The sequence below is a fragment of the Chiloscyllium plagiosum genome, unplaced genomic scaffold (genome assembly GCF_037043375.1).
Source record: "Chiloscyllium plagiosum isolate Xiang-an unplaced genomic scaffold, Cpla_swu_hap1 HiC_scaffold_29, whole genome shotgun sequence".
In the NCBI taxonomy this organism is placed as follows: Eukaryota; Metazoa; Chordata; class Chondrichthyes; order Orectolobiformes; family Hemiscylliidae; genus Chiloscyllium; species Chiloscyllium plagiosum.
Genome location: NW_028270167.1, coordinates 70,971,684 through 71,043,772, shown reverse-complemented (window position 1 = coordinate 71,043,772; position 72,089 = coordinate 70,971,684).

Sequence of the window (72,089 nt, the reverse complement as noted above, 5' to 3'; positions counted from 1 at the left end):
CAACATTCTTACCTCGAACAGAGATGGCCTTTGTCACGTCGCGAATACGTGAGAGGATGACACTGTGGCATATTGGATACATCACCCCCACATGTTCGGATTGTTCTTGAATCAAAGCATTTGTTGGGTATTGTCACTACAGTCTTCTACCTGGTATGGAACTACAGGTTGTGCTGAATGTGGTTATAAAGCTCTGTGACCTCCACTTTGGTCCTGGATAAGACACAACATTGGGAAATAGCTAAAATGATACTGGAGTGCCTTGGCCCTCCCTGTGCGGTCTCTGTAGACCCAGACAATTTGTAATTTCAGTACCTACACGTTGTTCATTGTGGGGATACAAGAGCCTGAGATCACCCTGAACAATCAGAGCAACTGACAACACAAATCCAAGATTACCATCCAGTGAACTTCCTCTGAATTTCCAATAAAAGGAACAAGTAAAATCTTCATGTACATGGTACACCCGCTCAGTGTTAAAAATGCCATTCTCTCATTAGTTTGCATTTTTGGCTAAGCACTGGCAGCCTGCAGTGGTTCAATAAGGCAGCTCACCAACACCTTATCAAGGGCAACTGCGAAAGGGAAACATATACTGACTCAGAAATAACACTGATACACCACTAGTGGATAAAAGGAGATGGCCACACTCAAGGAATAGAAACAGAGGGAACATAACTCACTTTATACAGGGATATATACTGACCTGGGCATGATACTCAGGAATATGGTAAAAAGTGAAAAATCAGTGATATTAATTTCATTTTTTAATTCCATCCCAGATAATTATCAACAATTCCTTTGCTGATTCATTTTTCTTTCTCTCTATTTCTTCATATATTAGATCACTACACCAAAACGCATTACAATATTTCCCAAATAATTTCAGACCTGACCCGTGATCAGTGTACTCAAAACTCTGTTTATGAGATTAGATTAAGATTACAATACATTACAGTGTGGAAACAGGCCCTTCGGCCCAACAAGTCCACACCGACCCGCCGAAGCGAAACCCACCCATACCCCTGCATTTACCCCTTACCTAACACTACGGGCAATTTAGCATGGCCAATTCACCTGACCCTGCATATCTTTGGACTGTGGGAGAAAACCAGAGCATCCGGAGGAAACCCACACAAACACGGGGAGAACGTGCAAACTCCACACAGTCAGTTGCCTGAGGCGGGAATTGAACCCAGATCTCAGGGGCTGTGAGGCAGCAGTGCTAACCAGTGTGCCACCGTGCCGCCCAAGAGAGTCTGCCAAAACTGTCCCTTTTCCCATAGCACTCTGTTTCTTTCTGTTTCAGATCTCCGTTATCTTTCTTTGTTTGGTTTACACTTTATTTTGTTACTTTACGGGATTTCAGCAAGGGCAGCATTTGATGACCATCATTAATATCCGTTGATTGTGATCGTTCCACAAGGCAGTATAGAACCAAGCACATTGTTATGGGTATGAAGTCACTCTTAATCCAAACTCGGTAGCAATGTCATATTTCATTACCAAAGGATATGAGTAAAACGGATAGGTTATTGGACAAAATACTGCTGATTTTATGGTCACAGTTCGTGCACTTTGTTTTTTTTTTTAACTTCGGTTCTTATTATTTGAATTTAAGTTCTGCTACCAGCTGTGGTAGGACTTAAAACAATGTCTTTCGTGTAATGACCTGTGGTTCTGATTTATCCATCCAGCGACTTTCCTACTCTGATACATTGTCCCCATTATGAAGTAAATTTGGAGACACGCACAAGTTTGTGATTGAAATATGTGAAACAGGATCAGTGACCAGAAGAGAACTGGAACTGTAAAGTCTGATGTTCACCTTGGCTTAGATAATGGTTTATTCAGCAACCGCACTGACGCAGAGTTTGAGATTCGGGGTATTATGAAACAGGTAGTGGACAGGTTTGGTGATGGAAGATAATTCAATATATAGCTTAGTTCAAGACAAAAACGGTGCTTGCTGTCTTGTTCTCAGATATTTGTGAGGAAAGGTTCTGAATTATGCCAATAATGAATGGAGTTTATCACGAAACTAAATACAATAGTTTGTATATTTAACAGATATATAAAACAGAAAAAAAATCAACATGGTTTTTGTAATTAATAAATGAGCAGAATTAGTGGGACTTACCTGGAACACCAATAATAGCGAGGACTGGATAATAACCTGCCTGAATAATCAAGAGTACACATAGTATCAGTCTTGGTAAATCTGACTTAGATCTGTGGAACCAGTAAAATCCTTCGGATAAACGCCTGTGCGTAATTGTAACATTCCAGTCCATTGTTCTCAGATTCGGATCGATTGTTGGAGCATTCCAGTCGAATCTTCTCAGATTCTTATCTCTCCTTGCCCTGTCTCTGGAGCTGCTGAACTCTGTTCATGACGGAGTTAATGCATCTCTTGCTACAATGGCATAACACATTGAATGAAGCCCCGTACTAATAGGAGAGAGAAACCCTCCAGTGACACAGTTAGGATCCATGGAGGCTGGTATCAATCACAGTCTCTGAACAAACAGTCCCAGTTAACTCATTAACTACAGAACTTCCAGCTCACATTAACAACTGGACTAGATTGGATGTCAATATCAATAACTATTGAGTTAATCTCCTATCATTCAGAATGTTGTCCATTTACAATGCTGTAACCGCTTGCCTCCCTAAAAATCACACATTCAAGTTATTGTTACTGTGCTGTTCTCTCCTGCGCTGCGATAAATACCAACCAAACGATTGTCAAATGACAGAGTTGCCCTGCATTTCAGAAGGAGCTTGAATTTGTCTGGACGTTCCTCTCACTGCCCTCAGAAGGCCACGTTGTAATGTCAACACACAGTGCTGGTCACGATACTTTTTTTAAAAAAGTAAGCACCTTATTGCTGTATTACTTGTTGTAAAACTATAATTGACTTTTCTTGACTTCAGACCAAACTCAAACTTGGCATTAAAAACCATGGATTCATGTATCAGGGACAGAGTGGATATACTATTAACTAGGAGACAGAAAGAAATGCGAACAGTGGCTGTGGAGATATTGCCCCAGTCATCTTCTCTCTTTCTGCCAGATAGGACATAACGCAATGTGAACCAAACAGGATAGGTTAAAAAGGAGAGAAGAGTATGCTATGTAGAAACTTTAATCACTGGATATATAGATCGATCGGGTTGAGCATATATGCATAGGATATTCGGAATTAAAATCACAGACACAGGCGCAGGGCCATGTGAGAAAACAGAACAACAACAGTCAAGAAATAACTCATTCCGAGCTGGTGCAGAGATGATGGTCTCAGTAACTGCCGCCTTTGTTGTAATTTTGACGTGGAATCCTAAATTGTAACAGTGAGATATTCGGCCCATCGAGCCTACACTGACCTCTGAAGAGCACTGCTCCCAGAACCACTTGCTAGCCTATCCATGTATCTCCTATGGCTATCCTGCCACCTCCCCTATCCCTGTTCCTCCCATAGCCAACTCCAGTAGCTGCAGATGAGCAACTTAACATGGTCAATTCACTTAAAGTTTACATGTTTGGACTGTGGTAGGAATCAGGAGCAGCTAAATGAAGCACTTACAAACAAGGGAAGAATATGAAAGCTCAATGCAGGTACTGGACTAAGGATACAATTTTACCAAGGCCCATAATGCTATAAGCCAGCAGCGCTAACCCTTGAGCCACCGTGCCACCGTGCCATTCTCCCAACTGCGTTACTATGACAAGGAATACTGGGGAACATGGAAATCTGAAATGCAAACAGAAAATGATGGCGAAATGCATCAGATGAGTCAGGATCGAAGAGTGAAACAAAATTGGTATATTGTGTCTGATGTGACTCTGTTCTGAAAAACTCATATTGGTCTCAAAACGTAAATTCTGTTTCTCGCTGCTCAGATGCTAACAGATGTGCTAACGTTTTCCTGCGCTTTCAACTGTCTTTTTTCTTTTGGACTGGATATATATCTGACCTGAAAGGAGATGGTGCAGCTGCCATTTCAGTTGACTCGCAAGCATTTGGTTAAGAATTTGAATGTAAAATTTAAAAAAAAATGTTTGACAAATTTCTAAAAATCGATAACGTCATGGACTGTCATAATTCGCCATGAAAATGTTGAAATCAGTGGCCATGATGTCGTATTATCAACCCTCTGACAGTAATCGATTGAAGTAAAAACCCAGACCCACATTACCTCAATGTCATGTTGTTTCCTGATGTCACTGGGGTCGCATTCATCTAGCAAGTTCTCAAACTTTATGAAACATAAAATATCTTGGCATATTTATACAGGACATATTCATCCATGAGTTTTGAACGCACTAGCATTGGAAGATTGTATTTGACAAACCGAATAATTCTGCAGAAGGTGACAGAGAGCTGTCCGAATGAATCTCTTCTCTCCAAGTGATGCACATACACACATTTGAACATGTTTTTAGAGACATTTCAACATGTTTCTAACAACTGATAGTGAATTAACAACAAATTAGACACGAGACAGAATGACATGTAACTTGGAAGATAACTTGCTAAAGTTGTTTTTTTTTCACTATTCCCATTACTAGTGCAGAATATTCTCTAACTCGGATTTGTCATAATTTGGTCAGGGTTCTTGATGCTACCATCCGTCAAGTCCTGCTTCGATGGAAAGGGAGTTTACTCTTATCTCACCTCAAATTACACTGGAAGATCCATTGAAAGAATTAAGAGCAAAAGATGAGAGAACTGTTTTATTTAGTGATGTCCTCAAAATTTTCAATCGTAAATTGGGCACGGACTTTTAATTCTGTCTGAAGATTTCTGTCCTATAAGTAATAAGACTCTCTGGTTAAGCTTTGTGAAAGAGGGGCGGAAAGAAGCTCCACTTTGTATCAGTATTGACCAAAATCTTCAGTTCACGGTGCAGCAGTAGTTGGAAACGTATTATTGTCTGTAGCTGTTGAAAATTGATCATTCCAAACTCATCATTCGCCGAGGACATGCAGTAGCACAGAAATCAGCAACTTTCAGCAGCTAGTTGAGAACAAAAAGCGAAAGTGATAAAGTCAGGGAAAGTGGGAGCAATAGGGGAATTGGAATGACATACAGTGCAGGGAGTGTTAAGGGAAATGGTCTTTGGAAGCGTCTGTAGCAGCTAAAGGCGCGATGCAAGGGAAGTAAGTGTTAAAGGAAAGTGTCGGAAGGCGAAGAGGAAGTGTGGCTGTAAAAACATCAGTGGCAAAGAAAAGCCTGGATTTGGAAAAGTGAGATTGATGGACAATCAAAAAGCACTGTTCATGAAATCTGGGGTCTTGTTTCCTTTAAAACCTAAGAAAAGATTTATCCTACTTTTACAATTAACACTAGATTCTTGTTCATATTATGCATTCACTCTGCATTTCTGTATGTCTGTCAAGTGCACACAACATTTTCTTTTCTCCTAAATGCATTATTTCAACATGACGTCACTTTTAACACAATATTCAGAACGGTGGTTGTTTCTTCTATTAATTTGCTTCCAAATCAACCTAGGGATGAGAACGAGAAAATTGATCTTCTTCAGAGTGTTTAACTGTAGAATTTAATGCAACCTTTATTCTCATCGCTCTAGCTCTTTCAAGCAAACTTAACAACAGAGTCTGTGTCCATCCTGCAGATGAAAAAAGATCTTCAGATCTGACTATTGCAGTGAATGACATAAAGAATAAGCTGCAGGTGCGCATAAAACAGAAATGTTACAATGCACAGTGCCAAAAGCTTGTCTAAAAGTAATGATGTACTAGTCTTATGCACAATACATTAGATTAGATTACTTCCAGTGTGGAGACAGGCCGTTCATCCCAACAAGTGCATAACGACCATCCGAAGAGCAACCCACTAAGACCCATTCCCCAACATTTTATCTCTTCACCTAACACTACGGGCAATTTAGCATGGCCAATTCGCCTAACCTGTACATTTTTGGACCGTGGGGGAAAACCGGATCACCCGGAGGAAAACCAAGCAGACACGTGGAGAATGTGCAAATTCCACACAGACGGTAGCCTGAGATGGTGAATTGAACGCTGGTCTCTGGTGCTGTGAGGCAGCAGTGCTTACCACTGTGCCAACGCGGAGCAGAGTATAAAGGCAGAATTCTGCTCCATGTGCAAAATACTATTTGTGGCTCCCTCACAAAAGACCTCAACGGCAACACGCTACAAATTCAGGAATGGAGAAATATAAGGGAGAATGGAATTCTGGCTTCTTCCTCTGTAACAGCTTGTGTAGAACAGGAAGAAAATCAAGTTTTGTTTCTGATATTCATAAATGTTGATGGTTAGAATGTGCGCGATGGAGGGGGTGTTGTAGGATTATAAACAATGCCGTGGATGACACAATGTTAGCCGGGTCATTCACAGTGAGGAGGGCCGTGTTAGGTTACAGGATGGTACAAACAGATTGTTCCCATGGCCAGATCAATGATCCAAAAAGACCTTACCGCTGGAATATGTGAATGCTGCACTTTGGAAGAAAAAAAAACAGATAGAGAGTACTCAACCATGAAGTTAAGCTAGATTTGCTTTTTAAACAGAGAAGGTTGAAGAATGAACCTGACAGAGATCGTGAGAGGTACGGATAGAGTGAATAGACAGTAACTGTTCCACTTAGTAAATGAGTTGAAAACTAGGGGACACAGGATTAAAGTGAAAAACAAGACATTGTGAAAGTATTTGTGGAATCTGCTTTCAACAAAGAGGATGGTATGTAGCCAGAATGCATTGTCTGGGAGGGTTGTTGAAGAGGGCAACATTACAAATTCTGAAAAGTACTGACATCATGAGGGACATAAGGAGAAAGGATGTGTTGGTACGCTAACTGATAATAAGGTGAACAAATCCCCAGGACTGGATGGAATCAATCCCAGGTTGCCTTTGGATGTGAGATAGGAAATAGCAGGGGCTGTGACAGAGATCTTTGTCGCCTCTTTAAACACAGGTGAAGTTCCAGAGGACTGGAGCATTATTAATGTTGTTCCCCTGTTCAAGAAGTGTTCTCAGGATATTCCAGGTAACTACAGACCTGTGTGCCTGATGTCAGTTGTGGGAAAGTTGGTGGAGAAGGTACGGAGGGATATGATCCATTTCTATTTGGTAGATAATGATCTTAACAGTGAAGGCAACATTGTTACCCTGAAGGTGGCTGCACAAGCAGATAGAGTGATCAAGAAGTCATATGGTATGCTCGCCTTCTTCGGACGTGATATTGAGTATAAGAGCTGGCACGTTATGTTAAAATGTACAATACATTGGTTCGGCCGCATTTAAATACTGTGTACAGTTCTGGTCACCATATTACCAAAATAACGTGGACGACTTGGAGAGGGTGCAGAAAAGGTTTACGAGGATGTTGCCTGGTATATCTATTAAGAAAGGTTGAGTAGGTTAGGTTATTTTCATTAGAAAAAAGGGATTGAGGGGGTACCTGATTAAGGTTTACAAAATCATGAAGAGCAAAGACAGGATGGATAGAGACAAGCTTTTTCCTAGGGTGAAGGATTCAATAACTAGAAGTCACGCTTTCAAGCTGAGAGGTAGAAAGTTGAAGGGGTTTTCAAGCGGTAAGTTATTCACACAGAGTGTGGTGGGCTTTTTGAACGCGTTGCCCGCAGAGATGGCAGAGTCAGGCATGGTAGATTCATTTAAGATGCGTCTGGACAAATGCATGATTAGGTGGGGAGCAGAGATATACAGAAGCTTAGGGATTGACCGACAGGTTTGGACAATACATTTGGATCGGCTCAGGCTTGGAGAACCGAAGGGCCTGTCCCTGGGCTGTAAGTTTTCTTTGTTCTTCTTTGTTCTTTGTTCTTTGCGATGTGGAGATGTGACATTTTTGCCATCACAGAAATGTGGCTGAGGGAGAGCAGGACTGGTTACTCAGTATTCTATTGTACAGAAACCATAGCCAGGAGAGAAGAGGGGGTAAAACTGGAGGTGGATTTGTTTATTAATCATGGAGTGAGTTACTGATTTAAGGAGGGATGATATCTTGGAAGAATCTTCAAGCGAGGCTTTGTGGTTGGAGTTCAGGATTAAAACGATGACAGACAACTGCTGGGGATATATTATTACTCACCAGATGAATGAAAATACAGGAGCAGATATAAACACAAATTATTGAGGTGTGTAAAACAGTAATATGATGGTTTTACTGAGATAGTTAAAATCCCAACATTTATTGGGGCCGTGATATCTTTTTTCAGAGTAGCCAGATGGTTTGAAATTTATTGCAGAGAGTTTCTTATATTAAAATGCAGAAGCCTCAACAAGGGATGGTGGAATACTGGGACCTCATTGTGGGGAGTGAAGCCAGTCAGTTATTCTAGGCAGGATCTGGAAACCATTTTAGGACCAGTAACCATGTCTCATATATTTTCAATTTGTCCAGGAAAAGTCAAAACAAAAGGGCTGAGAAATAGGATGTTTTTGGATTGCGGAGGCAGATTTTATTTTTTTTTAAATGACAGGGGCTAGCGAAAGTGCAGTTATATCTTTTTAACATTGCAGCAGAACAGCGTGAGATGGGATCACATGATTTAAATGGAAATGATTTCAGTGCCGGCCCAACATGTTACATTGAAGCTGAAAGTTTGGAAAAACAGCACAGAGACCCTAGAATGTCGACAAATTTTCAAAATGGAATAGAAGATATAAATGAAGCTGAAAGCACGTATAATGTGAGCAGATCAGTGGAGGTACAAGAAGAGTACAGAAAGTGTGGGACTGAACGTAAGAAAGTGAGTAGAAAAGCAAAGAAGTGATGTGATAAAACATTAACAGGTAAAATTAGCAACAATCCAACGATATTGCATCGGCTTGTGAAGGGGAAGAGGATAACACGTGAAAGAATTGGTTGTATTAAGGACCAATGAGGCAGCATGTGCACGGAGCTCGAAAATATGTTAAACACGCAATTCATATCCGTCTTCACTTTGGAGAAGCCGTGACTGAATTAAGGGAGAATGACAGTGCGATCATCGAACAGACTGATGCAAAAGCTGAGGAAGAATTGGAAGTTTATGCGGGATAAAGAGTGGGCAAATCCACAGATCTGGATGAGCTGAATATTCGGACGATGTAGGAGATGAGTGAGGAGATTACAGTTTCTTGATTTTTTTTCCTTTTCGTTTTGCCTCTGGTCACTGAGGGGATTTGGTAGGACAGGATACATCTAATGCAGGTTCAATTTTTAGAGTGTGAGAAATACGCCATCGGAATAAAGACTATCAATTCTGTCGTTAGTGGTCATGAAACAATTGAGAAAATTCTGAAGGCTGTTCAGTTTGAATCCCAAAGAAAAGAAAGACTACCTGGGTTGGGATTAGACAATCATGGCTGACGAAGGTACTCAGGAAAAGTACCACAGAAAAAGAGCGAGCCTATAAAGTGGACGAGAGCACTGGGAAATAAGAAGATTATGAAGGCTACAAAAGCAAATAGAGGATAACAAAGGCAGAAATAAGGAAGTAGAGGATCAAATATGAAGGTAGGTTAGCCAGTAATATTCGAAATTAAATTTAAATATTCTTTCACGACATAAGAAACAAACGAGAGTGAAAAGTTGAGATTGGCCTCTCCAAATTGATGCAGGAAGGCTAGTGATGGGAGAAAAGGGAATACCTGAAGAACGTTATAAATACTTTATGTTAGTCTTCGCAGTGGAAGACATGAGTAATATCCCAACAATCAAGGAGAGTCAAGGGGCAGTGTTCATTATGGTGGCCATTGCAAAGGAGAAAGTACTTATAAGCTGAAAGGTCTAAAACTGAAAACTCTGCTGGCCTGGATGGGCTACGTCCTAGAGTTCTGAGAGATGTGGCTGAAGAAATAGCGGAGGCGTTGTTTTTAATCTTTCAAAAATCACTGGATTCAGGGAAAGTCCCAGGTGGTTGGAAAATCGCTGTTGTTACCCTCTTGTTCAAGAAAGGATCAAGACTAAAGATGGAAAATTATAGGCCGATTAGACTAGTTTTGGCTGGCGATATAAAATCTAGAATCCATCGTTAAGGATGAGATTTCAAAATTATTGGAAATACAGGGGCGAATTAGAACAAGTCAGCATGGACTTAGTAAGGGGATGTCGTGCCTGACAAATCTGTTAGAATTCTTTGAAGAAATAATAAGTAACTTAGACCATAGAAACCCTGTGGATGTTCCCTAACTAGACTTCCAAAACGCGATTGGTAAGGTGCCTGATTGGAGGCTGCTGAGTAAAGTGAGGGCCATGGTGTTCGACGTGAGCTACCCATAGGGAGGGCCTCAACTGGGACATTGGGTTGATGTCACATTACAGGTGACCACCATTGCACTATACACACACACGGATACTCCTGCACACACACTGTCACACACACACAGGCAATCCTATATACACATACACACGGACATGCATACACACAGACGTGCACACAGACACCCACACGCACCCTTACAAACACACACACTCCCACACTCACACATGCGCCCCCTCACAGACTTAAGACACTCTGCATCACTACACACACACATACACTTTCTCACACTCACAACCCCCAACCTAGACAGACACACACAAAGACCCACATGCACACATTTTGTGGGGTGAATTTGTACTTGCATGGTTGCATTGTACTTTGCTCAAAAACTGCATGCATTCATGTAGAACTCTGAGCTCAAAAACTGCATAAATTTATGTAAAATTCCGCTATCACACCTTTTTGATTAGGATCAATCTAAACATCATGGCATAGACAGAGAACACAGGGGGCCATCACCTTCAACATATTGTCTAGCTATCACCATTGCTAACAGCTAACCTGAGAATGCAACTTTTATTATAAAAGATTTTGTGATTTACACATGTAAGCAGTGAAACTATCACTGCATTCTAACAGACAAAAGGCTTAACAGACAATCAATTTTTCAATGCGTGATTTCAGTTACTTCACACTGTAAATTTTTGCTATCAATTCTGTGTTAGGATTGAGCCCTAACACAGGGAGGATCATCGCTCCAAAAGCTAGTGCGCTTCCAATTAAATCTGTTGGACGATATCCTGGTGCTGTGTGATTTTTAACTTTGTGCACCCCAGTCCAACACCGGCATCTCCAAATCCAAACTACAAAGGTATTTAACAGTGCTTGTATAGGATTCTCGATAGGATGACTTGCAGGTTGAGTCCGTGGTTAAGAAAGCAAATGTAATGTGTCATTTATTTCGAGAGGGTTGGAATGTAAAAGCAGTGAATTGCGACTGATACTTTATAAAGCTCTGGCTAGGCAGCATTTAAAATATTGTGACCAGTTTTGGACCCCCTCAGGAAGGACATACTGGCACTGGAGCGTGTCTCGCGGAGATTCACACGGATGGTCCCTGGAATGTTCGGCCTGACACATGATGAACGGCTGAAGGTCCGGGAGTTGCATTCGTTGGAGGGGAAATCTAATGGAAGCTTATATGATAATGCATGTATTAGAAAGGGTGGACACTGGAAATTGATTCCGTCAGGTGACGTTACCAGGACTCGTGGGCACAGCCTGAGAATTATAGGGGGGGAATTTATAACGGAAATTAGGAGACATTTCTTCAGCCAGAGAGTGGTGGGCCTGGTGAATTCATGGCCACAGAGCGCAGCGGAGGCCGGGACAGTAAATGTCTTCAAGGTAGAGTTTAATATAATGTTTAATCTCACAAGGGCTGAAGGGATACGGGGACAGTGCGAGTAGATGGCTTTGAAATGCCCATCAGCAATGATTAAATAACGGAGTGGATTCGATTGGCCGAATGCCTTTACTTCTACTCCTATTTCTTATGGAATTATGGAATCATTAAATATCATCAAGGCTGAGAGAGACATATTTTTTAAACAACGATACCGGGTAAAATTGCAGGGAAGTGGAAAAGGGGATTGTCAGAATAAATACAATGTTATTGAAAGGAAAGTCAGGCCCAGTGAGGGGTGGGAATGCTATTGCTCCTATGCCTTTGATATTCTCTTTCCAATACCCTGTGTTCACTGGAACATCAACCTCTCTCCATCTGGAGTGAGGCACAGTTTGGAATGCAATCAACGGATTCAAGGAATTCATAAATGCAATACTAATAGCCAGAAAGGACCAGCAGAGGACTATGATGATGCAGATTGGTATGGAAGGCAAACACCCCCCAAGGCCAACTAGTGACATGCAGAGTGCAGAAGAACATCCTGGGCCTGTTGTTGAAGAGTGCTGAATGTCCAAACACTACATCACTACAGTGTCTCCCTCCTTCCCAAACCAAATCTAAATGGACGAGTGGAGGAGTGGCGTTGTGGAGGGATGAAGTGATATGCTTTTGATACATTTTTTGTAACATTGTCAGAAGTAAGGGTTTGGTTCAAGAGATTTCAGACAGCGGCAGCTCAGCCAAAAGTACAGGTTAGCTCACGTAAAGTCCTTTAAACTTCCGTCTTACAGGAGTTCAGACGGCAATTAGAGCAGTTGCGTGTTCTTCCTGTTGAATGTAGGAACTCAGGGAGACTGCCATTATCCCTGATGACTACATGCATTTGAGGTTCACCCATCTGCAGCTCCTGGGAGAACGTTTTCGGGAGGTGGAGCTGGATGCATTCAGGATCATTCGAGATGCTGATCACTTCATAGATAAGAGATTTAGTGAGGTGATCACAGCCACGTCCCTCCTTTTGTAATGACTGTGGTACCCCAGTTCCACATACCAATTCATGCCCTGCATTCATCAGCCTTTCCTGTCAGCTCTCTTGCATTGAAATAGATGCAATTTAATCCACCAGGTGTTCCTTGCTACTTGTCGTGTTCCAAGCAGAGAGTAGCTGGGTGACCACCCTGAATGGCAAAGGAAGAAGGCAGAGTGAAGGAATCCCTTGTGACCATTCCCCTCATAAACAAGTAAATTTGTTTCAGATAATGTTAGGAGGATGACTATTCAGGAGAAAGCAGCGGTAGCAAGGTCGGTTTGCACTACAGCTAGCTCTGGGGCACGGCAGGAAAGTGTAAAAGTAAGGGGTTCTGCTTAGAGATAGGCGACTCTATAGTTAGGGGGGCAGACAGGAAACGTTGTGGCCGCAAATGGGAATCCACCATGGTGTGTTGCCTCCCAGGTGCCAGGGTACACGTTATCTACAAGTGGCTGCACAACGTCCTCGGAGGGTGTGGGTGTGGGTGTTGGGCGTGAGCAACCAGACCCCATTGTACATTTGGTATAAATGACATAGATAGAAATATCGATGAGGTCCTGTGGAGTTACTGCAGAGAGCGAGGGAAATCTTTAAAAAAAGGACCATGATAATGATAGTACAAGATTATTTCCAGTATCACGTGCTAGTGAGGACATGAACAGGAGGATATGGCAGATCAATGCGTAGCTGAAGAATCAGTGCAGTGTGCAGAGATACAGATTTTTAGATCACTGGGATCTCCTCTGCGGCAGAGCTGACCTATTCAAGACGGACGGTTTGTACCTGGATTGGAGGGAGGGGCCATATCATCGCACCGAGGTTTGGCACTGCTGCAAAGGAGGGTTAAAACTATAATTGGTAGGAGAAGTGGGATCCTGAACAGCTGGGAAGCAAATCCGAGCCAAGAAGGAGACATAGGAATCAAAAAATAGTAATTTGGACATACAGGTCAGGCTGGAACACAACAGTGAGCAAGGAATGCCTGTTGGATTAAATTGGTTCGGTTTCAAAGGCTGACAGGTAAGGCCGGTAAACTCAGAGCGTGGACAGATCCATTAGATCGGGATATCATGGCCATTACAGGAACATGGCTAAGGGAGAGATAGGACTGACAACTTAATGAACCAGCGTACAGGTGCTTAAGGAGGGCCAGACGTCTAGGAAGGAGAGGAGGAGGTGTTGCATGTTTGGTTAAGGTGATCATCACAGCAGTGATCAGGGATAAAATAAGCCAAGGTTCATCCTGTGAGTCTTTGTGGGTGGAGCTACGAAATAAATAGGGGATGGTGACGTTATCGGGTTTGTACTGTAGGTCCCCAATGGACATCTGGAATTAATGGAATAAATATGCAGGGTGAGAGGGGACACGTGCAGGGACAATAGGGTTCATAATTTCCCTAAAAGAACGTTAGATGGAGTAATTATTTGTTCTCTGGTAGACCTGAAAAGTATTGCGAGATTTGAACACTTGCAAGTTAGTGCCCTGGATCTTTCAATAAAATTTAAGTGAGAGCAATTGTTTAATTTTTTGACTTGTGGTTGCTTCAATTAAAAGTGAGAGAAATGGCTCTTAAAATTGTGAAAGCAGTTCAAGAATTTGAAGATGGTTCTCAAATTATTCCAGAAAGTTTAGAAATAAAGAAAAAGAACATATTTTTAGATTTAACTAAGAAGTTCGATTTGTGTTCAACTAAAGACCAAGTAAAGTTGAAATTGTAAGTAAGTTCGACAAACAATTATGTGTGTCAGAGAAAGAGACACGTGCAGTAGAGCTAGAACAAAAACATAAATTACAATTGAGGAAAATGGAGTTAGAAGATAAACAAAGAGAAAGAGAGGGAGAGAGATAGAGAAAAAAAGAGACAGAGGGAGGAAAAAGACGGGGAGAGAATTGGCTCTTAGTTGGGCAGAGAGAGAGAAGAAAGGGAGAAATAACGAGAAAGAGAACTCGAACTTGAGAAGTTGCAACTTAGTCAGCAAAGTCAAGTTAACCGGTTGAAGATTAAAGGATGGTCGTCATGTATACAAATACGTCAAAACTCTGCCACATTTCGATGAGAAATACATTGAAACCTTACTTATTGCACTTGAAAAATTGGCTAGGTTTATGGAGCGGTCAGAGGATTTATGAGTATTGCTAGTTCAGAATAAACTTGTCGGCCGAACGTGTGAGGTTTTTTGTGGCGCCGCCAGATGAACGGTGAAGGCATTACGAGGAGGTCAATCAGGTTCTTTGAAGTGTTCTGAACTGGCAACAAAAGCATATAGACTGCGATTGAGGAACATAAAGTAGGAACCAAGTCAGACTTATGTTGAGTTGGAAGGAATTAAACATAGCCAATTTGATGGATGGGTGCGTGCTTTAAAAATACATAAGAACCTTCGAGGCTGTTCGAACGATTATACGTTGGACGGGTTTACAATCCCACTTGCAGAGATAGAAATAATTTCAGTGGAGGAACAGAAAAATCATGAAATGAAAACGACAGTAGAATTGGCAGACAATATAGTGTAATGCACAAGTCAATTTCTTGGGCTGCATTTCATCGTGTGATGGAAAGACGTGAGGAGAAAAGGAGCTCCCTCACTGCGAACAAAATGTAGAGAATACTGGTAAAGATTTATCACAGGATAAAAAAAAAACTAAGACTAAGAGTTTGGAATGGTCTCAGGTTTTTCCACTGTGGTAACGTCAGATACGTATAGTCACAGTGTGGGGAGAAAGGCGCTGTGAGAAAAGATGTGGAAAACATAACGTAAGACAGTGGCATTAGTAAGGTAGTGAAGGAGACCCCAAGAAGAGTCGAGGAACTGCAGGAGAGTGCACAGCCTCACCCTAGTAGGTAACATTCTCAGTGGGACTCCGGGCAAAGCACTGTTGTAATTCTTCCTTTATATTTGTACGTTTTTCTCTTTATTCTATTTGAAAGTAGATATCAGGAATTATCAACAATGCACTGCGTATGAAGTTAGGGCCTGATCTATACAAATATAAAGTTTATTCTAAAGAACGGTGGGAAATGAGAAGAAGTTATGATTTTGAGAGGCAAAGGATCTAACGCTGATAGTAAAGGATGAGTGAATTTGCGCTCTTTCTGATCTGTTGCACGATAGTGTGGCAATTTGTGGGATAGATGGACAGATATTTAGCCCTCCCAATGTAAGATTAGGTTGGAGTGCCAACTCAAGACTGTGCAAGTTACAGTACGAATCATTGACAGAGTGTCAGTTCCAGGAATTCAGTTCGTTCTTTGGCAGAAACCAAGGTGGGAGAATCAAACCTTTGCTGTGGAGAATCCCAAGGAAGAGTACGAAACTGATGAGGTAAAATAGAAATATCCTGGTATCTTACCAGACAGTGTAGTAACTGGTCCCACTATCATAAGTCACAGCCCGAAGCGAAACGTGAAGAGAAAGATAAAGGACATGAATGAGGTTTGCTCACTGAGCTGGACGATCCATTCCCAGACGTTTCCTCACCCTACTCGGTAATATTTTCAGTGGCACTCTGGGCGCAGCACTTTCGATAATTCCGCCTTTCTATTTATGTGTTTTAAATTTATTCTATTTATGAATAGATAACAGGAATTATCAAAAGTGCTTCGCCCAGAGGCCCAAAGAAAAGTTTACCTAATAGGGTGACGAAACATTTGGAAATGAACCTTCCAGCTCAGTGAGCTAATCTACATCCAGAGCCTCAACCTGAGCTACAAATCTTCTCAAAACTAGCTGAATGATGAAGGAGTTGAGGTTCAGTTAGCGAATATCCTGTTGACATAACGGTGCAGCAAAGACGAGAACAGGCAGAGGATCAGACAGAAGTTTTTAGTCCTGAAAGGCTAAGGACTTTGCAACAGCACGACGAGACAATCAAAATTATTTTTTAGGATGTGTACTTCAGAAAGTTGGCAGAGAATATTCTGGAGAGTTATTACCTGAAAAATAAAATTCTAAGACAGTAATGGAGACAACAGCAGTTCAGTGTAAAATAGAAATGTGCACGAGATTATTTTACCGGTCGGAGACAGACAGGAGGTGTTACTGATAGCACAAACACTACCTGTAGGAGATCACCAACGTGCATGAAAGACTATGGTTACGTTACAAAAACATTTTTATTGCCCTGGAATGCATAAGGATGTGATTATCTTTTACGTACGTGTCATACATGCCAAATGCTAGGTAAGCCAGAGTCAAAGACCAGCACCTTTGTTGCCCATTCCCAGATTTGAAGAACCTTTCACACGGGTGATTGTTGATTGTGTAGGTCCCCTCCCGAGAACTAGATGAGAAAACGAACTGGAGAAACAGGTATGAGTTGCTTCTCCGCACAGTGAGGAATTAAATCAATATGATGTGGTTTTTGATTTGTCTCAAAATCGATTAAAAAACGAAGGGGTCCTTCAGGAGTAGGATAGGTTAGTCAAGTATATGCCTCATGAGGATAAAACGCGGTTGAAAGATCTCTTACTGCATGAGAAGGACATATGTAAGAGTCAGAAGGTTAAGACTAATGCTGCCATATATGAAGTAGACATCGGGAATACTGCTCTGATAAAACAAGACCACTATCAGTATATTACTTTCAAATCTGGACAGATCCAGATGGAGGCAGAGGTCTGCGCGATGAGGGCACCATTGAACCAAGCCTGAAAGAACAGAGTTCGGCAAAGAGCTTAGTTCTCAGACTGAAAAAGACTCAACGAATCTGGATGGATTATGGAAACGTCAATACAGTGACAAAATCAGACTAATTTCCAGTTTTTAGATTGGAGGACAAACGAGCGTAGTTCTAATAAATTTTTAAATCGTCATTGAGAGGGACAAAACGGGTCCATATGTTTAAGTTTTAAATTTATGCAAGGTTAACTTAGACGGAATTAGACAGGAGGTTGTAGGGGTTGATTGAAGTGTTTGTTTGCAGGCAAAGGGCACTCGCGCGAGTCGGAGGCATTTAAAAGTGAGATAGCGAGAGTTCAGGGTCTATATGTTCCCGTGAGGGCGAACGGAAATGTTGGGAAGAATAGGAAACCATGGGTAACAGGAAAAATCGAGGCTTTCATCAGAATAAAGAAGGCATGGCTCAAGTACAGGCAGTTGAGATAAAGGGGAAATGTACAGGAGATACTGGAGTTCACTGAAGATGGAAATCAGGAGGGCGGTAAGGGGGAACAAAGTAGTATTGGGTGAGAAGATTGGGGGATCCAAATAGGTATGTTAAGTATATTAATGAAAAAAAGTAACTAGAGAGAGCAGAAGGTTAAATTCACACAACAAGAGGATATCGTCCAACAGGTTCTATTGGAACCACACCAGTTTTCAGAGCATCGCTCCTTCATCAGGTGATAGTGGAGGACACAATACTAAGACACAGAATTTATAGCAAACATTTACAGTACTCTGTAACTGAAATTATACATTGAACAATATCTTGATATTCTGGTGAGGCTTTCATCTGTTTGAATACCATGATAGTTTTACTTCTTTCATGGTAAATCACACAACCTTTTCTTAAAAGTTACATTCTCAGGTTAGCTGTAAAAATAGATGATAGCTAGACAATATGTTGACGGTATTAGCCCCCTGTATTCTCTGTCTTTGCCATGATGTTTAGATTGATTCTAATCTAAAAAGTGAGATAACAGAGGATTACATGAATTCATGCAGTTTTTGAGCAAAGTATAGCGTACCTCTGCAAGTACAAATTCACCCCGCAAAATATATGTGTGCATGTGGGTCTTTGTCTGTGTGTGTTTGCGCGTGTGTGCATGTGTGTCTGGGCTAGGGGTTGTAAGTGTGAGAGAGAGTGTATCTCTGCGTGTGCGTGTGTGTGTGTGGTGATTTACAGTGAATAAGTGGCCGAGCAGAGGCTGATAGCTAAGTTTGATACGAAAAGAGAGGGCCTCAACCGGGACACACACACACAGACATTCGTACACACACACACATTCTCTCTCTGTCTCTCTCTCTCTCTCTATCACACACACACACACACGCACACACATGCATAGACACGTACACATACACCACACACACCCTTATAGACACACCCACACACTCCCACATTCACACAGGCACTCTCTCAGAGACGTAGACCACTCTACACTCACTACACACACATATACACACTCTCTCACAATCACAACGTCCAACCCGGCATACAAAGACCTACATGCACACAAATTTTGTGGGGTGAATTTGTACTTACAGAGTTACATTACACTTTGCTCAAAAACTGCATGAATTCATGTAATCCTCTGTTATCTCACTTTTTAGATTAGAATCAATCTAAACACCATGACATAGACAGAGGACACAAGGGGGCGAACACTTCAACATACTGGTCTAGCTATCACACATTGTAACAGCTAACCTGAGAATGCACCTTAAAAAAAGGTTTTGTGATTTAGACATGAAAGAAGTGAAACTATCGTGATATTCAAACAGATGAAAGACTCATCAGACAAACAAGATATTTTTTAAATGTATAATTTCAGTTGCATCACACTAATTTGTTTTGCTATACATTCTTTGTCTCAGGATTGAGTCCTCCACTATCACCTGATGAAGGAGCGACGCTCGAAAGCTGGTGTGCTTCCAATTAAACCTCTTGGACTATAATCCGATGTTGTGTCATTTTTAACCTTGTACACCCCAGTCCAACACCACCATCTCCAAATAGAGAGAATCCGACCTCTCAAGGATCAAGGAGGTTATGTATTTGCAGAACTGCAGGAGATAGACGAAGTCCTCAATGCATATTTCTCCCCTGTTGACCATGCAGAAAAACATGAAGACTTCGAAACTTGAGGATGTTCGTGGTACTACATTGGCGACAGTCCATATCACAGTAGAGGATGTTGTAATGCATGAAGTTAGATAAATCCCCTGGCCTTGATCAGATAAATGCAAGATACACACTGCAAGTAGATAGACAAGAATTTGCAAGGGACTTGGCCGATATTTTTGCATCACTATTAATTAATGTGAGGTCCGCGGTGAATGCAGGGTAACAAATGTTGTTCCCTTTTTCATGAAGGACTGTAAAAGGAAAAAAAAACAGCCTGTGAACCCCCTAGACTGTTAAGCTTAACATCGGTGGTAGGTACGCTACTTGCGAAGATTATGAGGGATAAGAGATATGTGCATTTGGGAAGACAGGATTTGATTAGGAATCGTTATCATGGCTTTGCGCATGGGAGAACATGCCTGACAAGTTTGTTCAAGTTATTTGATGAAGTAAACAGTAAAGTTGATTGGTAGAAGTCAAAAAGTGCAGCGCTGGTAAAGCACAGCACGTCGGATAGCATACGAGGATCGGGAGAATCGATGTTCAGACATTTTGATGAAGTGTGAATACCTGAAATGACGATTCTCCTGCTTCTCAGATGCTTCTTGACAGGCTGTGCTTTTCTAGTACCACACGTTTCGAGTCTGACCTCCAGCATCTTGCAGTCCTCACTTTCTCCGAGCATCATAGACTTAGTCTATACGGAATTCAGCTACACTAGAACAGGATGAGGCCGTTCACCCCTGAAGTTTGATGTGCAATCACATTCACAGGCCAATCAGCGCCTCAAGCGTATAACACTGTACCCAGATTAGGCCATGCAGCACCACTACCTAGAGATACAGAAACAAGATCATCCATTCAGCTCCTCAAGTCTGTTAGACAAGAACAGAAAGAGTCCACAAATAGACTAGCATATGTGGTACACTGGAGTAACAGGAGACCCTTTCGCGCTTCAACCCTGCCTTCATTTTCAGAAACGTCAGGGCTGGTCTGCTATAGGCCTCGATTTCTCTTCCATCCCAGTTCATTGTCGCCCTCAACTCTCTGACGCGTCAAAAACCATTGACACCCTCTTCCCCCATCCCACCAAACATTTCAGTGATATAGCTCCTGTAACTGTCTGGGATAGGGAGACCACATTATTTAATAACTTCTGAGAGAAGGAAATGTTCCCCACACATATACCTTGGTGTATTGACATGAAAAAAGCTTTGAGCACTGTGTAAGAATGACTGGCAATAACGTCACAGCAGGATTTGACTGAGCAAGGTGTCAAGGAACCTGAACAAAAAATGAAGATAATGGGAGTTAGGTATAAACTGGTTGGGTAATTCAGAACACAATGTGGCTGGTGGAGGTCAATCCTCTCAGTCCCTGGATATCGCTGTGGGCGATCCTCAGAGTGGCTTCTTTGGCACAAACATCTTCAGTTGCTTCGTCAATGTCTTTCGCTACATCGTACAATCAGAGTTGAGCATGTTCAGTTACTATCACACAATGTTCAGAACAATTTATCACCACACAGGTGCTAATGTGTCAAAACCTGGACGACATTCAAACGTGTGCTGTTAACGTGTAGCAAACATGCATGTAACAGTACCGTTAGACCCTGCACATTTCCACAGAAAATAAAGAGAAGCGCATGCAGCATCTCAAGCTGGTTTCACAGGACTGTGAGAAAGCCCTACACATCGAAACTATTGGATAAGAAGAAGCACAACCCTTTCACTATCTGCTGCCTAACACATGAAGACATTTGTTTTTAAACTGCAAATGTTAAATCCAAAGGAAACAGGCAGAAGACTGGAAGAAGACAACAAGCCAGATAGCAGCAGGAGGTGAAGAAGTCAACGCCTTGCATATAATGATTCTTCAAGACTGGGGGTGGTAGAATGGGAGTTACAGATAAAGAGGCGAGTGAGGGAGGAGAAGGCAGTGTGGTGAGGTGTGGATGGCTGAAGACAGATCGTGTGGACCATCAGGCTTGTCGACGGGAGGACTGAATCTGGTTGGTGGCTGGAAAAAGGTTTGATCAGAGCAATGGAAGTAATGGAATGCTGGGAAAGTAGTCGGGGGATTGGAAGGGAGACTATTTAAAGTTGGAGAACTCACTGTTGATTCCTCCAGCCTGTAGGCTTCCCGGGGGAAGATGTAGTGTTGTTCCTCCAATTTGCAGTTTGGTTCGTTGTGGCAATGGAGGAGGCCAAGGAAGGCAGTGTTGGAAAGGGATTGGGAGGGAGAATTGAAACAGGCAGTGACTGGGAGGTCAGGTCAGCGCTAATGGGCCCAGCTGAGATGTGCAGCAAAACATTTCCCTCGTTTATGTTTGGTCTCCCCGATGTCGAGAAGACCACATCCTGAGCACCAGCTACAGTACATTAGGTTGGATCTTACCACCTTGCACATATTCCACAAGGGCCGTTCGCTTCGCTAATCACTTTGCCACACTCCTCATCCATTCCTCCAGTTTCCCCCACCCGAAACATCCCCTGCAACTGGAATAGATGCATCACCTGTCAGCACACCACTCCCCTCACCTCCTTACAGAGCTCTCTGTGTCTATCCAGGTGAGACAGATTTTCACCTGCCTCTCTTCTATCCTACTTTACTGCATCCTGCGCTCCTGATACGATCTTCTCACGACCCATTTCAATCCCCCTTTCCAATCCCTTTCTCACATTACCATACTTGTGCTCCTGTGTTGCCACGGTGAGTCAGATCGCAAATTGGAGGAACAACACTTCATTGTCCGCCTGGGCAGCCTATAGGTCGAAGTACACAACAATGAGTTCTGCAATTGAAAATGGCATTTTCAGCCATGCAACTACACCATTACAAGTCCACCTCCTCCCTTCCATTCCGCCTAATGACCCTTCTTTTCATTTACCAACCGGATTCTCTCTCATCGACCAACCATATTGCATCTATCACTTGTGTCCACCGATCCCTACTTCAGCAACCTGCTGTTCTTCCCACCACAAACATTTCCTTCTCTCTTTATCTGCAGATCCCCCAACTCTCACCCTCAGTCAGGAAGAACGGTTAGACCTAAAATGTTGACTTCTCCACCTCCTGATGCCGCCTAGCTCCTGGTTTTCTTCTATCCTCCTGTTCGTCTGCTAATACACAGGAAGATAAGGAGACTACTCAGTACATCACGCTGGTAGGCAGGAACCACGAGTCAGCCATTAAAGTATATCATTTTGGATACTGCTGGTGGGGACAGCCTATCAGGAAAAAGCCATAGTTGTCAGGTCTCTGGCACTGAAAATCGCACTGTGTTCAGAAGGGGAATGTGTGGGTAATAGGAAAACGTTACTGGTATGGGACTCAATACTTAGACGGATTGACAGTAGAATTTGTGGTCAGGAACGGGACTCCCGGAAGGTATGTTGCCTTCTTGGTGCCAAGGTCAGGAATGTCACCGATAGAGTTTACAAGATTCTGAAGGGGGAGGGTGAGCAGCCAGAAATCGTGGTACATTTTGGCACCAATGATATAGCCAGGAAAGGGACTGATGATCTTAAAAGTGACTACAGATAGTGAGGTTGGAAGCTGAAGAACAGGACGAGTAGAGTAGGGATCACAGGTTTGCTACCGGTGCCACGAGATAGTGAGATGAGGAACAATCAGCGAATGCAGCTTAACACGTGGCTGGACGGTTGGTGCAGGTGGGATTACTACAGATACGTAGACCATTGGGATAAAATCTGGGGAAGGTGGGAACTGTACATGAAGGAAGGGGTGCATCTGAACTGGATGGATACAGATGTCTTGGGTGGGAGATTTGCTCGTGCGATTCGCGAGGGTTTAAATTAGATTGGCAGGGGCGTGGGAATCGGAGCCACATGTCTGAGAGGTGGTCAGTTGCAGACAGGACAGTGACAGGATATATTGAATCTATCGGAAGATTTCTTAGGCGATGAAACAAAGGAATCAGTTAAAGTGTGTCTGCTTTAATGCAAGACATGTTCGGCATGAGAGTAATGAACTTAGAGCATGGATCTGGACTTGGAGCTACAATGTTGTGGCCATAACGCTGACGTGGGTTTCACAGGTGCAGGGATGTTTGCTTGATGTTTCAGGGTTTAGAATGTTTAAAATGAAAAGAGAGGGAACAGCCACCGCATTGAGTTTTCTAGAGACCACCTGACAGCAGAAGAGAGAGATTGAAGATCTCATAGGTGGACAGATTCTGGAAAAATGCAAAAGTAGCAGGATTGTTGTTTTGGTGATTTCAACTTTCCCAATATCAAGTGAACCTCCTCAGTGCAGATGGATCGTATGGAGCCTTTTTGTCAGGTGTGTTCAGGAGGGTTTCCTTACTCAGTGTGTGGAAAGTCCGACGAGGGAAGAGGCCAATTTGAATTTGGTGCTCGGCAACGAGCCAGGACAGGTTTCAGATTTCGCGGATGAGAGCACTTTGGTGAAGGTGATGACAACTGCCTTACATTTAGCATAGTCTGGGAGAGTGAAAGGTGCAGTTACCGAGGAAAGATATTTATTTGGGGAAAATGAATTTGTGAACCTATCAGGCAGGAGTTGTGAAGTACAGACTGGGAGCAATCTTTCCACAGGAAGGGCACAGCAGACATGTGGTGATTATTTAATGAGTCGTTTTTGCGAGTGATGCACAAATATGTTCCTCTGAGAAAGGTAAGGAATGGTAAGATTAAGGAACCTTGGTTGACGAGAGCAGAAGAGCTTATCGTCAAAAGGAAGAAGGCAGCTTACGTAAGGTGGAGGATGCAAGGATCTAGCACAAGTTTATAGATTACAGGCTTGCTTGAAAAGGAGCTCAAAAATGGATTGAGGAGCACCAGGAGGGGGCACGAAGGAGGCTTGACAAGAAGTATTAGGTAGGATCCAAAGGCATTTCACACCTACGTGAGGAATAACAGAATGATTAGGGAGAAGGTAGGGCCGATCAGGGATAGTGATGGAAACTTATGCGTGGAGTCTGAGCAGACAGGGGAAGCCCGAAAAGAGTATTTTTTGTTGATTAGGTTTTCACCAATGAACAATAACTTGTTGTAAATGAAAATCAAGAGGAGCTGGGATACAATCTTTACCAGATCAGGGTTGATGAAGATAATGTGCGAGAAATGTTTTGAAAACATTAAGATTGATAACACCCAGGGCCAGACCAGATTTAGCAAAGTCTGCTCCGGGAAGCGAGAAAGGCAGTTGCTAAGCTGCTGGCCAGGATTTGTGCCTCCCCACTCTCCATGGGAGTCGTACAGGACGATGGGAAGGAGGCAAATGTTGTTCCACTTTGCAAGAAGAGTAATAGAGAAATCCTTGGCAATTACAGACCGGTCAGTCTCACATCTGTGGTCAGCAAAGATGTGCAAATAATTCTGAGTGACAGGATTTATTACTATTTGGCAAAGCATAGTGAGATTAAAGGCAGCCGGCAGGGCTTTGTGAGGAACAAGTCATGCCTCACAAATATTATTATGCTCTTAGAGGAAGTGACAAGACAGGTCGATGTAGGTCGAGCAGTGTATGCACTGTATATGCATTTCAGCAAGGCATTTGACAGGGTTCCTCATGGTAGGCTCATTCAAAAAAGTCAGCAAGTATGGGATACAGGAAGATTTTGCTATTTGGATTCAGAATTGGCTGGCGGACAGAAGGTAGAACATGGTTGTAGATGGAAAGTATTCGGCCTGGAGGTAAGTGTTGAGTGGGGTCCCGCAGGGCTCTGTTCTTGTGCTTCAGATCTTTGTAGTTTTTATAAATGACTTGAATGAAGAAGTTGAGGAGTCGATTAGTAAATTTGCAGATAACATAAAGGTTGGAGGTGTCGCCAATAGTATCAAGAGATACTGCAGGCTGCAGCGCGACATAGACAGGATGCAGAGCTGGGCTGAGAAATGGCAGATGGAGTTCAACCTGGATAAATGCGAAGTGATACATTTTGGAAGGTCTAGCTCGAATGCTGAATATAGGATTAAAGACAGAATTCTTGTCAGTGTGGAGGAACAGAGGGATCTGGGTGTGCAAGTACATAGATACCTCAGAGTTGCTACCCAAGTGGATTGGATTGTTAAGAAAGCATATGGTATTTTGGCTTTCATTAACATGGGTATCGAGTTTATCAGCCACGAGGTTTTGCGGCAGCTCTACAAGTCCCTAGTGAGACCACACATGGAATATTGTGTCCATTTCTTGTCGCTCAACTGTAGGAAAGATACAGAGGCTTTGGAGAGGGTGCAAAGAAGGTTTACCAGGATGCTGCCTGGACTTGAGGGATTGCCTTATGATGAAAGTTTAATAAGCTCAGACCTTTCTCTCTGGAGAGACAGACGAAGAGAGGAGACCTAATCGAGTGTACAAAGTAATGAGAACAATAGATAGAGTCAACAGCCAAAGACGTTTCCGCAGGGCAGGATTGACAGATACGAGAAGTCACAGTTTGATGATATTAGGAGGAACGTGTAAAGGAGACATCAGATGTATGTTCTTTAGGCAGAGAGTTGTAAATGCATGCAATGCGTTGCCAGCGAAGGAGGTGAAAGCGAAGTGATTGGGGACATTTAAGCTCACATGAATAGCAGTGAGTTGAGGGATGCGTAGGTTAAGTTACTATATTTTACATTAGCATTAAGTCTCGGCACAACATCGTGGGCCGAAGAGTCTGTTCTCTACTGTACCTTTCTATGTTCTACGTTCTAAAGTGATCATCACTTTCTTATTTCCCACTTCCATCCAAATGACTTCACTGGACGTACTGTCATGAATATCCTCCCTAAGTACAACCATAATGCTATCCCTAATCAAAAACGCCACTGAGCTTCGTCTCTGATTCCCCCTTTCTATCCTTCCTCTGCGATATCATGGGCATAACAGAAACGTGGCTCAGGAATGGATAGGACTGGCAGCGTAATATTCCAGGGTATATTACGCTGCCAGTCCTATCCATTCCTGGGCCACGTTTCTGTTATGCACATGATATCCCAGTCCCATAATTAAAACCATGCCATGAGCTCAGTTGCCTTCCCTGTCAGGCCTCTTGCATTGAAATAAATGCAGTGTAAATGGTCAGTCGTACTTCATTCTGTGATTTGCCCTTGCCTGCCTTTACTGTTTGATTTATGGCCAGTATCAGCCTCAGAATTCTCTCTTTTCTCAATATGTCTTTGGATTTAACCCCACTCCCTCACTGGTTTAATGCCTCCGGAGAAGCATCAGCAAATCCTTCATTCCAATTCAGATACAATCCGTCCTTCTTATGCAGGTCAATTCTACCACTGCAGAGATTCCAATGATCCAAAAGCGGGGAACTTCTCCCTTGCACAAAGTCCTTCGCCACACGTTCATAGTCTCTATCATAATATTCCTGTTCTCACTAGTATGCGGCACTGGCAGCAATCCAGATATTACTACGCACATGGATCTACTTTTTTGACTTCCAGGATAATTTGCTATATTTTCTCATCAGAACTTCATCCTTTTTTCCTTCCTGTGTCATTGGTATCAATGTACAATGATCTCCTGTGGACTATTCTTCTCTTTTCACTATATTTTGCACCCTCTGTGGTTCTAAGGCACCACCCCATTCTGATGTTTCACTCTCAGCTCCAGAAACGGCAGTCAATGCTCCTGACTAGACAGTCCCCTATCACCATCGATTACTGGGAACCTTATATACCTCTCATTGCACTAGGGTCAGTTTCAGTACCAGTAACTTGGCTGTCAGTGCTACATGCTCCCGAGAGTCTGTGACCCCGATGTTTTTTGAAACAGTATACATGTTTGAGACGGAGATAGCCATAGGCGAATCCTGCACTAACTGCCCTCTACTCCTACCCTTCAGAGAGTTTACCCATCTACCTGACTGGATGTGAAGTTTTCCTACCTTTCTGAAACTGCCAGCTACCAAACCCCCGATTTCCATAAATTCATCATAGATTTAACGACCGCTCCCTCTGATCCATGAAATCCTATTTGATTTGCCTGCTCACTTCCTGCAGACAATCATCAGCTCATTAAAATTCTCCATAATCTCCCACGTCCAACAGAAAGACACATCACTCTATGAATGGCCGTCTCTGTACCCTAACATCCACAGACCCAGAAAAAGGCAGCCTTACTGCTTCACAAAATATTACTCTAGAATAGATTAGAACTAATAATTTATAATTTAGAGATTTAATCATAAGATGTTTATTTAAAGAAATAAACCCTCACCGCACTGAATGTTATAGCTTTACTAAAATAAAAAAGACGAAGGTTTATCTTTTAAGAGACTGAAACCCACTGAGCTGTGAGTCACAGAGGTGAACAGCACGTAATGGAACCTACTGTCAAATTTGTCCATGCCGAGCAGATATCCTCACCTAATCTAGTCCATTTTTCCAGCACCCTTCTAAACTGTTTCAAATAAGTATCCAGGTGCCTTTAAAATGCTCTAATTGTACGAGTCCCCACCACTTCCTCTGGCAGCTCATTCCATACACCCACCACCCTCCGCGTGAAAAAGTTGTTCCTTAGTTCCCTTTTATATCTTTCCCCTCTCACCCAAACCTACACCCTCTATTTCTCTACTCCCCTACCCCAGGAAAAATAGCTTTTCTGATAATGCTATGCAAGCCCCTCATGACTTTATACATCTCTATGAGGTCACCTCTCAGCCTCTGATGCTCAGGGAAAAACGTCCCAGCCTATGCGGACTCTTCCTACAGCTAAAACCCTCTAACCATGCCAACATTCTTGTAATGTTTTTGAACCCTTTCAAGTTTCACAACATCCTTCCGATAGGCCGAGAACAGAATTGAACACAATTTTCCAAACATATCCTAACCATTGCAACATAACCTTCCAACGACTATACTCAATGATCTGACCAATAAAGGGAAGCAGACCAAACAACTTCTTGGCTATTCCATCTACCTGCGACTCCACTTTAAAAGAAATATGAACCTGCACTGCAAGGTCTATTTGTTCAGCAACAACACCTAGGAAGTTTCCATTAAATATAAATATAAGATAATCAGAGGCTGAGATAGGGTGGACAGAGCTTTTCTTTTCAAATATGGTGACGGCGAGTAGGAGGGGGCATATCTTTAAATCGAGGGATGATAGATATAGGACAGATATCAAAGGTAGTTTCATCACGCAGAGAGAAGTAAGGGTATGGAATTCTTTGCCTGCAACGGTAGTAGATTCGCCAACTTTAAGTACATTGAAATCATCATTGGACAAGCATATGGACGAACTTGGAATAGTGCAGGTTAGATGGGCTTCAGTTTGGTATGACAAGTCTGTGCAACATCGAGGGCCGAAGGGCCTGTAATGCGCTGTGTTGTTCTATATTCTATGTATGAGTCCAGCTAAGATTGCTTTTCCAAAATAAAGCACCTCTCATTTACCTGAATTGAACTTCAGCTATCACTGTTCAGCCCATTGGTCCATCCAATTAAGATGCCATTGCAATCCGAGGTAACCTTCTTCACTGTCCACGATACCTCCAATTTTGGTGTCCTCTGCAAACTTACTAAGTATACCTCCTATGTTCATATCCAAATCATTTATAAGTACGAAGAAAAGTAGTGGACCCAGCACCGATCCTTGTGGCACTTCACTGGTCTCAGATCTCAAATCTGAAAAGCAACACTCCATCAACATCCTTTAACTTCTAACTTTGAGCCAGCACTGTATTCAAATCGCTAAATCTCCCTGTATTCAATGAGGTCTAACCATGCTAACCAGTCTCCTATTGGGAACCTTGTCGATCGTCTTACTGAAGTCCATATTGATTATGTCCACAAATTGGCCATCATCAGTCCTCTTAGTTACTTCTCCAAAGAACCTCATGTTTGTGAGACACGATTTCCCACACACAAAGCTATGCTGACTATCACTCATCAGTCCTTCCCTTTCCAAATACTGTAAATCCTCTCCTTCACGATTCACTCCCACAACTTGCGCGGCGCCTACATCTGGTTCACCGTTTGATAGTTCCATAGCTTGTCCTTACCACCTTTCTTAACCAACTACTCGTCTTCTGACATCTCACCTTTGGCTATCAATGAGGCAAATATCTCAGCAAGGAGCCCAACAATCGCATTCCCAACTTCCTACAGAATTCAAGGGTACACCCGATCATGTTCTGAGAAGTTACCAAACTTTATGCATTACAACACACCCAGCATTTCCTCCTCTATAAGTTGAATATTTTAAAATTGTCACCCTCTATTTCCCCAAATACATACCTTCCATCTCCTTCTTCACAGTAAGCACTGATGTCAAATATTCGGTTAGTATCTACCCCATCTCCTGTAGCTCCACATATAGGCTGCCTCGTTGCTCTTTGAGGGATCCAGTTCTGTCTCTAGTTACCGTTTTGTTCTTAAGATATTTATATAAAAGAAATTCCTTTGGATTATCCTTACCTATTTGACAAAGCTATCTTATGTCCCCTTTTTGCCGTCTTGAGTTCCCTCTTAAGTTACTTCTACTGTCTTTGTAATCTCAGGATCTTTTGGATTTTTGGATTTGAATAAATGCAAACTTTTACGTCCTGATAAAGGAAACGAGGGCAGTCGAGCCTTGATTAGTGATAGAGAACAGAGACACCAGAGGGTTCAGGTCTTTTAAGATTGCGTCACATGTAGACAGGGTAGTTAAAACGCTGTTGAAACACATACCTCCATTTTTGAGATCTTTGAGTATAGGAAATCGCTTTGATGCGGTTATACAGAATGTTGGTGAGGCTTCTTCTGAAATTCTATTTCCAATTCTGGTTGCGCTGTTACATGAAGGATATTATTAAATTGGAGCTGGTTCAGACGAGATTTGCCAGGTTGTTGATGGGAATGGATGATTTGAATTATAAGCTGTGGTGTAAAATTCCAAGCAGTGGAATGTGGTGAAACGGTTAAAAATTATGTCCCAATACATGTGTGAATCTAACCGGAATGGAGGTGTTGCTTAGTCCCGTGTGAATCTTCTTATCTGTATGTAACCAGAATGGAATGTGTTTTTTAGCCTTGCTCTGCTGTTATTATCTGTATGTAACCAGAATGGAATGTGTTTTTCTGCTGTTCACATGAATGTTTATATCTGGAAAAGAGTATATCAGCCGGAAAAGTCTCCAGTTCGGTGAGTCTGCTCCGGGGTTACGTTTAACCGCCGAGCGTGGGTTGTTGGCAACCGCTCTACGAGAACTGACGGCTCCCAGTTTTTGTAACATGTAGAGTGAGTATAAGCCAGACCCGTTGTGCGACGCTGCGGGGAATAAAATGCCCATATTCTAGCAGTCTCGCCTCTTGGTCGTTTGTTCTGTGTCAGACTACTCTCCTACGAACCTGACCTTGAGAATTTTTTAAAACATTTGGCGTAGTCGAGCAGGGTCAATCGCAATTGAGGAGAGATTTTGATACAGAACAATGTTTTGGAAAACGACTAAGAAACCAGAAGAACAAACTGTGGAGGTCCCGACCGTCCCGGGATGGCATGGATGTGGGCATGTACGTGGCAGTTTGTTTGAGAAAGGATCCCAGTCCTGCCGAAGAACCCCTTGCCTGGGGTACAGCGGAGGATGTGGGCATGTCCAAAAGGCTGAAGCGGAGTTAACAGAATTGAATGGGATTGAACTGAACTGAACTGAGTGGAACTGAAGTGAATCAAATTGAACGGAACAAAATGGAACTGAGCTAAATTGAATTGAAATGGACGGAACTGAATTGAACACAATTGAATTGAACTGAACAGACCTGAACTGAGCTGAATTGAATTACACTGAATTGACTGAACTGAAATTAACTGAAACGAATTGAACTGAATTAAGCATAATGTAACACATGTATTGGGCCAAGCAGTGGAATGTGGTGTAAAATTATGTCCCAATACATGTGTGAATCATAATGTAACACATGTATTGGGCCAAGCAGTGGAATGTGGTGTAAAATTCCAAGCAGTGGAATGTGGTGAAACGGTTAAAAATTATGTCCCAATACATGTGTGAATCTAACCGGAATGGAGGTGTTGCTTAGTCCCGTGTGAATCTTCTTATCTGTATGTAACCAGAATGGAATGTGTTTTTTAGCCTTGCTCTGCTGTTATTATCTGTATGTAACCAGAATGGAATGTGTTTTTCTGCTGTTCACATGAATGTTTATATCTGGAAAAGAGTATATCAGCCGGAAAAGTCTCCAGTTCGGTGAGTCTGCTCCGGGGTTACGTTTAACCGCCGAGCGTGGGTTGTTGGCAACCGCTCTACGAGAACTGACGGCTCCCAGTTTTTGTAACATGTAGAGTGAGTATAAGCCAGACCCGTTGTGCGACGCTGCGGGGAATAAAATGCCCATATTCTAGCAGTCTCGCCTCTTGGTCGGTTGTTCTGTGTCAGACTACTCTCCTACGAACCTGGCCTTGAGAATTTTTTAAAACATAAGCAGAGGCTGGATAGTTTGGAACTACTTTCACTGGAGCGAAGGAGTCTGAGGGGTGAACGTATTAGAGGTCTATAATATCAAGAGGGGGACCGATAATGTCAATAACCGGTTTCCTTTCCATGGATTGGTTGGATTACCGGGTCTGTTTTGGTGCTATATATCTTTATGACTAGCTCTCGCTGTCTGTGAATTCCTCTATCTTCACAACTCTATCACTGTCACCTCATCCACGAGGGTGCACAATTCAAGACTGGGTAAATACTTTTTAAGGTGAGAGGAGAAAGGCTTTAAGAAGACGTTCGGGATTTTATTTTTTTTATTTTTGTACAGATAGTGATTCATGAAATAAGCTTCCAGAGGAAGTGGGAGTTGTGAATACAATTACAATTGTAGGGTTGCACAGTGGCTCAATGGTTAGCATTGCTGCCAGAGCGGCAGGGTCTCAAATTCGATTCCAGACGTGGGCGACAGTCTCTGTGGGGTTTCCACATTCTTCCCGTCTCTGCGTGAGTTTCTTCCAGGTTCAGTGATGTGTAGGTTAGGTGAATTAGTCATAGGTGGGTATAGAGTAGGGTAATTGGATTCTTTTAGAACGACCTTTGGGCAGCGACGTTATTTGAATGGGTTTGGACAAAGCGGAGGCACGTGGGAATAGTTCAGTTTGAAGTGATTGTTGACGTGGATTGGTTGCATGACCGGATCTAATTTGGTTCTGTATATCTCTACGACTAACTCTCATTATCTGTGAATTCCTCTATCTTCACAAATCTATCACAGTCACCTCATCCAGTCTCAGAACTCCTCCTTATCTCTAATTCATCTGCAGGCTCAAAACCCACACTAGCTCTTTTGTCACAACCATCTCTATCTCTGTGACTTTCTCGAACCTCACAGTTCTCCCGAACGCTAATCTCTTCCAGCCTCACTATCCTCCCGATCTCTAATCTCTTCGCCTCTCACCAAGCCCTGCTATATGTGCAATTCTAACCTTGAGAATACCCTCTTTTTACTTCGGATGTGACGATGGCACTATCAGATTCCTGTACCCTCTCCACAGGCTCTAGAATTTCCTCCTGAACCCCTCCGTCTCACTTTGCTCCCAAAATCGTCAAACAATCATTTGTCATCTTATCTAATATAACCTCTCTGACCTGATTTCAAATGTGACTTGTCATATTTCCCTGTCAATCATCTCAGTGGTCTACAAGACAAAAAGGACTGTGTGGTCTATTTTGTCTATGACAAAGAAAAATACTACTAACCTAGCCAAATCTACTTTCCAGTAGTTGGTCCAAAGTGTTATCTGTCATGGCGTCGCCAGTGTACGCATAAATACATATTAAATGTTTTCGGGATTCCTGTGTCTCCCATCCTTACAGACAGTGATGGCATTACCCACAAAAATACGGAGCAGCTGGGTCTGTCCATCCAGAGATCACTTTCACGTTGGTAAATTTGGCAGGATCCCAGACAGAGTGTATAGGAGATTTACCAGGATGGTTCAAAGAATGGTTAATTTTAGTTGCAGAAACATGGGTTTTGATGATACGCATCAAGTATATCCATCTGCAAGAAATTGACTCTTCTTCTCAACCTCTCCCTTGCCTCGGCTGGTATAACCTTCAGGTTAAAATACCACCAGACATCTCTCCCTAATGAGAGTGCAGCCTTATGGTCTGCTAAGGCAATGCTGTCTTTACCTTTTACAAAGTGATGCCACAGTTCCTCGGGGGTCGGGAGACGGAATGCGGAAGGTGGTGGATGGGACACCACTCAGGCACAGTGCTTTGTCCTGGAGGATGTTCACTTTCTTTCATATTGTTGGGAGCTGCACTGATGCAGACAAGTGGAGAATTGTCAAACGCAATCCTGTTGTGATCTTATAGATAGCAAACAGACATTGGGGAATCAGGGGTTTGGAGAAACTGAAATTGCTCTCCTTGTAGCAAAGGAAATTGAGGGGAGCTGTGAGATAGGCGTTTACAAAAGATATACATCAAGTTGATAAACTTAACACTCATCAGCTCATCATAAAAGGATTACAGGACAGATATTGAAGATTTCGGGGAGATCTATTTTGAAAGTGGTTCGATTCAAAGGAAAACTTTTATGCAGCAAATGAGAACGAACTGGAAAACAATACTCATATACAATGCAAATATCCAGGTACTGATGAATAGAGTAATTCTGTTAGAGTTTGGCGTTGCAATTATTGCGATTATCATCTGAATGTCCACCTGTAATATCCTGTAATACAAGTTTATAAAAACCGCCATTGTCAGTTAAGATTGGAAACTCAAACCATCCCCTCCTCCTGCCACAGAATGACTGGAGACATTACCCCTTGTGGACATCTGCAGTCAATACAGGGGAAATACTATGTTGGTTTCTATGAGTTTGCACCTTGGGACTTCATGCGACTGAACAGAACAGATTTTTGACACATGGGACAGAATATTCCAAGAGTTGGTTGAGATGCAGTGAGCAGGATTTGCTTCATTTCATTCCTTCCGAGCTGCTGCTGTACCTCATGAATAAGACATTGGGTGTGAAAGGCGAATGCAGCTTGATAGGCAGGTTATCGCCATTCTGAAGAATGGTCAGCAATGCCCTTGTAGTCATTTCATAGAGTATTCCGAAAGAATAACAACTGAGCATGCTGCTCACTGTCCAGAACTCCCAGGAAATGTTTAGAAGAATTAGGTGGGAAATCTCCAAGAAAAGCATAACATTAATTTTCCAAAAGGATTATAATACAGAGAGATATTCACAGGAGAAGTGAGCAACAAGTTCAAAAATGGAATATAACTTGGAAAATTGTGAAGTTGTTCATTTTGGCGGAGATAATAAAAGAACAGCGTACTATTTAAATAGTTTAAACTGCAGAAAGCTACAGGTAATTGCGCAGAAAACACAGAAAGCTAGCATGCAGTTACAACAGGTCATCAAGAAGGGGAATAAGAATGTTCTTCCTTATTTAAAGGGATTTGCAGTATAAGTGTTTGGAGTATATACTTAGGGCAACTGTCCGAAATGCGTATGAGACCGCATCTGGAGTAATGTAAGACGTTTTGGTCCGTTTATTTAATGAAATGCATCACTTCACTTGAGGCATTTCAGAGAACATTGACTGGTATAATCCCTGATTTGGAGGGATTATCATTTCAGCAATGGCTGTTGAAATTGTGAATCTTCTCCCTGGATTTTGGGAGAATGAGAGGTGATCGGATTGAAACATATGTGATTCTTAAGGGGTTTGACAGGGTAAATACTCAGAAGATGTTTCCAAACATGGGGGTGTCCAGAACCAGATTCTACATGATTCACGGAATCAGTGGTTCTGTTTCGGATTCATCAGGCTTACGGCAACACAGACACGGGTAGGGGGTTTCCGTAGCAATGGAGCTGGGGTGAGGAGGAGATAAGCAACATTTAAGAGATTGTAATTCCTGGTGTTGGTGATTGTGTAGATGTCTGATCAGACGCTTACTTTGGGGTCAGAATTGCGAGCAATACTGTGCAGAGTGTAGTTCTGCCTCAGAGAGATCCCAGTGAGAGGGAGGGGCTCAGCTGTAAGCGAAATTAATTTGTAATAGCAACTGAACGCATTGGGTTCAAACATTGCAACGTTTCATTGGAAGAATTTACACTGAATCGGGTAGAAAAAGCGTGATAACCATTTGATAACTATAACAGTGCAGCAATGGAGAGAGATTCGAATAGATTAGATTACATACAGTGTAAAAACAGTCCCTTCGTCCCAACCAGTGTACACCGACGCTCCGAAGACTAACCCAACCAGACCGATTTCCATCTGACTAATGTACCTAACACTACAGGTAATTTAACATGGCTAACTCACCTGCACATCTTTGGACAGTGGGAAGAAACCGGAACACCCGGAGGAAGCCCACGCAGACACGAGGAGAATGTACAAATTCCTCAGCGACAGTCACCCAAGGCCGGAATCGAACCTGGGACCCTGGTGCTGTGAGGCAGCAGTGCTAAACACAGTGCCATTATGCCACCTTGTGAGCATGGTGAGGCGGTACAGCTGTGCATTGTTAAAATACATGTGAAACCCAACACGATATTTTGAACGATGTCACCTCCTGGAAGTATGCAGGTGTGAAACAGGAGGGACTAATGATACATCCTGGAGGGACACCAAATACAAGGACTAAAGGAAACGGAGAGTGGAGATGGAGCAAGAGTTTATAACGATAGTGAGGTCAAATATTAGATTTAGCAGAATGGGTGAGAAGGACATAACGAGAAAAAAACAGACAGACAGAACAAAGAACAGTACCTGTGATGTGGTGACGGAGACTGATGATGATGGGGAGAGGGCAAAGTTGTAGTGTCTGTAGTTTAATGAGGCGAGGAGAAAGGGTCAAGATGAACTCTAATTAAGCTTGACAAGAAAATGGAGAAAGCTGTTAGGTTAAGACTAAAACGATGAGCATCACGTGAGGCAGTTTGGCTTGGTAGGCTAGTGGAAGGGATGGAAGCAGCAGAGGCAGCTGATCGGACTGTCTCAGAGAAACCGCAGGTGCTCCTCACTTGTTGGGGAGAATGGAGAAGATAGGATGATGGACAGTGTTTAACAAATAAACAAATCCTGGGTTAGTGAGATTTAAAATGAGTGAACAAACCTGATGCATTGAACTTCGATCCAGAATATTAAAATGTACAACTGAAGTCCTGATTCGATGGTGGAATCTGAATTCAATAAAAAATACAACTGGAATTAAGAATCGACTGATCTCCATTGAACAATTGCCAATGGCAGAATCAATCCCTAATGCCCTCCCGGGAAAGATGACTGCCAATGTAGCAGTGGCCCAGCAAGCTACTCATTGTCTTCATAACTGTAAAGTCTCAGCAAAGAAAATAATCTGGATGGACCACATGACATCTACCAAGGCACCAGAAAATACAACCACAGAATCAGCCCTCTCGACCCTGCAAATTTCTCTTCACTAACATCTGACGCTAGTCCGAATATGTGGACAGCTTGACATAGTCTTACTCACAGAATCATAAATTACTGACAATAACGAGAACCTACTATCATCATTCCTAGATATGTCCTATCAACCCAGCAGGACAGACCATACAGAGGTGGTGGCACAGTGGTGTAGAGACAGGAAGGACTTGCCCAGGGAGTACTCAGCATTAACAGAAGACGGCAGGATGTCTCATGGTTCCTGCTGATTACCATATACCGTCCTCCCTCGGCTGATGAATCAGTACTCCTTCATGTTGAGCAAAACTTGAAGGAAGCACTGAGAGTGTAAATGGAGCCAACTGTACTCTGGGTATAGGTTTTCAATATGCACCACTAACAGTAACTCAGCAACAGGAATAGTGACTCAGCTGGTTGGGTCGTAAAGAACGTAGCTGCTCAACTTGGCCTGCAGCAGGTGGTGAGAGAGCCAAGACGAGGGAAAAACGTTGTTATGAATAACCAGCTACAGATAAATCTGTCCATAACAGCATCAGTAAAAACGACCATCACACAGTCCTTTGGATACAATGCCTTGCATTCAAGTGGAGTGTAGTCTCCAGTGTGTTCACAGACACAAACACTTTGCTGAATGGGATATATTTCGATCAGATGGCGGGCCTCAAAACGGGGCATCTCTAAGGCACTGTGGAACAACAATAGCAGAATTGCAATCCAGCACAACTTGAAATCTCATGGCCTGGCATACTCCCCACTTAACCATTACCATCAAAATTGTGGATCAATCCTGTTTCAGTGCAAAGTGCAGGATGGTATGCCAGGAAGACCGTCAGGCATACCTAAAGGATGTAGGTGAAAGTGAGGACTGCAGGTGATGCAGATCAGAGACAAAATTAGAGTATGCTGGAAACGCACAGCGGGTCAGGCAGCATCTGAGGAGCAGGAAAATCAATGTTCTGGGCAGGATCATTTCAACAGGATCAAAAACTTCCATTTTCCCGCTCCTCAGATGCTGCCTGACGCGCTGTGCTTTTCCAGCACCACTGTAATCTTGTATCATACCTAAAAGACCTAGCAAACCAGCATGCCAATCAGCACAAGCGACAAGAAATAGAACTGAGCGATCCCACAACCAATGGATTAAATCTGAGCTCTGCAATTCTGCAACACTCAGTCATGAATGGTGATGGACAATTTAACAACTCATTGGAGGAAGCATCACAGAATATCCCCACCCTTACTGATGGAGGGGCCTCACACATTAATGCAAAAGCTAAGACGACAGCTTTTGCAGCAATTTTCCATCTCAGCCTTTTCCACTGGTTCCCAGCATCATAGATACTCAACCGATCATTTCAGTTCAAATAATATCTAGAAATGGACAAAGAGTGTAAGGGGTATGAGCCCTGCCAACATTCGGGCTACGGTTCTGATGGCTTGTGCTCCAGAACTTTCCAACCACAAACCCGAGTACCGCTCCAGCACTGGCATCGATGACAATGTAGAACGCTGCCTGGGTATGTTCAATGCAGAAACACAGGAAACAGCCAACCCAGCTAATTTCCATCTATCAGTCCACACTCGATCAGTAGAAAAGTAATGGAAGGTGTCGCCAACAGTGATCTCAAGCAGCAGCAGCTCAGCAATAACCTGCTCAGTGATGCCCAGTTTAGGTTCTGCCAGGGCCATTCAATTCCTGAGCGTTTTGCAGACGTGATTCAAAAAACGGTCAAACAGCTGAAATCCAGAGATGAGCTGAGGGTGACAGCCTAATCCAAATAGAAAAAGTACAAACTGTTTTGATTTGCACACATGTTGTCTCCTCTTCTGAGTGAATAATCTGTAACATCTCTGACCGAACGAAATTTTGGGAACACCTTCACCACAGTAACTGCAGCAGTACATGGAAGTCAAACATCACATTCTCCAAAGCAACCGTAGCATTGATCATTGGTATCTGTGGAGGGAGAAACACAGCTGATGTTTAAGGGAGTGCAAAATGAATTACAGTAAATGAAAATGGTGCAGAATTTGACAGTCAGAAATGGAAGGAAAATCCACTTTTTTTCGAAAAACGAATTATTGATCGTTACAGATATTGTTGAAAATGTAATCCGTTACGATTGCAGCAAATGCTCAGAGGCTGAGCAGCAATGGAAGACTCATTTATAGCAGTTCTGTGAAAGTAACAGTAATGCACTAAGCAAGCCAACACGTTGCGTCCGAAGACTCTAACATCCCCTCGCACATCACCAAGGACATTTAGCTCCTGGGCCTCCTCCACACCCAAATCCAAAGCATATGATGCCTGGAAGAGGAATGCGTCATCTTCCGCCCTTGGTAGCCTCCAATGACATGGGATCAATGTGGATTTGAACAGTTTCCACATTTCCCTTCCCCCCACTTCATCTTCGACACAAATTTCCAACTTGGCACCGCCCTCTTGACATGTCTTTCCAGTCCATTTTCCTTCCCACCGATCAGCTGCTGCCTGACCTGCTGTGCTTTTCAGCATCACGCTCTTGGACTTTGAAAACATCCTGACTCTGACACATTGTGTAAATCCTGCGCTATCACTCCCTGTCAGGGAAGGCTGCGCATCCGTCCTGCTGCAGCTTGCTGCTCACAAACTTGACAGCCGAGGATCACTCCCCTCCAATAAAGATTCCGGCGCTCACTCGGGCCTATTGCCATCTGAGGCAAACACAGGCCTTGGATTTTCAAATTTGTGTTTTCCAATGTGCTCTAAATTGCTGTAAAACTTCTGAGCACATACCAACACCATTTCCCTCCCTCTTCCTGCTGTTCATTTCTTACCTTTCGAGTGTTCTGCACATTCACATTTGCAATGCCTTGTTCACCACAATAATGTGCTGCTCGCGAGGCTGATCATGTTGTCAAGTATAGCCCCGCCCCTCATTCACTCCGATTGTTTGGCGCTCTAATCCAGCGTCCTGTCCTCTTATTGGTCCCGCATTGACATCAATCTCCCGTGGTCCATTGTGGGCTGTTGCATGCACAGCGCTTCTGCTTTACTCCTGTTCATCAGGTAGAAGAGAGAAGGATCATTCCTGTTCCTCCCATTGTCAGAAAATAACAACAACTAATTGCATTGTATGTAGCTTTCGACATTGACGATTCTCCTAAAGTGCTTCATGAATGATGGAAATGTTAATTAAAGAGAACGATTTAAAATTCATCTTAAAGGAGGTCAGATCGGTTAGGGAGGATATCGCAGAAGATTGTGTCCTCGGCAGCAACAATCTTGGACTGATGTAGGTGGGGAACAGTTTACAATGGAGACAGTTAGTGCCTAACAGTAGGTTGACAACCCCTTGTCCTAGGCACTACCACACACCACATCTTCTTATCGCAGCCTTCCATTATACACTATCTAGGGTTAGCCACTAACAATCTCCATTAACAGCTATTCACCCTCCCCGCCACATCATTATCCATTCCTTTACACAACCATTCTTATCGCTCTGTCCCCGCCTATCCTTTATTCCTTATATCCGCCCCCACCCCACCCTACGTTCTGCAGAAAAACCAATATTTATTTTCTGGTAACATCAGCTCAGGATCACTGAGATCTGAAACTTTATCTTTGATTTCTCTTCACATATGTTGCTAGAACTGCTGACCTTTTCCAGAACCTCCTGGTTGTTGTTTCTGATTACAGCATTCACAGTTCTTTTAGTTTTAATTTACCGGGAGTTTGTAAATCATGTGTAGCAGTGTCCGTCACTGTCTCTGCAGTCTCGCCCACTCCCTTCACACTCACTGAATGCCCCATCACAGTGACTCTGCGCCGGGCCAAATCATGGTCACGTGCCATGCTGCTGCTCTCTCTCATTGACTGCAGGGCCACACCAACTCTCCTTCTCTTAGTTGGTGAGCTGCTGTCAATCAGCCAGGCACCGTTGTGAGGTGAGTGGTGGGATCGTCCTTCTCTCTGCCCTGCGATGAGCTTCGTTATTGAAATGGGGAAATAGGACAGAGCACAGGGGTTGGGGGCTATACAACCCATGGGGGCTGTTTTCTCTCCGTCTGGAGTTGCTGAAAATCTGTCGCAATTCCCCTGTCATTTGCCCATAGCCCTCCAAATCGTTCCTTAAAAATGTGAATTCCAAATATGTTTGAGAATAACTGCTGAATCTGTCTCCAGCTGCCATTCAGACTGTTCCAGATGCTCAGAACTTACTGAGTAAAATAATCTTCACATTTTCACCCTGCATTATTTGTCAATTATCTGAAAGTAGTTTCTAAAAATTGTATCAGTGTTGACAATTCCTCTCTGTTTGCAAATTAAATATCCTGGAAACAAATCTGCACCTGGTCGAAATCACTGATTCACCTTCTCAGCTCTAAGAACAATTATCTGAGCTTCTGCTGGCTCTCCATTAAAGAGGAATGCAGATTATTTTAATTTATTAGTGTCATACAGAAGTACAGCACAATTTGTCCAAGCCAACTAGAAATCCTAAGCAAATGGAGTACCATTTGCCAGCTATTGGTCCATATCCCTCGAACCCCTTCATATTCCAATCGGATGCCTTTTAAATGTTGTAATTGTATCAGCCTCCACGACTTGATGTGGCAGCTCACTCCATACATAGACCAAACTCAGTTTGAAAGGGATGCCCCTGAAATCCCTTTTAAATATTTTCCCTCTCAACTTTAACCCATTTGCTCGTGTTTGGACACCCCCACCCTGGGGAGAAAATACCCCGGCTGTTCACCTTTTCCATGCCCCTCATGAATTTATAAATCTCCATTAGGTCACCTGTCAGTCTTTGACTCTCCGGAGAAAATAGACCCAGGTTATTCAGCCTTTCCTTGTCGCACAAATCCTCCAACCCTATCAATGTCTTGTCTGATCCCTTTCAAATTTCACACCATCCTTCCGAGAACTGGGAAATTCGAACTTAACATTGAATTCCAGAAATGTCTTAATCAATGTTCTTTTCAGCCACAATATGACGTTACAACTTTTGTATTCAATGTATTGACCAATACACCTAATGGTACCAAATGCTGCATTGAATCCCCTGCCTACCTGCAACTCTACTTTCAAGAAAAAATGAACCTGCACATCATGGACGTTTTGTTCAGCAGAACTCGCCAGGACCTTACCATTGATTGCATAAATCCTACTCTGGTTTGCCTTTCTAAAATGCAGCAGCTTACATTTATCTAAATTGATTTCCGTCATCCATTTCACAGTCCATTGGCCCATCTGATCAATATCCTGTTGTATATGAACTAACTTCCATCACAGTCCACTACCCCTCCAATTTTGATATAATCTGTAACCGACTAATCATACCACATATATTCACATCCAAGTTATGTATGTAAGTCATTCTCTAATGTCGCTGAAGGAAGGAATTTGCCATCCTTATCTGATCTGGCTTACATGTGACTCCTGACCTATAGCAACATGGCAGTCTCTTAACTGCCTTCTGGTTAATTATGGATGGACAATAAATGCTGACCCAGCCAGTGACGTCCTCATCCTGTGAATAAATGAAAAAAAAACAAGATTAAGTTTTGTTCCTTCTCTAGTAGGTATATCCTACAATATGAACCTAAATTTTTCTCGTATACACTGAACAAACACCTTACTTTCCAAGTCCTCAACAGGATTCCGAGGCTTAGTTTGGAAAATTAAAACTCCTTATCATTACAACCACATTATTCTTTCAGATAACTGAGATTTTCCGGTAAATTTGTTTGTCAATTCCCCGCTGACTGTTGGAGGGGTTGGGGATGGGGGGGGGGGGGGGGGGGGGGGTGAGGAAATGGGGGTGGTGTCGATCGCACAATCACAATTAGGAGATCATCACTTTTTTTTAATTTCTCCGTTCCAATCAGATAACGTACCTGGATTGGCTCCCAGGAATATCTTCCCGGATTCCAGCCGTAATGTTATCCCTAAGCAAAAACACCACTTCCCCTGCTCTGTTCTCCCTTTCTATCCTTGCTATAAAAAATATACCTTGGAACATCGAGCTGCTAGTCCTATCCACCCCTGAGTCAGGCCTTTGTAGTTGGGATAATATCCCAGTGCCATGTTCAAAACCATAAAATGCGCTCATCTGCCTGACTGGTCAAGACTCTTGCACTGAAATAAAAGCAGTGTAACTGGTCTATCGACCTCATTTTGTGGCTTGCTCTTGCTTGTCTGACCTCTGAAATGTACCAGCCTCACATGTAAGTCATTTCTCTCTGTCTCTTTGGGTTTTCCCATTTCTCTCTGTCTCTTTGGGTTTTCCCCTACTCCATCACTGGTTTAATGCCTCCTGAGCAGCACTAGCAAATCTCCCTGCCTGGACTTTAGTCCCCTTTCAATGCAGGTGCAATCTGTCCTTGCTATGTCGGTCAGATACAGCCCAGAAGAAATTCCCATGATCCAAATATGTCATTCCTTCTCCCCTGCAACAGCTCCTTCACCACACATTTATCTCCTCCATCCTGCTATTCCTACTCTCAATAGCATGTTGTTCCGGGAGTAATCTAGATATTACTATTCTTGAGAACCTGTTTTATTTAAATCTCCTACACAATTTCCTGTTATTCTCTCATCAGGACCTCCTTCCTCTGTCATTGGATCCATTTTGCAATGACCTCCCACTGATGATTCTCCGCTTTGAATATATTTTGCTCCCAATCTGAGGCATCCTTGATCCTGACACGAGAGAGGCACCACCACATTCTGATGTCTCACTGTCAGCTGCAGAAACGGCAGTCTGTGTCCCTTGTTAGAGAGTCCCCAATCACAATTGATTATCTGGAACCTGATATACCTCACATTAGAGTAGAGCCAGTTTCAGCACCAGTAGCTTGGCTGCTAGTGCTACATTTCCCTGTACGTCTATTAACCACTACATCTGCCAAGCCAGAATACTTTTTTGAGGTGGGGACAGGCACAGGAGAGTCCTGCATTACCTGCCTAGCCCTTGTACCTTTCTTGGAGGTATCCCATCTACCTGACCGTATCTGTAGTATCCTACCATCCTGAGACTGCCAACTATGACACCCAGGGCTCTTGTCAATTCCTAACTGCTTGAAATCACTCCACAATCATCTGATGAAGAAACAGCGCAACGAAAGCTACTGCTTCCAAATAAATCTGTTGAACTATATCCTGGTGTTGTCTGATTTTTAACTCTATCTACCCCAGTCTAATACTGGTGTCTCCAAATCATTTATTCCCTCCCCAACCAATCCACGAAATCTGATACGACTTGCAATCATACCTCCTTCAGATATAATCATCAGGATCATTGAAACTTTCCTTAATCTCACACATCCGACAGGAGCAGCATGTCACTCGAAACAGACCATCTCTCCGCGTTAACAATCTACAAATCGAGAAAAAGACACAATCTTACTGATCTACAAAATACTGCCCGAGACTAACTTAATGCCTATGTCTTAAATCTTAAAAATGTAATCAAGAAACCGTGAGACATATTTTAAAAAAATCACTTTACTCACTACTGTAGACGGATCAAACCAAAGCAGAATAAGATTGATGTTTTAAGAGATTGATACCCACTGAGATGATCCCCGGCTGGAAGTAGTTCTGAGATTGAGTTCTTTCTGAGAGCATTTGTGAAACGTCAATTTGTGTCAATTTTCTCCCAGCTCCATTTCCAGAGAGTTTTCTAACTTCATAGCCAGTCAAGAGAGAGAGTTCACTGCTGTCGTTTTATTCGCTGTGGGTTGCCTTTGCTGCACAGACCAGTATTTATTGGCCATTTTATTTGACTTGGAGAAAGGTGGTGGAAACTGCCTTCCTGAAATGCTGCAGTCCAGGTACACCGGCGATGATTGGACAATGATCCCCTCGAGCGTCACAGCCGTCCCTTTCTCTGTAATGCCCCTCAAATCTCACATCCCTCCCAAACTCTAATTCCCCCCTCCAGTTTCAGGGATTACATGTCTGTGATACATGGACGTTTCAGTGCGTAATCTCAAATTGTACACGTAAAATGACTGACCTTTTTGTTTTGAACCTTAGTAAAAAGGGAGGCAATGGCCGAATGGTATTCTTGACAGACGAGTAGTATGTGCAATGTTCCGAGGATTAGGGTTAGAATCCCAACATGGCTGATGGTCTCATCTGAATTCAATAAAATCTAGAATGAAAAGTCTAATGATGATCATGAAACGATTGTCGATTGTTAGAAGAAAAAAACATTTGGTTCACTAATGTCCTTTAGGGAAGGAAACGATCAACCTCACCTGGTCTAGCCAACATATGACTCGAGACACACAGCAATGTGGCTGACTCTCAACTGCCGTCTGGGAAAATTCCTACATTCTCGGAGCGAATAAACAAAAAAAGATCTTTTTTTTAATTGTGGTTGAGACCTTTTTTTTCAAAAGAAATTGTCTTTTCAAAGTAATAAAAAAAATCACCTTAGTTGAATGGCACTATCGATGCTGCAATATTTAAAGAGAACTCAAGGAACAAATAGACAGAGAGATCTCTGATATAAAGTCAGAATAATGTTGTAATAGTGGTTGATTCGTTTTTTTTTCAAGCATTGACTAAGACTACCATAGTGTGAAAGGTTTGATTGGTTCAGAGTTTCTGAAATGAGATCAAGACAATATTCTTTATCAATATGCAATATTTTTGTCAGAAATCGAGCAAAACCAGACATTTTCTTGGCACATAAGATCGGGAAAGGAACTAAAGTGATAATACGGGAACAGTTTGGGTGGGATGAAATTGGGGGCATTCTGGATCAGTGGTGCTGGAAGAGCACATCAATTTAGGCAGCATCCGAAAAGCTTCGAAATTGACGTTTCGGGCAAAAGCCCTTCATCAGGAATAAAGGCAGAGAGCCTGAAGCGTGGAGAGATAAGCTAGAGGAGGGTGGGGGTGGAGATAGAGTAGCATAGAGTACAATAGGTCAGTGGGGGAGGAGATGAAGGTGATAGGTCAGGAAGGAGAGGGTGGAGTGGATAGTGGAAAAGGAGCTGGGCAGGTCGGACAAGTCCGGACAAGTCAAGGGGATCGTGTTGCTGGAGGTTATAAACTAGGATGAGGTGGTGGAAGGGGAAATGAGGAAGCTGTTGAAATCCATATTGATGCCCTGGGGTTGAAGTGTTCCGAGGCGGAAGATGAAGCGTTCTTCTTCTATGCATCTGGTGGTGAGGGAGCGGCGGTGGAGGAGGCCCAGCACCTCCATATCCTCAGCAGAGTGGGAGGGGGAGTTGAAATGTTGAGCCACAGTGCGTTTGGTTGATTGGTGCGGGTGTCTCGGAGATGTTCTATAAAGCGGTCTGCTAGGAGGCACCCAGTCTCCCCAATGTAGAGGAGACCGCATCGGGAACAATGGATACAATAAGTGATATGAGTGGATGTGCAGGTAAAACTTTGATGGATGTGGAAGGCTCCTTTAGGGCCTTAGATGGAGTTGAGGGAGGAGGTGTGGGCACAGGTTTTACAGTTCCTGCGGTGGCAGGGGAAAGTGCCAGGATGGGAGGGTGGGTCCTAGGGGGGCGTGGACCTGACCAGGTAGTCACGGAGGGAACGATCTTTGCGGAAGGAGGAGAGGGGTGGGGAGGGAAATATATCCCTGGTGATGGGGTCTGTTTGGAGGTGGCGAAAATGACGGCGGATGATTTGGTTTATGCGAAGGTTGGTAGGGTGGAAGGCGAGCACCAGGGGTGTTCTGTCCTTGATGCGGTTGGAGGGGTTGGGTCTGAGGGCGGAGGTGCGTGATGTGGACAAGATGCGTTGGAGGGCATCTTTAAACACATGGGAAGGGAAATTGCGGTCTCTAAAGAAGGAGGCCATCTGGTGTGTTCTATGGTGGAACTGCTCCTCCTGGGAGCAGATACGGCGGAGGCGGAGGAATTGGGAATACGGGATGGCATTTCTGCAAGAGGTAGGGTGGGAAGAGGTGTAATCCAGGAAGCTGTGGGAGTCGGTGGGTTTGTAGAAAATGTCAGTGTCAAGTCGGTCGTCACTGATGGAGATGGAGATGTCCAGGAAGGGGAGGGAGGTGTCAGAGATGGTCCAGGTAAATTTAAGGTCAGGGTAGAATGTGTTGGTGAAGTTGATGAATTGCTCAACCTCCTCGCCGAGGCACGAGGTGGCGCCAATGCAGTCATCAATGTAGCGGAGGAAAAGGTGGGGAGTGGTGCCGGTGTAATTACGGAAGATCAACTGCTCTACGTAGCCAACAAAGAGACAGGCATAGCTGGGGCCCATACGTGTGCCCATGGCTACCCCTTTGGTCTGGAGGAAGTGGGAGGATTCAAAGGAGAAATTGTTAAGGGTGAGGACCAGTTCGGCTAAACGAATAAGAGTGTCGGTGGAGGATGGAGGTGTAGAGGGATTGGATATCCATGGTGAAGATGAGGCGTTGGGCGCCGGGGAAACGGAAGTCTTGGAGGAGGTGGAGGGCGTGGGTGGTGTCTCAAATGTATGTGGGGAGTTCCTGGACTAGGGGGGATAGGACAGTGTCGAGGTAGGTAGAGATGAGTTTAGTGTGGCAGGAGAATGCTGAGACAATGGTTCGGCCAGGGTGGTCAGGCTTGTGGATCTTGGGAAGGAGGTAGAAACGGGCAGTGCGGGGTTCCCGGACTATGAGGTTGGAAGCTGTGTGTGGGAGATCTCCTGAGGTGATGAGGTTCTGTATGGTCCGGGAGATGATGGTTTGGTGATGGGGGGTGGGGTCATGGTCAAGGGGGTAGTAGAAAGAGGTGTCCTCGAGTTGGCGTTTGGCTTCAGCGATGTAGAGGTCAGTGCGCCAGACTACCACTGCACCCCCTTTGTCCCCTGGCTTGATGGTGATGTCAGGATTGGAGCAGAGGGTTTGGAAGGCTGCGCGTTGTGAGGGTGAGAGGTTGGAGTGGGGGAGGGGGGTCGACAGGTTGAGGCGGTTAATGTCCCGGCGGCAGTTTGAAATGAAGAGTTCGAGGGCAGGTCATCGGCCAGCACGGGGTGTTCAGGTGGATGCAGTGTGTTGGAGGTGGGCGAAGTGGTCCTCGGAAGATGGGCGGAAATCCTGATTGTGAAAGTAACCTCGGAGGCGGCGGCGACGGAACAATTGTTCGATGTCACGGCGTGTATTAAATTCATTGATGCGTGGGCAGAGGGGGACGAAGGTGAGTTCTTTGCTGAGGACTGATCGTTCGTCCTCAATGAGGGGGAGGTCTGGAGGGATGGTGAAAACTTGGCAGGGCTGGGAGCTGGTGTGGGTATAGAGCTGGGAGTGGGGTCGAGCCAGTACCTGGAGTGGGTGTGATGGTGGGGGGAATGGGGGTAGAGTCATGAGCAGGGGTATTGTTCCCCTCGGGGTTCTGGGGGGTGGGGATAGTGACAGTGGGGTCTGTGGGGGGCGTGTCAGCAGAATGCAGGTGAGTGGCGCTGGTGGGGGCGGAAGTGGTGGCAGACACGGCAGTAGGGGTGGCGGAAGTCACTGAGCGTGTGGCATCGGCGATGATGTGAGGGCCAGAAGTGGCTGTGGGAGTGGCCATGATGGGGGCAAAAGTGACATTATCAATCAGCCTGGGGGTGGGAGCTTCATCAGCCGCACGGCTAATGGTGTTTCTGAAGCCAGGGGAATCTTCTGGAATGTTCGAGGAGCGCTGGTTATGGAGGTGGGTAGATAAAAGTTTGTTGTACTTACAGGTTTTGATGTTTGAGATGGAAGTGAAATACTGTTTGTTGAGAATATGGATTCTCCTGAGGATGTCGTCCAGAGTGGGCCCTTTCCAATTCTGAGAGAGTGTGGCCCTCAGCTGAAGCAAGACTGACTGTAGAGAGGATAGGTGCCGGCGCATTGCTGCAAGCGTGGAGCGGAGGATCTTGAAGGAGAACTGTTGCTGGTGTTTTTGAATCTGTAGTCAGTACTGTTTGTCCTGTTCGGGTCCGAACTCTGCTGGTTTAAAGGTGGTCCGGAGTCCGTGTGGGATGAGGTGGTTATGGAGACAGGCATTGAGGAAGTAAACGTGGCTGTGGTAGCGGGTTTGTTTCAGGACATGGTTGAAGAGCTTCAGCGCAGAGGAAATGACCTGGGAGTTTCAGCGGGAGAGAGACTCCCTGAGATTCTTGTAGAGAGAGGAGGAAAACTTCTTCAAGGCAGGTATCCTTGCAAGAGGATTCGCAGTAGGGTTAAAATCAACGAGGTAAAAACAATAACTGCAGATGCTGGAAACCAGAAATTGTGGGCACCAAAGAGAAATATCTGTACAACTGACAACAACGGGTGAGCTGCCTGATGACTGGAGAGTGGCTCATGTTGCACCTTTGTTAAAGAGAGGATATAAGGAGAAGCCTGGGAAATGTAGATCTCTGAGCCTGACTTCAGAGGTGTGGAAGCTGTTGGAGGTATTCTGAAGATTAGGATATGCATATTTTTGGAGAGCTAAGGAATGATTGGGGATATTCAGTATGGTTATGTAAGAGGGTGTCTCACAAACCTGATTGAGTTTTTGAAGTTAGTCTCCAAGAAAATCAATGAAGGCAGGACATTAGACATTGTTTATTTTGACTTTAGTAAAGCCTTTGAAAAGGTTATGCATGAGAAACGAATTTGTAAAGTTCGATCACATGGGATTCAGTGACAGCTTCCCAACTGGATAGAAAATTAGCTGAAAAGCAGGAGACAGAGCAATAGTGAAGGGTTGCTTTTCAGACTGGACGTCTGTAACCAGCAGTGTTCCACTGCAATCGGTGTTGTGTCCATTTTTATTTGCCATGTATATAGATGATTTGGGGATAAGAATACACAAAGTATGGTTCGTTTGCGTGACATAAAAATGTTAAAGTGGATCGTAACAAAGATTATCTCTGTTTGGAAAGGGATTTTGATCAATTGGGAGAAGGGGCTGAAGAAAGGCAAATGGTGTTTAATTTGATTTACCGGGACAGTTCAAGGAATCGCGTTTTTTTTTGTTGCATGATTTTTTTTCTACATTAGCCATTCCTGTGACCTAGGTGTAGCTAATACACATCAAGCATATCCATCTAATATCAAACGGAAAAATGGTGTAAAGGTTTTAAGCCCTGCAAATATTCAATATGTAGTGTGCAATGGCAGGCTATGTGATATCAAGACCTGGTTTGTTGGGTAAGGGGCTAGGAGAAAGGCCTAATATAATTCAACATGATATTAAGTCTTTAAGGTTGCACAGTCCCCAAGCAGAATATTAGGTGCTGCGTTTCCAGCTTGTGCTGAGCTCCCCTGGAATGCTGCAGCAAGCCTGAAACAGAGATGTTTGCCAGAGAACAGAGTGGTGTGCTAAAAAGACAGACAACTAGAATGTGTGTTGTGGCTTTTGGATACTGAGGAAGACCAAAGTCAATAGGCACGTGTTATACCTTGGGCGGTTATAGGGGAATGTGCTGGATTGGCGGTGGGTCCTGTTTGGAGTGAATGAAGAGTGTACCAGGGTGTCCGAGAGGGAACTGTCCCTGCAAAATGTGGACAAGGGTTGGAAGGGGAATGTTTGATGGCGGCATCTTGGAGTTGACAGAAATGACGTCAGATGATCTGTACTCTGTCTGCAGGTAACCCCGAGCTTCTAGTTGCAGCCACTTTAACATCCTATCCTGTTCTCTCTCTAACATCTGACTCAAGCGTACTGCAGTCTTCTAGCGGAGATCAGCATAAGCTGGAAGAACACTTCGTTTTGCGCTTGGGAACGCTGCAGCACTCCGGACTTAACACTGAGTTTACTAGTTACCTGGCCTGAAATCCCTCATGTCTTATGACCCTAACTCACACACCAGGTCTTGTGATTACATAACTTGCCATTACACAATACCTATGGTTAGCCACTAACAATCTCCATTAAGAGATATTCACCCTCCCAGCCAAATCTTTTCTCCTTGATCCAAATGTTCTTCTCGCTGTGTATAATATACCTTTTGCATAGAAACCGACATTTTCATACCATCATTTCTGAGGAAGTTTCACTGGATCTGAAACGTTATCATTGATTTCTCTTCACAGATGCCGCCAGACCTGCTGACCTTTTCCAGTATCTTCTGATTGTTGTTTCTGATTTATAGCATTCACAGTTCATTTGGTTCTAATTTACCTGGAGTTTCTAATTCAGGACCAGTGACCTGCACCATGAGTTTATAAACCCTCCCAGTTTACAATAACGCCATTTCTACAACAGTGTCTGCTGTCTCTCCCACTCCCTTCACATTCACTGAGTTCCCCCTCACAGTGACAATGTGCCTGCAAAGCTCATGGTCACGTGTTATCCACACCAACTCACCTCCTATTGGTCTGGCGCTGCCGTCAATCAGCCGGGCCCGATTGTGAGGTGAGTGGTGTGATCCTCCCTCTCTCAGCCCTGGGATGAGCTTCATCATTCACAATGAATGGGGCAGTATCGCAGATGACAGGACTGGCGGCTATTCAGCACTTTGGGGCTGTACTCTCTCCCTCTGGAGATGCTTCAAATCTATCCAAACTCCCCTTCCATTTGTTCATAGCTGTTCAAATCGGTACTTCAAAAATTACATTCCAAACCTGTTTGAGAATGACTGCTGAATCTGTGGACGAACTGTGGATGCTGTAAATCAGAAACAACAATCAGAAGATGCAGAACCGTTCCCGATGCTCAGACTTTACTGAGTAAAATGATCTTCACCTTTCAACCTTGCATGATTTCCCAAGTTTAATAGTTTTGAAAATTGTGACAACGTTATGATTTCTCCCTCTGACTTTGTAAATTAAATAGCCTGGAAACAAATCTATTCCTGGTTTAAATCACTGCTTAAACGTTTCAGCTCCAAGGAAATTATCTCATCTTCTGCTACCTCTCAATAGAAGAGATCATATTTTAATTTATTAATATAATAGAGGTGTATAGCAAAGAAACAGACCCTTTTGTCCAAAACGCCCCTGCCAACTGGGGATACTAAATCAATGGAGCCCCATTTGCCAGCTGTTCGCCCATAAACCTTTCCTATTCATACACCCAATGATAGTGAATGGGGCATCATCACAGAGCACAGGTGCTGGGGGCTATTGAACCAATTGTGGCTGTCCCTCTGGAGATGCTGCCATTCTATCCCGAACCCCCTCCTGTCCATAGCTTTCTACATGTTTCCTTAAAAAGTAAAATTCTAAATGTGTTTGCTGAATCTGTGTCCAGCTGCCATTCAGGCAGTTCCAGATGCTCAGAACTTACTGAGTAAAATAATTTTCACATTTGCAACTTGCATTATTTGCCAATTACCTGACAGTAGTTACTGAGTTAAAGTCTATTTTGAATATGCTAATTACTTTGGAATAAAGGGGACTTATACGTGGAGCAACCATTGAAATATGCTATAGGGAACATCCCATTGGGGATGGGGATGCTGGACAGAGAGAGAAGAAGTTTCCCCTCAGAGAGCCCCAGTAGGAAAATCAAAACCAGGCTCAGAGAAGAAATGAGGGAATTGAAAAACCTGTTTCAAAAAGAAATAAGAGAAGCAGCTCCAAATCGCAGAATTTGACTAAAGCCTTTGAAGTTAGACAGGCGAAAGGTGAGACTCGCTCAGCTTTTTTGCAAAGATTAAGACACTCAATGCGGAAATACTCTGCTATGAACCCAGAGGACCCAGTGGCACATGGTCTTTTGAAAGTACATTTTGTGACAAAGGCATGGCCAGACACAGAGAAAGATACAGAAGATAGAAGGGTGGAGTGAAACACCATTAGACGAATTGTTAAGTGAGGCACAGAAAGTGTTTGTAAAGACGGAGGATGGGAAACAAAAACAGAAGGCAAAAAATGATGGTAGCTATGGTTGATGAAGTAATTAAAAAAAGAATGGAACCAATAGTGAGCATTCGGAGCGGCAGGTGGCAGCATGTAGGACAGAGAGGAATAGGGAGAGGGAGAAGAAAAGGGGGAGCATTTGATAGAGGGTTCGGGTGACAGGGGCAGAGACGGAAGTCTCCACAGGCAGGATGATATTATTGCGGAATGATGGGATATTTTTAGCAGGAGTTTTCCTCCCTAAACAGGGGAGAAAGGGCAATTCCGCTGATGAAGTTTGATGGAGAATAGGGGTGTCAGGGGTTCCTGCTCCCGGGGACCCACCAGGAACCCTTGATAAACTTGAAGGTGGGACCTTATAGGGAAGAGGTAGTCTTCCTAATAGATACGGGGGCAGCACGGTCATCGCTGTATTTTAAACCAAAGAAAGTAGGAATGTCAACACGGTCAATTACTCTTTCCTGCATAAAAGGAGAAGGATTGACTGTACCAGTATTTGAACCTATGATGAAAGAATGTCCTAAGTATAGGGTAACAGGGGAACTGTGTATATCCCTGATAGAGGAAGTAACTTACTAGGGAGAGATTTAATTACCCTCTTAGGACTGGAGATTGGAATTCAGGAAAAAGAATAAGTTGTACAAATGGCAATGTTGTATGGGCGAGAAAAGGGAATCGTGGTAAAATACAGAACCCTCCACTAGAAATAAGTTTGAAAAGGAAAGGGGACGATGTGTATGAGGTACAGTAAACCCAGTTTCACAGAAGGTAAACGAGGAGTGCAGCAAATCCCTGGGGGACTAGAGATGTACTGTTGAAACCATGAATGTCTCCTTATAATATCCTAATTCTACCAGTGCGAAAATCCGATGGAACTTATCATTTGGTGCAGGATTTGAGAACATTGAATCAAATAGAACAGATCAGGCACCCAGTGATGCCAAATCCCTGTACGTTATTAAGTAAGATCCCTCATGACCAAAAATGTTTTAGTGTGATAGATTTAAAGGATGTGTTTTGGGCTTGTCCCTTGGCGGAGAAAAATAGGAATGTGTTTGCATTTGAATGGGAAGATCCCAAGACAGGACGTAAACAGCAATACCGGTGGATCGTGCTTCCCCAGGGGTTTACGGAATCCCCAAATTTATTTGGACAGATGTTAATACAAATATTGGAGAAATTTAGCAGCCCCAAGGGAACTACCCTCTTGCAGTATGTAGATGACCTCTTAGTAACAGAAAAAAGAAGAGAAAGAGAAGTAGAAGCCATTAACAAATTATTGAGTTTCCTGGGTCAGCAGGGACTGCAAGTATATAAAAACAAATTACAATATGTGGAGCGAGAACTGAAATACTTGGGGCATTTAGTTAGTGAGGGAAATCGAAAGATAAGCGTGGAACGGATAGAGGGAATAGTGGGGATACCCCTGCCCAGAACTAAACGGGAATTACGTATTTTGGGGGGTTGAACGGGATATTGCAGATTGTGGATTGCTTTTTATGCTCAAAAGACGAATAAATTATATCTCAAACTATTAGACGAGGAACCAAAGAGTCTGAGTTGGGAAGATGATGAAAAAGAACTATTGAGGAATGCAAAAGAGATCTGATCCACGCCCCCATGTTAGTCTTACCTTCTCGAGATAAACCTTTCCACCTCTTTGCTACATTAGATAAGGGAGCAGCTTTGGAAGTATTAATCCAGAGGTGGAGAGGAATGAAACAGCCAGTAGCATATCTTTCAAAGCTATTAGAACCAGTATCCCGGGGGTGGCCTGAGTGTGTGCAGGCCGTGGCTGCCACTGCACTGTTGGTGGAGGAAAGCAGGAAGCTTACATTTGGGGGAGCCCTAATACTAAGCAACCAAAACAAGTGAGAACGTTCCGAAACCAAAAAGCTGGGCGATTATTGACAGACTCACGGGTTCTGAAATATGAGGCAATATTAACAGAAAAGGATGATCTAGTGTTGGTCACGGACAATTGTTTAAGTCCAGCTGCCTTTCTTTGGAAAGGGGAAGGAGAATCTCCTCAGAATCCAGAGCACAACTGCCTTGACATTATTGAATACCAAACTAAGGACCACATGGACCTGAGCGATGTTCCACTTCATGCAGGAGCCTGACGTTTTATAGACGGATCATCCCGGGTGACTGAAGGGCAAAGACATAATGGGTATGCAGTTACAGAAGGGACAAACGGTAGTGTGGTGGAGGCAGGAATATTGACGAATGGGTGGTCAGCTCAGACCTGCGAACTCTATGCATTGGAAAGAGCCCTTAGGGTATTAGAACATAAAGAGAGAGCAGTATACACTGACTGTAAATATGCATTTGATGTTGTGCACACTTTTGGAAAGATATGGATGGAAGGAGGACTGATCAATAGCCGGGGGAAGGAATTAGTACATGAGGAGTTAATTAAACGGATCTTAGAGTCCCTATTACTCCCCTGAGAAATAACGATAGTGCATGTAAATGGTCATCAGAAAGGAAATGAACCAGAAGTTAGGGGGAATAGATTAGCCGATGAAGTGGCTAAGGAAGCAGGCCTGGACCCACAAGGAGTGGTGATTCATTCCCTAATACCTACTATCCCTGATCCTCGGGAAGCTCCTATATTTACTGAAAGAGAGGAAAAATAGTTGAACGATTTAGGGGCTGCAAAGACTGCAGACGGTCATTGGATGTTACCTGATGGAAGGGAAATGTTAAACAAATGGTGATGCGAGAGATTAAGGCTGTCCTACACCAAGGCAGCCATTGGGGAGTACAAGCAATATGTGATTTAGTTCTTAGGGAATATGGATGTAAAGGAATATATACAATTGTTAAACAAATATGTGAGGGATGTGTAATATGCAGAAAGGTAAATAAGAAAGTCTTGAGAAAACAGAACCCGGGAGGAAAAGACACGGGATTGAGACCCTTCCAGAGTATACAATAGATTATACTGAAGCACCCAGAGTAGGAAGACGAAAATATATGCTGGTAATAGTAGATCATCTATCTGGTTGGGTTGAGACATACCCCTAGCTACCGCCACTGCAAGTGGGGTGTCTACAGCAATATTAGAGCACATAATTCCCCGATATGGGCGAGTGAACCATATAGATTCCGACCAAGGAACTCATTTTACCTCTGAAGTGTTACAGGGCATAATAAAAGGATTGGGAATTTCCTTGGCCTTCCACGCTCCATGGCACCCGCCATCATCAGGACGGTTTTTGAGAATGAACCAAATACTCAAACGACAGCCCTCTAAATCGATGATAGAAACCAGACTCCCTTGGACCAAATGTTTACCTGTAGCTCTCTTGCGACCATGAACAGCCCCAAGGAAAGATTTAGGACTATCCCCATCAAGAAATCTTATTTGGATTACCTCATCTGGTAACGAATGGATAATTGCCAATTCTCGAAACTAAAGACATGTTCTTAAAGAAATATATACTGGGCTTGTCCTCCTATTGTCTATCCTGAGGAAACAGGGTTTATTGGTAGAGACTCCGCCCCTTGAATTTGCCATTAATCCCATCCGGCCGGGCTATTGGGTCTTAGTAAAATCATGGACGGAGACTAAATTGCAGCCGGACTGGGAAGGGCTGTACCAGGCTCTTTTGATGACCGAAACGGCAATAAGGACGGCGGAGAAAGGCTGGACTCACTACACTCGGATCAAAGGGCAGTGGAATCTCCAGTCGAGGAAGAAATCTGGGCAGCCGAATCAACGCAATAACCGCCTAAATTCAGACTAAAGAGACTTTGAGTAACTGATTGTACAGTGGCGACGGCGACCGCGGGATTATTTCTGTCGGATTATAAATAAGTATTTTCGAGCTTCAGCACGATTTTTAGAATACTGGGAATGCTTAGAGGTATGCTGCTAGCCCTCTTAGTTTTGGAATGTTGTCAAATATCATTTTCGTTATTAACGGTTCCTGAGTCTGATAATCCACAAGTAATAGATGCTGATGCATGCAGCTTAGTCAATTGTGGGGATGTAGATAATCAGAGACAGTACAGCAGCTCAGAGATACATCTTAATTCCTATGGGGTAGCCTTGGGGATTGTAGTTGGATTAATGGTCTTGTCACAGTATTCGGGGCCCCCTTCCGACCAGCTCGCGATTGTCCTGATAAAAAGTGTAACCCAACATACCTAACGATGAAGAAGGCCACATAGCATGAATAAATTCTGGGGGCGGGGGGGGGGGTGTGGTTGGAGGGGGCGCGCGAGGTGTGTGAGGCATCTATCAGGTACAATTAAATGAAATATTTGCGATAGAAATGAAAACAAACGGGAATGATTTCTCGGGCTGTTGTTTTCGAATTAGTGTAGGACAGGGAAAACGAGCAGAACTACTGGATAATAAAGTTCAACCTTTCGGCCCTCCAGATGACCTTAAAGTAGAAAAATATATACAGGTAAAGGACTTAAAATAGACCATCGAAAGAGAAACTGGTTACGGGGAGGCAGGAAGGGCATGAAATGTATGATAGCCCTGTATCAGGATAAGACTGCATGGAATGGTAGGAATTGTACCTCCCTATCTCTGATGTTCCCTTCCTTGGTGAAGAAAGCTTCAAAGGGCCCCCTAAGATTTCAGCCAGAGTCAAAACTCACACATCGTGTGTGCATGGACGAGGTACAAATCGGTCTAGAGAATTGGGGGAGCTGAAAGTATGTATAGAGGTTAAGAATGCCACGGAAACGGACAAGAGAGGGAACTACTCAGCACTAGGTAGCGGATCTATGGTGGTACTGTGGAGGCAAAATATTGAGACCCACCCTACCTACGGATTGGAGAGGGATATGTGCAATTGTACAATTGGCAAATCCATTTACCCTGGCAGTTGCGAAGGAAAATATAGTAGGGGAAAAGGGAACGAGTAAGAGATCACTGTTAGACACTTTTTTGATGACAGGATTTATCTCGATTCGGTAGGAGTCTCTACGGAGGTACCTGATGAGTTCAAGGCTCGTAACCAGATTGCAGCAGGCTTTGAGTCAGCTCTGTTTTGTTGGGTAACAATTAATTAAAATGTAGACTTGATAATTACATTTTCTATCATCAACAGCAATTTATAAATTATACAAAATATGCGGTTAAAGGAATATCAGAACAGCTTGATGTGACAAGTAGGATGGTATAGGAAAACAGAATGGCCCTTGAAATGACATTAGCGGGAAAAGGGTGTGTGTGTGTTTGTAATGTTAGGAGGAAGCTATTGAACCTTTATTCTTAATAACACTGCGCCTGATGGTTCAAGTACTGCTAACTATGTTAGCAGAGGAACGGGCTGAGAATTCGGGAGTACACACATCTCTCACGGAATGGCTTGAATCATAATTTGGAAAATGGAAGGGGGTGGTGGTTTCCATCCTTACTTCCCTGATAGTAGTAGCCGGGACATTAGTAGCCAATGACTGTTGTATCATACCCTGTATACGAGAATTCACGAAAAGACTGTTTGAGACATCATTAATGAAACAGATGTCCCTAAAAGGGAGTCAGGCAGAGGAACATTATAGATTAAAAATGAGGGGATGAGTGAGACTAAGATGGATGAAATCTCCGGAACGATGTTTGCGAAATTTGGGGGGAATGCTTAAAAGAAAAAGTCAGAAGATAATAAATGGTAATTAAAGGAAAAGGGTGAAGTTGTGAGATATAAGCAAAGTGCTTCTGCAATCAAAATTAATTATGCAAGGTAAATGAACTCACACCAGTGTATACTTGTTTCAACCAACAGCTAAGTCAACAAGAATGAAAACTAATATGAAGGAAATATATAATTGCTTCTGTATTAGCTAAAGTGTGCATACAAGAATGAAACGTGCCTGCAAACAATGGTAGATGTTACAGAAAACTAGATAAGGTATTGTGAGGGTGTAGGTTAAGCCAGATATGCTTGTACAAGCAGTAGTTAAAAATATCTGTTTCCCACTTCTGCAAAAAACAAAATAAACAAACCCCAATTAAAAGGTCATAAGGATCAATGTGGTTGGGGAAAGGGAGGAAATGTCACACGTGGGGGAAATCGATAGTAGTGGGGAGGATATACCTCACAATAAACCACAGTATGATGCGGTGAAATGCCCAAGTAAAACGTGTACTTTGTTATGCACAACGCCAGATAAGTCAAGAGATAAACAATAGTAATTGGAGTAGTGAATCCTACATAAGATATGTACTTGCTAAATTCTGGGTGTCTATTCCAGGCACCGCGCTTGCAAGCGGATAATAAACATACCGATTGCTTCAGATGTTGTTTCGGACTGAAATTATTGAAGTGGGTGAGATTCGTTTCTTATATATGTGACATCTCCAGCTTTGCTTAGCTCTCTCTGTAACATCTCCAATGCTGCGTTCTTATCTCTGAAACATCACCAGCCTTTCTGTCCTCTCTCTGTAACATCTCCAGCCTTGTTTTTCAATCTATGTATCATATCGAACCAGCCTTTCCTCTCTCGATGACATCTGTAGGTGTGCTTTCCTATCCCAAGAGCCTGTCCAGCCTCGCTTTCCTATCTCTGTAACATATCCAGCCAAGTGTTTTCTGTCTCTGCCATCTCCAGCAGTGCGTTCCTATCACCATAACATTTCCAGCCTTGCTTTACAATCTCTGTAAAATTTACACCTTTGCTTTCATATCTCTGTAATATCCCCAGCCTTGCTTCCCTTTCCCTGCAACATCTACAGATTTGCTTTTTTATATCTGCAACATCTCCAGCCTTGCTTTCCTATGTCTGTAACATCTCCAGCCTTGGTCTCCTTTCCCTGTAACATCTTCAACCTTTCTTTCCTCTCTTTTTAGCATCGGCAGCCTTACTTTCTTTTCTCTATAACATATCCAGCCATCCTTTCCTCAGTCTGCAACATCGTCAGCCTTGCGTTCCTGTCAAAGGTGATGCCTTGCTTTCCTGTCTCTGTAACATCACCAGCATTGCATTCCTAACACTATAAAATTTCCAGCTTTGCTTTCCTATCTCTGTAAAATTTTCAGTCTTGCGTTGTTATCTCTGTAACATATCCACCCTTACTTTCCTCTCTCTGTGACATCTGCAGCCTTGTTTTCATACCTATGCAACATCACCAGCCTTGCATTCCTTTCTCTGTAATATCACCGGTCTTGCTTTTCTATCTCTGTAACATCTCCAGTCTAGCATCAATGTGTAACATGTCCAGAATTGCATTCCTCCCACTATAACATTTCCAGATTAGTTTTCCTACCTCTGTAAAATTTCCACCCTTGCTCTCTTATCATTGTAATATCTCAGCCTTGCTTTCCTCTCTCTGTAACCTCTCACGACTTAGTTTCCTATCTCTGTAACATCTCCAGCCATGCATTCCAATCTTTGTGTTATCTTCAGCCTTGTATTCCTTTCTCTACTGCCTGTCCAGCCTTGCTTTCCTGTCTCTGTAACATCTCCAGACTTGCTTTCCTATCACTGCAATATCTGCAGCCTTGCTCTTATCTCTGTTTTAACATCTCCAGCCTTGGTTTCCTACCTCTGTGATATCTTCAGCCTTACATTCCTATATTTAGATCCTGTCCAATCTTGCTTTCCTGTCTCTGTAACATGGCCAGGCTTGCGTCAATGTCTCTGTCACATCGCTGACATTGTGTTCCTCTCATTATAACATTTCCAGCCTTTCTTTCCTATTCCTGTCATATTTCCAGCCTTGCTTTCTTATCCTTGCTTCTTATTCTTATCTCAAACTTTTGCTATCCTTTTTCTGCAATATCTTCAACCTTGCTTTCCGATTTATGTATAATATCGAACCATGCTTTCCTATCTCGGTGACATCTGTAGATGTGCTTTCCTATCCCTAGAGCCTGTCCACCCTTGCATTCCTATCTCTGTAACACATCCAGCCGAGTATTACTGTCTCTCATATATCCCGCAGTACGTTGCTATCACTATAGTATTTCCAGCCTTGCTTTCCAGTCTCAGTAAAATTTACAGCCTTGATTTAGTATCACCGTAAACATCTCCATCCGCGTTTACTTATTTCTCTCAGATCTCCAGCCAAGTTTTCCTATCTCTGTAACATCTGTCGCCTCAGTTTCCAGTCCCTGTAATAGCTCCAGCCTTGCATTACTATCTCTGGAACATCTTAAGCTTTGCTTTCCCCTCTCTGTTAAATCTCCAGCCTTGATTTCCTGTCTATGCAACATCCCCAGCCACGTTACTTCTCTTTGTAGCATCTCCACCCTTGTTTTCTTATTTCTCTAACATCTCCAACTTTGCTTTCCTATCTCTGTAACATCTCCAGTCTTGCTCTGCTTTCTCTGTAACACCAGGAGTCGATGGGCCGAATTGCCTTACTTCCACTCCTATACCTATGTCGTATGGTCTACCATCTCCAGCCTTACTTTCTTATCTGTGCAACATCACCAGCCTTTCTGCTCTCTCTCTGTAACATCAGGAGACTTGCTTTCCTTTCTCTGTAACATTTCCAGCCTTGCTCTTCTTTCCGTGTAACATCTCTAGCCTTGCCTTCCTGTCTCTTTTACATCTCCATCCTTGCTTTCATTTCTTTGTAACATATCAGCCTTCCTTTCCTCACTCTGCAACATTGTCTGCATTGTGTTAGTGATGCTTTCCTTTCCAATCTCTGTAACATCTCTAGCATTGCATTCCTAACACAATAACATTTCCAGCTTTGCCTTCCTTTCTCTGTCATTTTACCAGCCTTGCTTTGTTATCTCTGCAAAATCACCAGCCTTGCTTTGCCCTTCGGGAACATCTCCAGCCTTGCATCCCTATCTCTGTAACATGTCCAGAATTGCATTCCTCTCAGTATAACTTTTCCAGCCTTGTTTTCCTACCTCTGTAAAATTTCCAGCCTTGCTCTCTTATCATTGTAACATCTCGATCTTGCTTTCCTCTCTCTGCAACCTCTCAAGCCTTGCTTTCCTATCTCTGTAACATCTCCAGCATTGCCTTCCTATCATTATAGCATTTCCAGCCTTGATACCCCATCTCTGCAGAATTTCCAGCCTTTCTTTCTCATCTCTGTAGCATCTCCAGCCTTACTTTCCTATCTCTGAAAAAAAAAAACAGATTTCTGTCTAATCTCTGTAACATCTCCAGCTTCGCTTTCCTCTCCCTTCCATCTCTATCTTTCTAACTTCTCCAGCATTGCATTGCTATCACGATAACATTTGCAGCCTTGCTTTCCTGTATCTGTAAAATTTTCAGTCTTGCTTCCTTGTCTCTGTAACATCTCCAGCCTTGCTTTACAGCCACCACAACAACTCCAGACTTTCTTTGCTATCCCTGTCATATCTGCAGACCTTATTTTTCTGTTTCTGTAACATTTTCAGCCGAACCTTCCACTCTCTGGAACATCTCCAGCCTTGTTATCTTATTTCTCTAATATTTCAGTCTTGTCTTCCTCTCTCTGTCTCGTCACCAGCCTTGCTTTCCCATCTCTGCGACATCTCCAGCCTTGTTTCCCTGTCTCTGTGATATCTCCAGCGTTGTAGTCCAATCTCTAGAGCCTGTCCAGCATTGCTTTCCTATCTCTATAACATGGCCAGGCTTGCTGCCCTATCTCAGCAACATCTCCAGCAGTGCGTTCCTATTACTATAACATTTCCATCCTTTCATTCCTAATACTATAAAATTCCTAACCTTGCTTTCTTATCTTTGCAACATCTCCAATTTTGCTTTCCTTTCTCTGTAACACCTCCAGCTTTGCTTCCCTCTCTCTGTAATATATCCAAACTTGCTTTCTTGTCTCTGGAACATCATCAGCCTTCCAGTCCTCTCTCTGTAAAATCTCCAGTCTTGCTTTCTTATATCTGTAAGTTTTCCAGCCTTGCTTTCCTCTGTCTCTGTAACATCTCCAGCCTTGCTTTCTTATCTCTGCAACATACCCAGCCTTCCTTTCTTCCGTCTGTATCATCTCCAGCACTGCGTTCGTGTCACTGGAGATGCCTTGCTTTCCTGTCTCTGTAACATCTCCAGCCTTGTTTTCCATTTTCTGTGCCCGCTGCAGCCTTGTTTTCCTCTCAACGTAACAAATCCAGCCTCGCTTTCCACTCCCTGTAGCATCCCCAGCCTTGCATTTCTATCTCTGTATTATTTCTACCTTGCATCACTATCTGTATAACATCTCCAGCATTGCATTCATATCAGTATAACATTTCCAGCCTAGGTTTCCTCTTTCTGTAAGATTTCAACATTTATTTCTTATATCTGTAACATCTCCGGCCTTGCTTTACTATCACTTTAACAACACCAGACTTGTTTTCCAATCATTGTAATGTCTGCAGCTTTGCTATTCTGTCTCTTTTAACATCTCCAACCTTGCTTTCCTTTTTCTGTATCGTCTCCAACCTTCATATCCATTTTCTGTACTCGCTGCAGCCTTGCTTTCCTCTCGGTCGGTGTAACAAATGCAGCCTCGATTTCCACACCCTGTCGAATCTCCAGCTTTGCATTCCTATCTCTGTAACATTTCTGGCCTTACATCCCTATGTGTCTAACATCTCCAGCATTGCATTCATATCACTATAACATTTCCAGCATTCCTTTCCTCTCTCTGTAAGATTTTAAGCCTTTGATTTTTATATCTGGAACATCTTCGGCCTTGCTTTCCTATCTCTTTAACAACGCCAAACTTGCTTTCCTATCCTTGTAATGTTTGCCGCCTTGCTATTCTGTCTCTTTACAGATCTCCAACCTTGCTTTCCTGTTTGCATAACGTCTCCAGCCTAGCTTTCCTCTCTTGGGAACATCTCCAGCATGTTTTCTTCTTTCTCTAACATCGCAGACTTGCCTTCCTTTCTCTGTAACGTCTCCAGCTTTGCTTTCCTATTTCTGCAACATCTCCAGCCTTGTTTTCCTATCTCTGAAACATCGCCATCCTTGCTTTCCTATCTCTGTGATATCTCCCGCCTTGTATTCCTATTTCTAGAACCTGTCCAGCATTTCTTTCCTATCTCTGTAACATGACCAACCTTGTTTACTTATCTCTGCAACATCTCCAGCATTGCGTTCCTCACTGAAAAATTTACAGCCTAGCTTTCTTATCTCTGTAACATCTCCAGCCTTGCTTTCCTTTCTCTGTAACACCTCCAGCCTTGCAATTCTATCTGTCTAACATCTCCAGCCTTGTTTTCCCCTCTCTGTTACATCTCCACCCTTGTTTTCCTATCCCTGCAGCATCCCCAGTCATGCTTTGCTCTCTCTCTAACATCTCCAGCCCTGCTTTCCGAACTCTATAACATCTCCAAACTTGTTTTTTCTGTCTCTGTGAAATCTCCAGCCTTGCTTTCATATCTCTGTATCATCTCCAGTTTACTTTCCTATCTCTGTAACATCTCCAGCATTGCGTTCTGATCACAATAACATTTCCAGCCTTTCTTTCTTATTTCTGCAAAATTTCCAGCCTTGCTTTCTTATCTTTACAACATCACCAGCCTTCCTTTCGTATCTCTGTTACATCGTCAGCATTGCATTCCTATCCCGATAACATTTCCAGCCTTGTGTTCTAATCTCTGTGACATCTCCAGATGTGCTTTTCTATTCCTAGACCCTGTCCAGCCATGCTTTCCTGTCTCTATAACACGTCCAGCGTTGTTTCTCTATCTCTAACATCTCCAGAAGTGAGTTCCTATCACTATAACATTTCCAGCATTGCTTTCCTATCCCTGTAACATTTACAGCCTTGCTTTCTAATATCTGAAATATCTCCAGCCTTGCATTCCTATCTCTGTATTATCTTCAGCCTTGTATTTCTATTTCTACAGACTGTCCAGCCTTGCTTTCTTATCTCTGTAACTTGGCCAGCCTTTCTTTCCTATCTCTGTAACATATCCAGCCTTGCATTCCTATCTTTGCAAAATCTGTAGCGTTGCATCCCTTTCTCTGTCACATCTCGAGCTTTGCATTCCTATCACTATAACATTTCCAGACGTGATTCCCCATCTCTGTAGGATTTCCTTGCTTTCCTTGCCTTGCTTTTGTATCTCTGTAGCAACTCCAGCCTTGATTTCCTATCTCTGAAAAAAATAAACAGATTGCTGTTTAATCTCTGTGACATCTCCAGCCTCGCTTTCCTATCCCTGTAACATCTCCAGCCTCACATTCATATCTCTGTACCATCTTCAGCCTTCCATCTCTATCTTTCTAACTTCTCCAGCATTGCATTGCTATCACGATAACATTTGCAGCCTTGTTTTCCTGTATCTGTAAAATTTCCAGTCTTGCTTCCTTGTCTCTGTAACATCTCCAGCCTTGCTTTACTACCACCGCAACAACTCCAGACTTCCTTTGCTATCCCTATCATATCTGCAGCCCTGTTTCTTTTCTGTTTCTGTAACATCTTCAGCCGAGCCTTACACTCTCTGGAACATCTCCAGCCTTGTTATCTTATTTCTCTAATATCTCAGCCTTGCCTTGCTCTCTCTGTCTCGTCACCAGCCTTGCTTTCTCTTCCCTGCAACATCTCCAGCCTTGCTTTCATGTCTCTGTGATATCTCCAGCGTTGTAGTCCAATCTCTAGAGCCTGTCCAGCATTGCTTTCCTATCTCTATAACATGGCCAGGCTTGCTGCCCTATCTCAGCAACATCTCCAGCAGTGCGTTCCTATCACTATAACATTTCCATCCTTTCATTCCTAATACTGTAAAATTTCTAACCTTGCTTTCTTAACTTTGCAACATCTCCAATTTTGCTTTCCTTTCGCTGTAACAACTCCAGCCTTGCCTTCCTCTCTCTGTAACACCTCCAGTCTTGCTTACCTCTCTCTGTTACATCTCCAGTCATGCTTTATTATATCTGCAAGGGGTCCAGCCTTGCTTTCCTTTCTCTGAAACATTCCCAGCCTTGATTTCCTTTCTCTGCAACATATCCAGCCTTCCTTTCTTCCTTCTGTAACATCACCAGCACTGCGTTCCTATCACTGGAAATGTCTTGTTTTCCTGTCTCTGTTACATCTCCAGCCTTGCTTTCCATTTTCTGTACTCGCTGCAGCCTTGTTTTCCTCTCGGTGTTTCAAATCCAGCCTCGCTTTCCACTCCCTGTAAGTTCTCCAGCCTTGCATTCCTATCTCTGTAATATTTCCAGCCTTACATGCCTATCTGTCTAACATCTCCAGCATTGCATTCATATCACTAGAACATTTCCAGCCTTGCTTTCCTCTCGCTGTAAGACTTCAAGCCTTTATTTCTTTTATCTGTAACATATCCGGCCTTGCTTTCCAATCTCATTAACAACGCCAAACTTGCTTTCCTATCCCCGTAAGGTCTGCAGCCTTGCCGTTCTTTTAACATCTTCAACCTTGGTTTTCTGTTTGCGTAACGTTTCAAGTCTAGCTTTCCTCTCTCGGGAACATCTCCAGCCTTGTTTTCTTCTTTCTCTAACATCACAGACTTGCCTTCCTCTCTCTGTAACGCCACTAGCTTTACTTTCCTATTTCTGCAACATCTCCAGCCTTGCTTTCCTATCTCTGAAACATCTTCTTCCCGACCTCTCTGCCTCCACCCCAGTCTGACCTTTCACCCTCACCTTGACCTCTTTCCACCTATCACATTTCCGATGCCCCTCCCCCAAGTCCCTCCTCCCTACCTTTTATCTTAGCCTGCTGGACAAACTTTCCTCATTTCTGAAGAAGGGCTTATGCCCGAAACGTCGATTCTCCTGTTCCCTGGATGCTGCCTGATCTGCTGCGCTTTTCAGCAACACATCTCTATCTCTGAAACATCACCAGCCTTGCTTTCCTATCTCTGTGATATCTCCCGCCTTGTATTCCTACCTCTAGAACCTGTCCACCATTGCTTTCCTATCTCTGTAACATGACCAACCTTGTTTACCTATCTCTGCAACATCTCCAGCATTGCATTCCTAACTGAAAAATTTACAGCCTTGCTTTCTTATCTCTGTAACATCTCCAGACTTGCTTTCCTATCTCTGCAACATCTCCAGACTTGCCTTCCTATTTCTGTGATGCCTCCAGCCTTGTATTCTCATGTCTGTAGCCTATGCAAAATTGGTTTCTTTTCTCTGTAACATGACCAGCTTTGTTTCCCTTTCTCTGCAAAATCTCCAGCCTTGCATTGCTTTCTTTGTAACGTTTCCAGCCGTGCTTTCCGTACTCTATATCATTTCCAAACTTGCTGTCACATCTCCAGCCTTGCTTTACTCTCTCTAACATCTACAGCCTTATTTTCTTATTTCTCTAACATCTAGGCCTTGCTTCCATCTCTCTGTAACCTCTTAACCCTTGGTTTCCAATCTCTGCAACATCTGCAGTCGTGCTTTCCTGTCTCGTAACATCTCCAGCCTTGCTTTCCTTTCTCTGTGGTATCTCCAACCTTGTATTCCTCTCTATAGAGACTCTGCAGCCTTGCTTTCCTAGTTCTGTAACACCTCCAGCCTTGTGTCCCTATCTCTGTAACATCTCCAGCATTGCATACCAATCACTATAATATTTCTAGTCTTTCTTTCCTATTTCTGCAAAATTTCCAGTCTCATCTTTGCAACATCCTCAATCTTGCTTTCCTTTGCCTGCAACATCACCAACCTTCCTGTCCTCTCTAACATCCCCAGCATTGCTTTCCAATCTGTGCATCATCCCTAAACTTGCCGTCCCATCTCTGTGACATTTCTAGCTGTGCTTTTCTAAATCTGGAGCCTGTCCAGCCTTGCTTTCCTATCTCTACAACATGTGCAGCCTCGTTTTCCTTTTCTCTCACACCTCCAGCCGTTCGTTCCTATCTCGGTAACATCTCCAGCCTCGTATCCATTCTATTTACCACCCCCCGCCCCCAGCCTTGCTCTTCTCTCTCTGCAACGTCTGCAGCCTTGCTTTCCTCTCAACATTTCCACTTTCAATTTTACTGTCTCTGCACCATCTCCAGCCATGCATTCCTGTCTCTGCAATATCTCCAGCCTTGTTTCCTCTCTCTTTAACATCTACAGCATTGTTTTCTTACCATTGTAACATCTCCAGCCTTGCTTTCCTATCTATGCAACATTATCAGCAGTGTTTAGTTATTTCTCTCACATCTCCAGCCTTGCTTTCCTATATCTGTAACATCTCCAGTCTTACTTTCCATTCTGGAAAGCAAGTCTGGCGATGTTTCAGAGAGAGGACTGGAAAGCTGGAGATGTTGCGGAGATAAGAAAGTAAGGCTCGCGATGTTGCAGAGATAGGAAAGCAATGCTGGACAGGTTCTAGAGATAGGAATACAAGGCTGGAGACATCACAGATATAGGAAAGCAAGGCTGGAGATGTAACAGAGATAAGAAAGCAAGGCGGGAGATGTGACAGAAATAGGCAAGCAAGGCTGGAGATGTTACAGAGATAGGAATCCAAGGCTGAAGATATTATTAGGGATAGAAAAGCAAGTCTGGCATTGTCATAGATATAGGAAAGGAAGGCTGGAGAAGTTACAGATATAAGAAATTAAGGCTTGAAATCTTACAGAGAGAGGAAAGCAAGTCTGGAAATGTTATAGTGATAGGAATGCAAGGCTGGAGATGTTACAGGGACTGGAAAACGAGGCTGGATTTGTTACACCGAGAGGAAAGCAAGGCTGTAGCGGTACAGAAATTGGAAAGCAAGGCTGGAGATGTTACATAGACAGGAAAGAAAGGCATCTCCAGTGCTAGGAATGCAGTGCTGGTGATGTGATAGACAGAGAAAAGGAAAGCTGGATATGTTGCAGTGATAAGAAAGCAAGACTGGCGATGTTACAGAGAGAGTAAAGTAAGGCTAGATCCCTTGCAAATAAAAGAAAGCAAGACTGGAGATATTACAGAAAGAGGACTGGAAGGCTGATGATGTTGCAGAGACAAGAAAGCAAGTTTGGAGTTATTTCAGAGAGAGATAAGCAAGGCTAGATGTATTACAGAGATAGGAAGACAAGGCTGGAGATGTTACAGAAAAAGGAAAATTAAATTGGAGATTTTGCAAAGTTTGAAAGCAAGTTTAGCAATTTACAGTATTAGGAATGAAAGGATGGAAATGTTATAGTGATGGGAAAGCAATGCTGCAGATGTTGCTGAGATAGGGAAGCAAGCCTGGCCATTTTACAGAGATAGGAAGGCAATGCTGGACAGGCTCTAGAGATAGGGATACAAGGCTGGAGATATCACAGAGACAGGAAAGCAAGGCTGGATATGTTGCACGGATAGGAAAGCAAGGCTGGGCACGTGACAGCGAGAGAACAGCAAGGCTGAAATGTCAGAAAAATAAGAAAACAAGGCTGGAGATGTTCCAGAGAGTGGAAGGATAGGCTGGAGATGTTACAGAAGCAGAAACGCAGGACTGCAAATATGACAGCGATAGGAAAGGAAGTCTGGAGTTGTTGCAGTGATAGGAAAGCAAGGCTGGAGTGGTTACATAGACAAGGAAACATGCTGGAAATTTTACAGAGACAGGAAAGCAAGGCTGCAAATGTGATAGCAATGCATTGCTGGAGATGTTACAAAGATAGGGATGGAAGGCTGAAGATGGTACAGAGATAGGAATGCGAGGCTGTGGATGTTACAGGGAGAGGAAAACAGGGCTGGAAATGTTACTGAGATTAGGCAGCAAACTGTTTATTTTTGCAGAGAGTGGAAAACAAGGCTGGAGATGTTACAGAGATAAGAAAGCAAGGCTGGAAATTCTACAGAGATGGGAAAAAAGGCTGGAAATGTTATAGTGATACGACTGCAATGCTCGAGATGTGACAGAGAAAGGGATGCAAGGCTGGAGATGTTACAGAGAAGGGAGAGCGAGGCTTGAGTTGTTACAGAATCAAAAATACAAGCCTGGAGTTGTTACACAGAGAGGAAAGCACATCTGCAGAATTTGCAGAGACAGGAAAATCAGGCTTGAGATTTAACAGAGAAAGGAAAGCAAATTTGGAGACATTGCAAAGATAAGAAAGCAAGGCTGGAGGTATTACAGAGATAGGAAAGCAAGGTTTTAAATGTTATAGTGATAGGAATGCAATGCTGGCGAAATTACTGAGAAAGGAAAGCAAGGCTAGCCACGTTAAAGACATAGGAAGGCAAGGCAGGAGATATTACAGAGATTCGAAAGCAAGGCTGTAAATTTTACAGGGATAGGAAAGCAATGCTGGAAATGTTATAGTGATAGGAACGCACTCCTGGAGAGGTTAGAGATAGAGAAACAAGGCTGGACATATTACAGAGATAGGAAAGCACGGCTAGACAGGCTCTAGGGAAAGGAAAGCACGTCTGGAGATGTCACAGAAATTAGAAATCAATGTTGGAGATGATACAGATACCGGAAAGCAAGGTTGGCGACTTTAATGAGAGAGGTAAGCATGGCTGGGGATGTTACAGAGAAGAGGAAGCAATGCTGGGGATGTTACAGAGAAAGGAACGCAACGCTGGAAATGTTATCGTGATAGTAATGCAACGCTGGCGATGTTACAGAGAAAGGAAAGGAAGGCTGGTGATGTTGCAAAGATAAGACAGCAAGGCCGGAGATGCTACAGAGATAACAGGAAATCTCTGATGATGAAAAGATAAGAAAGCAAAATTGGAAATTTTACAGAAATAACAAAGAAAGGCTGGAAAAGCTATAGTGATCGGAACGCGATGCTGGAGATGTTACAGAGATAGGAAAGGAAGGCTGGCCATGTTACAGAGATAGGAAAGTAAGGCTGGTAAAATTACAGAGATAGGAAAGCAAAGCTGGAAAGGTTATAATATTAGGAATGCAATGCTAGAGATGTTACAGAGACAGAAAAGCAAGTCATCACTAGTGATAGGTACACAATGCTGACGATGTTGCAGACTGAGGAAAGGAAGGCTGGATATGTTCAAGAGAGAAGACAGCAAGGCTGGAGATGTAAAAGAGAGAGGAAAGCAAGGCTAGAGATGTTGCATGGAAAGTACAGTAAGGCTGGAAACGTTCCAGAGAAAGGAAAGCAAGATTCATGATGTTCCAGAGAGAGGACAGAAAGGCTGGTGATGTTGCACAGATAAGAATGTAAGGTTGGATATGTTACAGAGAAAGGAGAGCAAGGCTGGAGACGTTAGACAATTAAGAAAACAAGGGTGAAGATGTTACAGAGAGAGGTAATATGGCTGGGGATGTTGCATAGATAGGAAAGCAATGCTGGAGATTTAACAGAGAGGGGAAAGCAAGGCCTAAGATATTACAGAGATAGGAATGCAAGGCTGGAGCTATTACAGAGACTGTAAACTGTGGTTACAGATGTTACAGAGATAGGAAACCTTGGCTGGAGATCTGAGAGAGAAAAGAAAACATGGCTGAGATGTTGCGGAGATAGGAGTACAAGGCTGGAGTACGTACAGACACTGAAAAGCAAGGCTGGAGATGTTACAGAGATACGAAAGCAAGGCTGCAAATTTTACAGAGATTGGAAAGCAAGGCTGGAAATATAGTGATAGGAACGCACTGTGGGAGATAATAGAGACATAAATACTAGGCTGGACATGTTACTGGGATAGAAAATCAAGACTGGACAGGCTCTAGGGATAGGAAAGCACATCTACAGATGTCACCGAGATAGGAAGGCATAGTTCAATATGATATATAGTTCGGAAAGCAAGGCTAAAAGAGGAGAAGAAGGCTGGTGATGTTTCCGAGATAAGAAAGCAAGATTGGAGATGTTACAGAGAGAGCAAAGCAAGGCTGGAGATGTCACAGAGAAAGGAAAGCAAAATTGGAGATGTTACAAGGATAAGAAAGAAAGGCTGGAAATTTGACAGGAATTGGAAAGAATGGCTGGAAATGTTATAGTGAGAGGAACACAATGCCGGAGGTGCGACAGAGATAGTGAAGCAAGGCTAGCCATGTTACAGAGACGTGAAAGCAAAGCTGGACAGGCTCTAACGATAGGAATGCAAGGCTGAAGATATCACAGAGGTAGGAAAGCAGGGCTGGATATGCTGCAGAGATAGGAAAGCAAGGTTGGAGACGTTGCAGAAACAGGAAAGCAAGACTGGAAATGTTAAAAGAGAGATAAAAGCAAGGCTGCAGATATGACAGTGATAGGAAAGCAACGCTGCAGATGTTACAGAGAAAGAAAACAAGGCTGATAATTTTACAGAGATAGTAAAGGAAGGTTGGAAATGTAATAATGATAGGAATGCAATGCTGGAGATGTTACAGAGATTGGGATGGTTGGCCGGAGATATTACGAAGATATGAAGGCATGGCTGGACATGCTCCAAGATAGGAATACAAGGCTGAAGATGACGCCGAGATCGGAATGCAAGTCTTGAGAGGTTACAGAGAGAGGAAAACAAGGCGGAGATGTTACAAAGATAAGAGAGCAAGGCTGCAACATTTACAGAGGTAGGAAAGCAAGGCAGGAAATGTTATAGTGAGAGGACTGCAATTCTGGACAGGTTACAGAGGTAGGGATGGAAGGCTGGAGATGTTACAGGAATAGGATAGCAATTCTGGAGAGGTTACAGAAATAACAAAGCAAGGCTGGAAAAATTACAGAGATA